General features: G+C 35.2%; 2 protein-coding genes, 1 non-coding gene and 2 pseudogenes across 4 annotated transcripts; 1 reads left to right on the top strand and 4 right to left on the bottom strand.

Moving 5' to 3' along the window:
* Window positions 1–409: 409 nt before the first annotated feature.
* LOC120205024 (dehydration-responsive element-binding protein 2D-like) lies at window positions 410–1,229 on the bottom strand. 2 transcript variants are annotated; one of them, XM_039204979.1, is made up of 2 exons: window positions 844–1,228; window positions 410–813 (listed from the first exon to the last, which is right to left on the bottom strand). In XM_039204979.1, the coding sequence occupies exons 1-2, from the start codon at window positions 1,151–1,153 to the stop codon at window positions 464–466; spliced, it is 660 nt and encodes a 219-aa protein (XP_039060910.1). In that variant the 5' UTR covers window positions 1,154–1,228; the 3' UTR covers window positions 410–463. The 2 variants fall into 2 exon arrangements, with proteins under 2 accessions (XP_039060910.1, XP_039060909.1); XM_039204978.1 differs by having other exon boundaries at window positions 410–1,229.
* Window positions 1,230–1,731: 502 nt separating this feature from the next.
* Window positions 1,732–5,191, bottom strand: LOC120205022 (probable GTP-binding protein OBGC2). The gene is made up of 10 exons (XM_039204977.1): window positions 5,034–5,191; window positions 4,429–4,907; window positions 4,124–4,215; window positions 3,702–3,785; window positions 3,513–3,590; window positions 3,132–3,332; window positions 2,949–3,056; window positions 2,541–2,615; window positions 2,204–2,412; window positions 1,732–2,088 (listed from the first exon to the last, which is right to left on the bottom strand). Exons 1-10 carry the CDS (start codon window positions 5,132–5,134, stop codon window positions 1,992–1,994), a joined length of 1,524 nt encoding a protein of 507 aa, XP_039060908.1. The 5' UTR covers window positions 5,135–5,191; the 3' UTR covers window positions 1,732–1,991.
* A 48,767-nt stretch (window positions 5,192–53,958) lies between these two features.
* On the top strand, window positions 53,959–56,763 carry LOC120205025 (annotated as a pseudogene).
* A 1,963-nt stretch (window positions 56,764–58,726) lies between these two features.
* TRNAF-GAA lies at window positions 58,727–58,799 on the bottom strand. The gene has a single exon. It is a non-coding gene; the product is annotated as a tRNA-Phe (tRNA).
* A 322-nt stretch (window positions 58,800–59,121) lies between these two features.
* On the bottom strand, window positions 59,122–60,634 carry LOC120205017 (annotated as a pseudogene).
* Between the last annotated feature and the right edge of the window lie 11,455 nt (window positions 60,635–72,089).

Genomic DNA, 72,089 nt, shown 5'->3' with positions numbered 1-72,089 from the left:
TTAAATTACTAACTAATATACAGGATCGACTTATAGCATAACCTACATTTTCTGTCGGGATCCTTGCCTGATCGGGTCAAACTCGGTTCTTCTGAAATAGGACCTGTTTTGCTTTAGAAAAAAACAAACTCTTTTTTTGTTCAAAATGAGTTTTGCTAAAGGGCATGGCCCATTGTTGAAGCAGGCTCAAAATTATTAACAGCATGTACCATTTTCTTACTAGTAATGTAAAATTCTCTATTTTCCACGTCCAAAGTTGTCTTACAAAATGTTCTAGGATATAAGCTTCGACAAAGAGTAGCTGGCTGCCAAGAACAGCATGAAACTGATACTTGGAGGAACATACATGATTATTAAACAAGAGTGTGCCGTGAAAAACCCAGAAAAAAACATGGTTTCATGTCGATGATTATGAACTATAAGTGTATAGACATTTGATGTAGCTAAAAGCTAGTTTTTAGTTTTACATGCACCATGGGGATTGCAAGGCGTCCCAGCCAGTGGCATCGACAAGATTGGTACCAAGAATGCCTGGGATCATTGCAAAATCTAACGACCTAGCAGCTTCTGCCCAAATGGAGTCTAAAACAGGCAAGTTCACACTCATGTTCTCCCAAAACCCACCGCTTTCATCTTCACTCCCCCCAAATTTGGCATTGTTCTCCGCCATGTTCCATGGAGAATCAATGTTCTCGTTGGGGAAACACAAGTCAACTGAATCATTTTTATTCAACGGAGTTGCATCATTGACCCTGATAATAATTGGGTTATTTGATGAACTCGTGGCGGTGTTTATAGGTCGGTTCCCTATTGCCGCGAGCTGAGAATTGGGTGGTGGATGGTGAGGGTTAACACTTGAGTGTGGCAAGTTTAACTTGGCATCCGAGCCGTAGAGTTTACGTGCGGCAGCATCGTAAGTCATAGCAGCTTCAAGAGCGGTGTCAAAAGTTCCAAGCCAAAGACGACCACCACGGTTGGGTTCACGAATTTCAGCCACCCATTTGCCCCAAGTTCTTTGCCTTACGCCTTTGAAAGTGTAGAGAGCATTCTCCGGACCTCCTTTTCCTCTCATGCACCCTTTTCTCGAGCCCGCTTGTGCAGGTTTCTTCACTTGTTTTCTTTCTCCAGAGCCACCCATGACCGAAGCTGACATTGTCCAACAACAAGCAGAGTCCAGGGTAGGAAAAATAACAAAGAACGTGATTGATAAGCACACTATCTGAAAGGGCTCGGTCGTATTTATATGAAAGAGAGAACTAAGAGCTGAAATGGGGGTGTAAGCAAGCTTTTCTAGAACGTGTCTTATGATGAGTTTGAGATTATACATGGCAAGGAAACCTTGTTTGCACGCGTCAACTGCAAAGCTCATTGGCATCTGCGATAGCCACACTTGGCCTAGATTCTATTCTGTAAACAAACCCCAGGGTCTAACAGGGAGTTTTGAGTTTGTGGACGGATAAAGATTAAGTGGGAATGACGTGTTTTTGGAGATAAGAACTTCCGAGGGTTCCAAACGAGGACAATTTATAAATGACAAATGAGAACGCAAAAATCAATTAATCTTGATGATTTTTCCCATTAATACACAGCTGAAAGTCTGACCCTAAAGCACCACATGCGTATCAGAAATTAGAAGAAAAGAAAGAATACAAAAACATATGATACACGAGACAATCTTTTTCATTCACCTAAGCACTTGATGATTTCGTAAAAAAAAAGTAATCATTTGCTTCAATCCCGTCAAATAGATGACAATGAGCACCTGGGTAGAAGTATACATATTCAAAACAGCGAAAACTTATGCACTGTAAATTGCAGCTCTAAAATATGGCAGTACTGAGCTTTTAAGGGAGTCAATCTTGTATCATTACGTGTATGGGCCAAAACAGTTTGAGGATTCATTGGCGATGGAGAAAATCTGGTGTAAGCTTCACATCGACAACTCAAATCCAAACATGTTGAATTAGTACATTACAACCGTAGTACTCCCTTCATCTCACATTTAATTCCAGTGCTTCGTTCGAATCTCTACACTTCCTTAGGGCAGCCCTTATCTCCTTCAACATCTCATTTACTTGGATGCCTTTCCTGCTCAATATCCAAACAACTTACAGTCAGACTGGTTTATCAATCTTGAACCTCAAAATCCAATATCAAGATGTAACATTAGAGATGCAAAACAACAATATTTAACAGTACTTACAAAACGCTAACACCAACAACAGCAGCTGGCCGGTGATAGTCCTCAATTCCTTTATCCATTTTATCTTCGCCAGAAATAGCTGAAGCCATATCACTTTCAGTGGGCAATGCTTGAAGTTCAACTCTAGAACTCGTTTCCAACTCAGAATGTACTATATCACATCCAATCTTTAAGATTTCTTCAGTTAAATGCGGAAGCTTATCTCTGGCCTATGGTAGCAACCACATATGTTTTAGATTTTGTTAAAAAGAGACATATCAGACATGTTATATGAATAACTCTCGCATATAAGACAAACTCTCAAGATAGGATAAAACCCTATAGGTAAGAGACCTACCTCAGGAAGGTCGATCTTGTTGAGTACTACAACATATGGTCGTTCTAGGTAATTTGGATTGTACATCCGCAGTTCCTGCAAATCATAATTGCTATGGTAAGTGGAGCTGAATTGAGGAGTATTCAGTTTGAGACATGATATATTTACACGTATATAGTAGCTGAGGCAAGACTTTTTTCTTTAACAATGTCCGTAAAACTTAAAGCACAACTTTAAATGCTTTTAAATGCCAAAATTGATGTCCAAAGTCTAAACACAAAATCACCCCCCCGGCAGAATTCGAAAAAGCTACAACTTATTAGTAAAACCAATTATTCCATCAATGGAAAAAGATGTAAATAAGACGATGAAATAATGTTAATGAAGTGAACATAAAAGAAGAAAAAATATGAACAAGGGAAGAGATACCTCTCTGACAGTTCTGTAGTCATTCAAAGGATAGTCAGCTGATGCATCGACAACATGGACCAAGACACGTGTCCTCCTTAAATGCCTCAAGAAATTGCGACCTAGACCCTAACAATAAAAATGTCTCAATTAGAAACAATATGATCAGAATAAGCAATTTAACAAGTTGAAAAAGACAATTACCTTGCCCAGATGAGCACCTTCTATGAGACCAGGCAAATCAGCCAAGGTTGCTTCAGATGAATATTTACCTGCTCCTAAAGCAGGGTCACCATCAAGCCGCCCAAGATTTGGCATCAATGTTGTGAAAGGATAATCAGCAATATCTGGTTTTGCAAGTGTAATGGCAGCTAGAAGTGTTGACTTGCCTGCATTTGGAAGCCCCTGCAGGAAAAACAAAATATCAGCATCTACATTTTGTAGCCAATTTGATGCACTCTAATAAGTTGTTACTATTTTTTATGAACTTCCCTAGCCACAAACACAGATTACAAGGAAATGCAAATCAAACCATGTTACATACAAATGCAAGAAAAATGGAAAATAATACGATGCAGTACTTACAACTAACCCAACATCAGCAACAACTCGAAGAATCAACTCCAAACTAACCTCCTCTCCAGGCTGACCAAGAACTAAAACCTACAAGAAGTAAAAATGAATTTTAACACAACAAACAGAACGAAATATTACCTTGTTAACCCCCAAAACCATGAGTTTTCATTCAAGTGTACTGTTCGTGATTAAAGACACCTTATCAGTTTCATCTCTCATCACATTTGTGGTTAAAGACATCAACTTTTTCCTTCCGTGTTCTGGCATTTCTAACAAGCTAATCTGCCACAAAACAAAGAAAATTAAACCATCAAACACTGTTTGATATTAAGGATACAAGTTATACAGCATGCTTAAGAACAGTATAGCCAAAAGAAAGGAGGTCTATCAAACAGAACAAGACCATATTCACTGAAATCTTAGTTATTATCAAATCGCTTTCTGAAAGCACACCACATTCTGTGTTTTATGATCATTGACCGAGAAAGAAGAAGGCATCAAAATACTAAACATGAGACTTGCCTTACTCAGACCATAAAATACAAAACGCCATTTTGACATTTTTCTGAGTTAATTTGAATGTTTCTATGGGTTTAAACAACTGAGTTATTAATTCTTACCCCTCCTTGACCACCCCTAGCAACAAGTACTTCATCACCAGGCTGCGCTAGGTCAGCCAATAACTTCCCACGTTTGCGTTTTACAACTGTGCCTGCAAATTAATACAAACTGTAAGAAATTGTGCATTCGGAAGCATCAAAATATTATTATTAATACCATCTCAACAGGCCATGCAAAGAACATAAAAAAGGGTTCTTCGCGGTATGCTCTTATATACTCGTAGATACTTTTAACAATTGAAATTCAATGTTAAAGAAGAAAAACCAAATGTTATAGATCGTATCAGCAGGGTAATATTACAAACCGAGAGGAACAGGGATACGCAACGTTGGGGCAGCAAGGCCATCACGTGACTGAGAAGTTAAAGCACCCATGGCATCGACATTGCCACCACGTTTTGCATTATACCTGCTCTTCTCGTGAAGTTCCAATAAGGTATCTTTCCCTTCATCAGCATAAATTACTACATCTCCGCCATGACCACCCACTGGAAGGATAAGTGACCCATCAAAATCCCTTTTATACGAAGGCTTCTTCTTTGACTTCTCTTTATTCTCATATTTTCCTTGAGGCTTCGCAGCTCGTTGTTGGTTAGGCATTGTAAGGACGGCACCGTGACCGCCATCACCCGAACGGACGGTGATGATTACTTGATCAAAATACTTATGAGGTTCTTTCAATAATGTCGTGGGGTTTGTCGAAGGCGACTCTTTGGTTTTTGTGAGTCTGGACTTTATAGAACAGAGCCTCCAGTTCCCAAATTTGCTTAAGTCCCAATTACGCCTACAGCAGGAGAAAAAAAGGAAATCACAAAATGTCATAAAAGATGGCAAAATTGGTTATGTTTAATGTAAAAGAAATCGGAGAAGTGAAATTGAATAGAGAACATAGAAAAGTTAAGATGCACACCTGATGCTTGTGGAAATGGGGAGGAGAGGACCAAAGAAGAGTTTGTCGATAGTGAGGCGTGGGGTGAGATAGGAGGAAGGCAGCGAAACCAGAGTCGCCATTATCTCAAAGATGAAAATCTGCGTTTTGGTTAAACTAAATAAAAAAATAGTTTTTAAATGGTTTATTGTATGAATCGGAGAGTATAAAATATATTTTACTAATATAAATGTTAAAAATAGTACAAATTATTTATAATTGAAAATTTTATTAGAAATGTATTTTTTTAAATTAGATAAAGTAATGTTTTAGATTGAAATTAAGAATATTATTTAATTTATAATATTTTCAATCGTAACTTTTTCAGTTACAAATTATAAACCCATTACAATATAACTTTTTCAATTACAATCATATTATATAGAGAAAATCGCCTCAGTGACAAAAATGCCTTATAATATACGATTTTAACCAACTTTTTTTGGATTTGCCAAAATGACCAACAAAATCGCAATGCGAAATAAAAATCGCAACGCGATCTCCAGAATCGCAAATCAGTTCCCAGAATCGCAATGCGATAGTACAAATTCGCATTGCGATTTTCCAGAATCGCAACGCGAATATGAAAATCGCAACGCGAACATATAAATCGCAACGCGATTCTGACTATCGCAACGAGTATCCGTAAAATCACAACGCGTATCCGTAAATTGCAACGACAATACGTAAAATCGCAACGCGTATCCGTAAATCACAACGAGAATACGTAAATCGCAACGCGTATCTGTAAATCGCAACGAGAATACGTAAATCGCAATGCGTATCCGTAAATCGCAACGATAATACGTAAAATCGCAACGTGTATCCGTAAATCGCAACGCGATCGATAATTCGCAACGCGATCTCCGGAATCGCAAATCAGTTTCCAGATTCGCAACGCGATTCTGACTATCGCATTGCGATTTCCCAAATTCGCGTTGCGATTTTTCTAATTCGCAATGCGAATACGTAAATCGCAACGCAAATACGTAAATCGCAACGCGAATCTGTAAATCGCAATGCGAATCTGTAAATCGCAACGAGATTCTGACTATCGCAATACTGAATTTCAAATTCGTAACTCGATTTCTGAATTCGCAACAGGTTTTAATTTCGCAACACAAATATTTTGGGTATATAACTATGCAGCAGCAGCAACTCATAACCTAAATCCCTAAATCGCAACTCATTCCATCTCTATCTATCACTCTCTCCGGCGACATCCGTTCCTATATCCAACGACATCCTTCCCCATCCGACAACAGGTTTTAGTTTCGCAGCTCGTTTGTTTAGTAAATTAATTTACAATAATGAAACCATCTAATGTTGATCATGTTTGGATAGATTTGTGTTTTGGAGGGTCATGGGAGAATGTTCATGGTGTTTTACAATATATGCCTTTACCCATGAATCTTCAACTAAAACTGTCATTAAAAAAGTTAACTTATGAAACTCTAATGTTACGTGTTGCAAATAAATTGAATTTAGAGCCCCTAAGTGGATTTAGGCTATCTTATCAGAGAAATGGTAAAGTTTATTTGTTAACCGACAATGAAGATGTTGAACGATTCATTGCTTACATTAGTGTTTCAAGTGATGATGTTACATTGTATGTTGTTAAACCTAGAAGTAGTGAAGTTGGGTCAGTAGCGGGTAGTAATCAACTAAGTTTTTCAACCCCAGTTTATGGTGCTCAAAATTTAATGGTTCCACCACAATTTCATCACCAAGCAAATATTGTTTCACCATATTTCCAATACCAAACGCAATCTCAAAACCCACAACCTTTCCCTAATCCAAATCCCAATCAACTTTCAACACCAAATTCCGATTTTCGTATTGACCAGTTAGACGATGATGAGCCAACAGAAAAAATTGTGAGTATTAGTCAGTATTCGAAATTTGATCTTGGTCAATACCCGGACTTTGATCTTGGTCAATACTCAGATTTTGATGATTTTTCAGAAGAAGAAACAGACCCTGCGTGTAATGATTTTGATATTGGTCAATACCTGAATTTTGATGATGAAACAGCCGTTGCCGAGGAAGATGTTGTTCATGATAATGAGGAGGAAGTTACGACTGTAAATGAACATATTGAACATCCATTCTGTAATTCATATAACACTAAAGAAGAAAAAGAAGAAGAAGAAATCCCCAAAGAAAAGTCCCGAAGAAAATGCCAGGGAGTATAACTGGAATATGCCAGAATTACTTCAGATACCGGAAGAAGAGTTGGTAAAGATAGCAGTTGATTGTTACACAAAAATTATTCGTATCAAGAAAAATGATTGTTTTGATACAAAGGAAGAATTGAAGATAGCTTTGTATACAAAATGTGTGGAAGATGTCTATCAACTAAAAGTTAACAAATCAAGCAAAGATCGTTTCGAAACAAGGTGTATGATTGACAAAAACTGTATGTGGCGTATGATTGCAAAGAGGATAAAAGATTGAGAAATGTTTCAAGTTAGGACTTTTATTGATAAACATACATGTTCAAGAACCCAAGTTTTTCCTCACCATAGACATGCAAACAAAAAGATGTTGGGTGGTTTTCTGGCTGAGTTAATGTTTTTGAATGGTAGGGTATATCGGGGACATGAAATTATGACTGACATGAATGCTCGGTTCAAGATTAGTATCTCATATTCTCAAGCTTGAAGAGCCAAATGTTATGCCTTGGAATTGTTGAGGGGGTCGCCAGAAGCATCGTTTGCCCAACTGCCGGCTTATTGTCACAATTTAAAGTTGAAAAATCCTGGGTCGGTAACTCATATCAAAACAGATAGAGATGGACGCTTTGAGTTGCTGTTTATCGCCATTGGTGCTGCGGTTAGTAAATCAATATAATTTTGTTGACTCATTTTTGTTAGTTACATGCATTTCACATTTAAATGATTATATTTCTTGTGTATATGATTTTGTAGATTCGTTCGTTTATTAATTGCATGCGCTCAGTTATTATAGTTGACGGAGCACATTTAAAAGGTCGATACCTTGGAGTAAACTTATTAGCAGTAGCCATGGATGCTAACAATGGGATACTGCCAATAGCTTACGGGGTTGGCAAATCTGAAACCTCTGATTCATGGATATGGTTTATGGGGCATCTTAGGGATTGCATAGGTCCTATTAGCAATCTGACAATCATATCCGATAGGGCAAACTCAATTGACAACGCTGTTAGAAGGTGTTTCCAGATGCTTTTCATGGACTTTGTGGTGTTCATTTGTATAGAAATCTAAAATCAATGTCTGCTGGTATAAAAAATCACAAATGGACATACTGGAAGGCTGTAAAAGCTTATCGGGGAGTGGATTTTAATAAGCATATAAACTGTTTAAGACGTGTTTTGCCTCAGTGTGCTCAAACATTAGAAGATGTCGGGTTTGAAAGATGGTCAAGAGTACATCAACTTGGAGCAAGATATGATTTCATGATGTCTAATAGTGCAGAATCAATCAATGCTCTAAGTCGTCATTCCCGGAAATTACCCATTACTACAAGAAAAGAAATCATGCAGGTATTATTTCTTTAAATTCGTAACTTATCATATATTTTACTAAGTATTAGTTATTTAAATTTACAGGAACATTGGAACATCGTGTTACACCATGGACAGAAAAAAAGATAACGAAAAGTGTTGTGAAGTCAACGTCATGGAGAGTTGAACCATGTTCAAACACTTTGTTTGAAGTACTGGATAATAACTTAAATGGGCTTGTCGATCTAAATGCAAAGACGTGTAGTTGTATGAAATGGCAAACATCTGGTTATCCGTGTGGCCATGTTATAAAAGTTTCTCTTCATCTAAACCAAGATGATTCAAGCGCATACGCTATGGATTGCTACACTACAGAAGTATATGGACAGACTTATGGCGAGATTGTCTACTATATTCCACATCCTTCTGAGTGGGACATATCAGATGACTTACAAACAGTTTTGCCACCAGCCATGGACAGAAGGCTACCTGGCCGACCAAAAAGTCACGATCGTATACCGTCTAAGGGTGAAGAGAAGAAGAGATCGACATGTAGTCGGTGCAAGGAAAGTGGTCATACAAGGTTGACATGTGGATCACCAGTGCCATCACAATCATCTTTTCCTCTACCAAAATATGGATCCTCATCAAAATCCAAAGCTCATATGGTGTCAAGCAAAAGGCAATCAAAATCGCAATCATCTTTAAAATCCCAATCACAACCAGCTTCACCTTTTGGGACTGTTAACTTAGGTGATTTTTAAATGCAAACGTTGTATTATGTGGATTTTATGTGTGAACTTTTAACATTTTCAGTTAGGCATGTATTAGTAACTTGAGTTTGAAAATTGCTATGATCTGTTCAGTTGTTATCACTTATTAGGCATTCATTTGACTATCGCAACACGGAAATGACGTTCGCAATCATCTTAATGTCTATCGCAACGCGGAAATTACTATCGCAACGAGAGAATCGCAATGCGAAATGAAAATCGCAACGCGAATATGAATATCGCAACGCGGAAATGACTATCGCAATGCGAAATGAAAATCGCAACGAGAGAATCGCAAAGTGAAATGAAAATCGCAACGCGAATTTAGTTTCGCGTTGCGATTTTAGTTTCCCGTTGCGATTTTGTCGTTGCGATTTTCATTTCGCATTGCGATTCTCTCGTTGCGATTTTCATTTCGCATTGCGATAGTCATTTTTGCCTTCAACATAATACAGATTGAAATCAACAAAATCAACCATTACATTTCAATCAATTAAACAAGCACAAATAAGAATTATGTTCACATCAATTAAACAAATCAACTTTTACAAATCATCTTTTACAAATCAATTAAACAATCAAAAAATAAGCAATAATTCTTATTTCCTCATCTACTATTGAATCAACTTTTGCAGCCATACATCATTTTCACGCAGTTCACTTCTGAGATTAACCTGCAGAAACCAAACATTTGCTCAAACAACACTTTCTACATATCTAAAACCTACAAACAGCAAATTATTGAATTCTAGGTACTTAACCAAACATTTTCAAACCAAAAGCCTATAAACTTACCAATTGTTTATGGACATTTTTATAACGCGGATGTAGGTAGGCAGCGTCTCGTATATATCGATCTAGCCATATAATGCCGAAACCACAAGCCTACTGCAGCTCTATCTCTATCGGTGGGAGGTAGATACTTTATACTTCCTGTGATCAAACACTCCAACGCCAATCATACAATAGGACCACAATCCCCTCTGGCTCCTTCCGTTTGTTGTGGTGCGGTCTCGTCTCTGCTAACTGTAATATTGAGCTTCTTTGGCTTCTTGTTTCTAGAACGAGTCCAATAATTTATCGCATCCAAGACTTTAGCCAAATGAGAGCTCTATCCCTTAATAATATCTCTTAAATCAGCCAATGATATGTAATTTATCATGTTGTCATATACTATTGCCTTAAGGGATGGGAGCTGAAGGTCGACGAGAAGCCAATGTTTACGTTCCAAAAAAGGGATAAACACCTGCAATCATAAGTAATAATTCATTCATTTGTGCACTTATTTATGAATACCTTTAAACTAAATCTAAAATAAATACTAACCTTATCGACCTCCCACCATGCAGGATAAAGTTTAGCTTGTCCATTGCCCAACACAAATGATTCATCTCGTTGATTCTTCAAGTGAACGGCGTTAAAAGACGTCGGCATAATTGTATATCGTTTATTTCTTTTATTTTTCTTAAGTTTCCTAATTATTAGAAGACGTGACACCCACGCATCGATATGATGTTTTACAAAAAAAGACATATATTAGTGACTTACATAAATTTTAAAAAAAATAATCAAATTGAAATATAAGAAAAATATAAGACTTACCCCTCCATCGAAATAGCCATTGTCTTCAACCCCTAATAATACGCCCCACCAAGACCGATCAAGCAACAAATAGATATCATCGTTGAGCTTGCATATGTCAGTGAAACACCCCTGGCTCCGCTCATGTAGATAAAAATCAACTGCTGTCTTAGCCCAAATGGTGTTATCCAGAATTGTGACCGGTAGTTGTCTCCTCTCCACTTCAGATACCGGAATGGTACTGGCCGGTAACTCATACGAGAGTCAACTCTCATCTATCATGTCCAGCACGTCAGAGGGTTTCTTAAGAATCTTACATATGACGCCATGTGAATCGAGCTCTTGAATGGTGGGAGGGACCTCTTCAACGATGACAGTGGCCTCTTGAACGGTGGGAGGGGACTCTCGAGGAATGATAGGGGCCTCTTCAACGATAGGAGTGGACTCTTGAGGGATGACAGGCGAGTTGGGCTTCTTCTTGCGGTGTCTTCGCACTATTGGGGTGTACGGAGACTTAATAGCACGTGCACGCCGTCTGATGCGTGAACTCCGTCGTGCAAGAAAAACCCGACGTAAAGCATCCACCTTATCGGGCCGCTAAATAATTAAATACAAAAATCAGTAAATAAACAGACATGATATTTAAACAGTGAAAACAAAGACAAATATGTTTCAAACTTGCATTGTATTCACCCAAGTCATTATTCTATCATAGTTCACAAAATGCATCAGATAACAAAGACAAATATGTTTCAAACTTGCAACACTGTCAAGTTAGTATTTGTCTTTGTCTATTGGTTGAAGTAATGCAATTCATTCAAGTTTCAATTTGTAGAAGAAGAATAGTTTCTGGAACTTAAAATCGCAACGTGAAAAATGAAAATCGCAATGCGAAATGAAAATTGCAACGAGAGAATCGTAATGCGAAATGAAAATCGCAACGCGATTATAGTTTCGCGTTGCGGTTTTCATTTTGCGTTGCGATTCTCTCGTTGCGATTTATTTCACGTTGCGATTTTAAGTTTCGTGTTGCGAAAGTAAACTATTTCTTCTTCTGCAAATTGAAACTTAAATAGATTGCATTACTTCAACCAAAAGACAAAACAAAGACAAATACTAACTTCAGAGTATTAAAGAATACACAGTTTAGCAGAATTGGCAGCAACCGAAAAAATTTACTTTCAACCAAAAGACAAAACAAAGAAAAATACTAACTTCACAGTGTTAAAGAATACACAGTTTAGCAGAATTGGTAGCAACAGAACAAATTTACTTTCAACCAAAAGACAAAACAAAGACAAATACTAACTTCACAGTGTTAAAGAATACACAGTTTAGCAGAATTGGCAGCAACCAAATAAATTTACTTCAACCAAAAGACAAAACAAAAGACAAATACTAACTTCACAGTGTTAAAGAATAAACAGTTTAGCAGTATTGGCAGCAACCGAATAAATTTACTAAGCAATCTAAGTGAAATGGTTAATCTAAGTGAAATTACGAGTAAATTTATCATCAAGTTAAATATGGAAAATCTTAAACTTACCTCGTTGCGTAGAGTATGAACCTCATTCTGCAACGATACTACCATCTCACAAAGAGCGGCAACCTCACCACGTAAAGTAGATACCTCCACACGCCATGCACCATCGTTATCGTGTAGAGTACCGATCTCTTCATGCAAGGCATTGACCTCATCACGTAACTCCCTTGACTCATCCCGTGGAGGTGGAGGTGGAGAACAGGGAGATAGAAGTCGTGGCATCTTTGCCGGTCGCCTATCATGAGGTGATGGTGGAGAAGAGGCTCGATGATATGACGGGATAGGTGATGGCTCTCGTTGTAGAGGTGTATAGTCGGGTCGATCAGGTGATGGCTCTGGGTGAGGTGATGGCTCTCGAAGTGGAGGAAGTGGAGGCTGCTCATCATTCGTGCCATCAAAAAAACGTTGACTAGCTTGCCACCAATCAGTGGCAAGCTCAGCCTCCGTGGGTGTCAGTCTCTGTAATGGAGTGTTGGCCTCCTAAAAATATAAAAACTCAAACAAAGTTAAACGTCTACTATTAATAACTTGTTTATATATGATAGTATTTGTGTTAACTTACATTATTTATTGTCGCATATGGTATTAAGTCTTTCCAATCCAACAGACGTTTCCTCTTCCAGGAAATAGCCCTAGGAATATCATTTGAAGTTTTTAATGCATATGTCTGCATGCTGGGGAAAGCCTCGAATATCCAAATCTACAAACAATATAATAACAAACATTAGTAATTGTTAAATAATTAATTATAATTTTGAAAACATTATATAGAAATTCTTACCTTAAAGGCCCAAACAAAGCCTGACAAAGTGTATTTCGACCCATCGCCACGCAAACTTTTGCGGTCATCAAAGGCAGACGACAACTTAGTCCAGGTAGCTTTCTATATATACGAACCCCACGGAAACAGATTCCATGCATTTAGGTCCTCTACCAATAATATTAGCTCCTGAAGAATAGGTTGTCTGGCCTGTCTGCCTAAAAAGTCGGCATACAAAAGTACTAGAAGGCATACTCGGACAACATCGACGTCATTCATCCGAGTAAAACCATCTTTCTTATTAAACAATTTCTTCAGGTCATCGACGTGTAAGCTCGACTTCTCTATTGACTCATCAGGAAAAACCCGGGATAACCATGATGGACGGGTGATATGACGAGTGTACCGGCCTACATCATCGTGTCCGAATCGTAGACCAGTGATTAAGAAGAACTCCTTCCGCCCAAAACAAGTATACGCCGGTGGAAAATGAAACCATATCTCTTCCTCACCACGTTGTATACTGTCGGGTAGATCGCTAGTCATGGTCTGAAGCCACAAATGGGTCAAATTAGCATCTCCACCCGGATGCTGTACTCTCAGCCATGGCCCAAAGCAGGTTTCCTCAAACAATTTTCTTTGTGCAGGTGAAAGCTTCGAAGCAATTGTAGTGGCTAGGCTAACTTTATTCCTTAATGTCAATGAAGCCGAAAAAAATTTCTATAAAAACAATAAACATACCAAGTTAGATATACCAAAAACTACACTGTGAAGATATACCAAAAACAATAAACATAAAGAGTAGTAGTTTATTCTTGAAACTAAAATTTGCAACACTGTTTTGTCTTTTGGTTGAAATGAAAATCGCAACGAGAGAATGACTATCGCAACGCGGAAATGACTATCGCAACGCGAAATGAAAATCGCAACGAGAGAATCGCAACGCGAAATTAAAATCGCAACGCGAAATGAAAATCACAATACGATTTTGGTTTCGCGTTGCGATTTTCATTTCGCGTTGCGATTCTCTCGTTGCGATTTTCATTTCGCGTTGCGATAGTCATTTTCGTGTTGCGGTTTTCATTTCATGTTGCGATTTTAAGTTTAGAAACTATTCTTCTTCTGCAAATTGAAACTTTAATGGATTGCATTACTTCAACCAAAAGACAAAACAAAGACAAATACTAACTTCACAGGGTTAAAAACTAAATAGTTTAGCAGTATTGGCAGCAATCGAATGAATTTAATAAGAAATCTAAGTGAAATGGTTAATCTATTATTGAAATTACCAGTAAACTTATCATCAATTTCAATATGAAAAACCTAAAATAATGCTAAAATTTCAAAATAAAAATAATTAAAAAAACTAACCCTCGGAGGTTGATTTTCCATTTCTGAATGATTGTGAGGGATTTCTGACCGTGAATGGTTGTGAGGGATTTCGCCAGAGATTGGGACGGAAATCTTCAGAGATGGGGATGGATTTCACCGTAGAGAGTGAGAGATGGAGATGGGATTGAGTTGTGATTTTAGGTTTTAGGTTATGAGTTGCGATTACGGGATATACTGTGGACGGTTCAGTGTTCCGATAATTAATATTCGTGTTTGGAATTTGAAAATAAAATACGCGTAGCGATTCCAATGGCGTTTTAAAAATCGCGTTGCGATTTACGGATACGCGTTGCGATTTTACGTATTGTCGTTGCGATTTACGGATACGCATTGCGATTTACGTATTCTCGTTGCGATTTACAGATACGCGTTGCGATTTATGTATTCTCGTTGTAATTTACGTATATGCGTTGCGATTTTACGTATTGTCGTTGCGATTTACGGATACGCGTTACGATTTTACGGATACTCGTTGCGATAGTCAGAATCGCGTTGCGATTTATATATTCGCGTTGCGATTCTGGAAAATCGCAATGCTAATTTGTACTATCGCATTGCGATTCTTCATAATCGCGTTGCGATTCTGGGAACTGATTTGCGATTCTGGAGATCGCGTTGCGATTTTTATTTCGCATTGTGATTTTGTTGGTCATTTTGGCAAATCCAAAAAAAGTTGGTTAAAATCATATATTATAAGGCATTTTTTGTCACTGAGGTTATTTTCTCTATTATATAACTTTTTAAAGTTGATTAGGATACATTTTTAGTTGAAAATCATCTTAAATTAGATTGTCGTACAACAAAATCGTCTATATAAATTAATTTATATTATTTTTTAGATGTAACTATTCTTTTTAAAATTAATATTTAAATTTAATTTTTTCTTAAATTAATACTTGTATTGATGTGACACTTCAACAAATATTAAGATTGTAATACGTGATAGCTAATTATATATAAACTATTTTATGAAATTTTATCATTACATTATCTATATTATGAAGTAGTTCCACTTTTTTTTTCATGACAATTTTTCTAATGATGAATCTTCACTTTTTTCTTTGATTTAGAAAAGGGAGTTTTGAGAAAAGGTAAAATTTAAGATTAAATTGAGATATTGTATAATATTTAGAGATTAAATTAGAAATATCCTCAAATTAAAATATAATAAATAAATAATATGGATGATTAAAATAAAAAAGAATTAAAAATCAATAAATAAAATTAAAACATAAGTGATCAAAATTATAGTTTATTCTTTTGTTTATGGGTGAATTACATTTTTATTATTAACTTTCTTTTTACTCGTATTTTAATCATTAAAATTTTAAAAATTTAATTAAATTATTAAATTTTTGTATTATTATTATTTTGATAACCCAATTATTAAATCATAGTGTTGAACTTATATTTTGATATAACAAATATTTTAAAATTGATTTTAAACTTAATCAAATATTTCAAAGTCCGAAATAACTTCAAAAATATGTTTTATAAATTATTTTATATGTATATGAAATATTTTTAAGTTAATTAAAATATGTTTAAAGTGTTTAAAATGTGTTTAAAGCTTTTAAAATATGAAAAATGATATTCGGTCACTATTTATGACACTGTTCATATTAACATTAGTGCCCTAGGCATATTATATGGACATGATGTTTTCATTATTGGTTTTAGTATTATCATTTGCGTGCAATTTTATTATTAATATCCTTGAACAACAGTAAAATAAGATTGACATGAAATTTGATAGATATTCATGAGATGAATATGTGAATGAGATTCAAATCAAATTCATATGTATTTGTTGATAACAAATATTGGATTGACTCGTTTTGAGATTAATACATAGGTTAAATTTATATATTAATTTCAAACAGTTATGTCATTAAATCCTTAGGCATGAAGTTACTACAGTTCTCAACATGATGATTGTTATGTTTTGATATAATCAAACATTGTCTTTAATTGGACAATTATAAAGGTTATGCTTGAACATGACATAAATAATGTAGTGAGATGTGAGTGATTAAGATGGAATTTATCTATCTTATCATATGAGAGATATCTCAAGGGCCCTCGATGATTGAGACTGAGAAATGCATGGTCGTGCTCAAATGAGTTGATTGAGATCAATTTTATTTGTTTAGTCAGTTCAGTTGTGTATCGAGAAACTGAAGATAGAATGATATAAGGTTGACATTTTTCATGCCTTATATTCTATCTAGATATCGTGAGATAAAAGGATTATGACATAAAATGCATTAAGGTTGTCTCAGATCATGAGATTTTCATGTAACTTGGGTAGTCATAATGTCTTTCTAAAGGCCACTTATTACTTGTATAATCAAATGTGATTTTATCTACTACTAACGTTAACTGAACCTATAAGGTTGCACACTAAGAATGAATAAAAATAGTCGTGGTTATTACATTAATGATAATTTAGGATAATAAGATTAATTTAAATTATATTATAAAATGTTATCTATTATTCGAATTTAAATAAGTTAAATTTTATTTTTTTATAGAAATTTTTTTATTATTACTTCTTTATTTGATTTAGAAATAATATTAAATAAATGATATAGTTAAATAATATTAAGATTTGAATAAATTTGAATTTCTTATGAGATAAGAGATATACTTTATATTATTTATTTAAAAGTGATTTAGATAAATAATAATTATATTATTATGTAATTTAAAAGAATTTTAAATTAAATATGATAATAATAATAATAAAACACAAAGAATTAATATTAACCCTAATGAAGTCATATATATATATATATGCTTAGAGCATGTGGTTAGTTTTTTCAGCCGTCAAAATTCAAAACCACAAAAATATAGTTTTCAAAAACTGGAACTAGCATATCATTAACTGTTCTTGATTCAATCGCGTGTGGATACTTGTAGAGGGTGGTCGTCTTTCAGAAATGCAACACTTTTAAGATCAAAAGAAAATCAAACACAACACAAAATGATTTTCGAACCAGAGATTAAGGTAATATCATGACTTTATTTATCGTAGTTAGTATGATATGCATGAGATTCTAGGATTGATCGAGTTTTAGCCAATTTTCATTGCATTTTCCTTGCCTCGATTTACAGCAGTTCATACACGAGTATTGTTCATGAATAGTGAGTTTTGAAAGTTTCAAAAACATTGTGTTTAAGAGTTTCAAAATTGTCCCTAAAGTTTTGAAACTTCTTATATAGGTAGCCTTAATTGTGCATGAAAGCTTCCAATGGCTATAACTCATACCCAACGGTCATAAATGAATTGAAACTCATTCCACACACACACAAAAATACTCCAAGGACACTTAAAGAAGGTTAAAACACCTATCCAAGCAATAGAGATCAAGAGAAAAGTTCTTTCACTCTTTATTTTCCTTTTCTCTATTACATAAATGTGTTTAAGCTCATTACAAATCTTTTAATTGTTTTCTTGTGAGCTTAATTATTGTAAACATCTACCTTGTGAGGTTTTCTTGTTTACTTCTTTTAGCCTTTTTTAAAAAGGGGTGTGGTTGTATCTTAGCCTTTGAAAAGACCTGGATTTGTAAAGGTTACTCTTGATCCTAGAAAAAGATAGAACAAATTAGTGAAGTTGTTAGAAAATCCTTAGTGTGAAGCTAAGGTAGTGTATGTATACTTAGTTTAAAAGTTGAACCACTATAAATAATTATGCAAATTTTCCTATATTTTCTCCTTATACCCAAAATTTTTCAAAAGGCCAATTCACCCCTTCTTGGAACTTTTTTGATTGTTCATTAAGCTTCATTAATCCTAAATATTGGCATCATAGCTTAATTCATTTAATGTTTAATAACCTTGAGATGATCCTTGAAGAAGCTTTATCAATTCACCATGCAACTAAGAAGATGACTTCAACCTCCAGCTCCTCTATATTGAAGACTCTTAACCGATCAACAAGCCACCTTATTTCAATGGTGCAAATTGTGTTTATTGGAAGAATATGATTATGCTCTTTATTGAATTCAATGATCTAGGACCTTCAAACTCTATCATGAAGGGACACTCTACTTCAACCAATGAGATATGTGATTTGAGTAATGGAGAGAAGAAAAAGTTCCAACTTAATGCACAATCAATGCACATTCTATTTTGTGCATTAGGCCTTGATGATTATAGTAGAGTCTTATCTTGTTTAAATTCCATGAAGATATTGGAAAAGCTCCAAGTCACTCATGAAGGAATTGATGAAGTGAGGAAAACCAAAATCGGTCTTCTCAACCATAGCTATGAGAATTTCAAGATAAAATCGAATAAAGACATCAAAGTTATGACAGATAAATTTTTCATGATTGTCAACGGACTCAAGGGATTTGGAGAAGTCATCCCTAATAAGAAGCTTATGAAAAAGACGATTTACTATCTTTCAAAGTCTTGGCAATTGAAGAAGACGACGATTATCGAAGCTAAGAACCTAAAGTCTCTCACTCTGGATGAGCTTATTGGTTCTCTTCTCACTCATGAGTTAATGGTAAAGAAGGAAGAACAAGAAGAATATGGTGAATAAAAAAAAGGAAGAGGTAGACATTGCCTTTAAGTCCACCAATAAGAGTGATCAAGACTCAAGTGAAGAGGTGGATGAAGAAGAAAAGATAACCAAGCTCTTCAAAATATTCAAAAGGTTCATGACTTCCAAGGAAATGAAGTATGAATCAAGCAAAAAGAAGGGTCCCCCAATGTGCTTTAAATGTCAAAGAATGAGACATGTCAAGTATGATTGTCTCCTCCTAAAGAATAATGGATCAAGTAAGAAGAAGGTATTTGTGGCAGCTTTGAGTGATTAAGATAACTCCAGTAATGAAGATGAAGTAGCCGACCTTTGCCTCATGGCCATCGAAGAAGATTCAATGGTAATTTCTAACTCTAGTGAATTAAATTATTGTTCTTTTCATGAGTTACAAGTTGTATATGATGAATTGTATTTGGAACTTAAGACAATGAATTCTATATATAAGAAATTGATTTCTAAATTCAAAAATAAAAATAATTTTGTTTTGAAAGACAAATTGAATTTTAAAAAACAAAATGAAATTTTGAAAAATGATATAGAGCTTTCAAAAATCAAAATTGAAAATTTTGAAAAAGAAAATCTTGATTTAAAAGTTAAGGTTGAATGTTTAAAAAAAAGAAGAAAATTCATTTCTAAAAACAATTCATCTATTTTAAAAATGGCAAAATACTCATATTGTCATTATCACAGTCATAGTCCATACACTTGTCATATTAAAGATAGAAAATCTTTCAAAATTAGACAAGTATGGGTTCTTAAAGGAACTAGAGACATTGGTACTAACCCTCTAGGACCCAAAGAAATTTGGGTACCAAAATCCAAATGAATGTCTCTTGTAGGTGTGTTGGAGCAATGATGATAAAGGTAAAGAATTTCAAATGCTCTAGCCATACAAAAGAATGATGGGTAACCTCTAACCTTAAACCTCTTTGATTTTGCAAATTGGTTGCCTATTATATGTTTTAATGCATGAGATTTTGAGTATGATTGATTACATGTTGTTTGTTATCTCATGTACGTTGTAAATATGTTATGATGGACATGTTTTTATCAAATTTTAGTTCAACATAATGTGTATTTTTGGTCAACTTAACTTTATTTTTGCCTTAATAATTTTACTTTCTTTCTTGACCTTAATTTGGATGTTTATACTATCACACCCCAAAATATGGCCTAAAATTTTCTTAAAATTTTTGAAGACTAAATTAAATTTTGATTAAATTCAGGGACCAAAGTGAAATTTTGATTAAATTTTGGATCCAATTTCAGAAAGTAACTAAAGATTGAGGACATATAACATAATTTTGCCATTTTATTTTTTAGGGTTTATATAACCCCAAAATCAAGAAAAGTTTCAAATTATTTATTTTCTCTCTCTTTAATATTTTCCTCTTTTAGAAACAAATATTTGATCGTCGTTTCGTCGCCGATCGTTGCTTCGTTTTTTATACCTCCTGCACCATCGTGTTCTGTGCACCATCCCTAGTCCACCGGTGTCCTTCTAATCTCCGTTGTCGTCTGCATGTGAGAGGTAAGAAATATCAAGTTTTCGACATTTCAAAATCGAGCTCTTCGCCGTTCACCGTTGTGAAACGAGCCTGGTAAGTGTCTCAAAACCCTTAAAATAGCTGTAGGAATTTTTACAAAATTTTTTCGACCCCCGTAGGCCATGCACGTGCCCCCACGTGCCACGTCTGCACGTGGGGAAAGTCCACCGCCTGGTGGACAGCTTGGAAATGGGTCGATCTGACCTGACCCGCTACTCTGAACCGCTCACATGTGTCTGACCTGATCCGGTCCGACCGTTTTCCATTAAATTTTGACCGTTGACTTTGAACAAAAAGTCAAAAAAATCGAAAAGTCATATTTTATGTTTTTCAACGTTCTGAGTCCGATTCCGAAGTCTATTTTTCATAATTCTAAACTGAAATCCTTGAATCGAGCTCGTTAACCTGAAAATGCTTATTATTTTTAGTATTTTTGCTTATTTAATTGAGATTTGGTTATGGAATTGATCTAAGAAAATATTTTTATGAAGGTACTCGTGTTTCACCTGACCGAGGGTCAGTTAGGTTCGGTGTTTCTCATCGATCAGACCCGCTCGATCTGCATTCTACGAGAGTTACCCGTAGGTTTCCGTAAATTATTTAAATAAAGGTTAATATTATTCATATTAGGATTTCGATATAGATTTTTCGATTCGTATGATCTAGCTCTGCCGCTGATCGTGATCGACAAACTCAGTAGTAGGCTTCCCTATCATAGTAGTCAAATCGATACAGGTGTGTTTCCTGTTGGTGTTACATTAATGTTTTCAACTATCTATTTTAATTGTTTTAGATTTCTAATAATACTAAATATTTTTAAGACACAATACTTGATTTTCTGAGCACAGTTTATCTGATATCTGATTTATTGTATATTTCTGATATGATCTATGGATTACTGTATTTTCGTATCTGATTTCTAAAAATAGAATACTTTCATGTTTTAATGGATTAAACTATTGTTTTCATTCGACTACATAAATGTTATTTTTGTCATTGGGGGTATTATTGGAGGAAGTATCTCAGGCATAGTCTATGACTTGTAAGACCTTACCACTTACCGCAGGCTCCTCGGCTTTATGCTCAGGGTAAGTCCTTACCGTAGGTTCCTCGGCTTTGTGCTCATGGTAAGTCCCTATGTAGGCTCCTATGCTTTGTGTACAGGATAAGACCTTACCGTAGGCTCCTCTACTTTGTGCACAGGGTAAGCCCTTACTGGGTGTACAGGTGGTTGTATGGTTCTGGGGAACCTACATAATTTGGCGATCGGACGAGGGTAGTGTTCATGTATTTAAAACATGTTTGATAAACCAATTTTACTAAAATATTTCATCTATATATTTTTTATACACCGTAAGAAGCACTCTGAGCATTTTAGCTAATTCCGTAAATTTTAACCTTTTTCAAATAACAGTAGACTAGATTAGCAGACTTGGCATCAGGAGGATCGACTACTCCTACTTTTGTACTACTGTATATCTCTATATGCCTTTGTTATTGTAACACCCATTTACCTTATACTTTTCCATACACAAGTCACAGGTGTTACATGACTTATAAAAACATTCAATCATTTGTAAAACCAATAAAATTTTGTTTCGAAATTTAAACCAACCATTTTAATACAATAATAAAACATTCATTGAAATATATTACTAAAACGAATCGCTTTAAATCTATTACAAAGCATTTTCTTAAATTCGATTACATGCCAGCTAAGTTTCAAAATAGGCATGATTGCCCTATTGTTATTGACGAGTCAACCTTAGTTGTTGCTGCTGCACCCCTTACTCTACTAATCTTTGATTTTACCAACGCGTGAAATCAACACAAGTTAAGTATTTACTTAGTGAGGCATAATACTGTAAATTAACTACAATTTATTCATAAACATATCATGACTATCAAAATCCAAGATAATTCATATACTTCATGAGAATCATTTACAATCTTTTCAGTTAAATCAATAAGTGTCACCTTTTATGTTGAAATGTATTGTTTTCATCTAACTTGCATTAGTGGCAACTTTCTGGCAAAAATACACCGTTCGGCATTTAACTTTTAATCTAACTTGCATTAGTGGCACCTTTCTGCCAAAATGCACCGTTAGGCATTTAACTTTTCATCTAACTTGCATTAGTGGCACCTTTATACCAAAATGCACCGTTATGCATTTAACTTTTTCTTTTAGAGCAACTATTACTCTAAAATTATTCATAATATCAATTCCATATACATTATAAACATATATCAATTATGGTAAAACATACATTAAATCAAAACATTAGAGGTTGACTCATTGTGAGTTTCCCTCATCCTATATAATTAAAATAAATGCACTCACCTTATATACCTCCCTAATATGCGGAAATGATGTCCAACTACTCTACAACTTGACCCTTGTCCTTTTTCTTGCTTGACTTGGGAGCTTGGTTATGATATTTGGCTATGGAGGAGAGCACGTGAACACGAGAAGAAGAAGAATAGATAACTAGCTTAATTTTCAACTTCCACGTTTTCCCCTTATAAATACCCTAATTAAAATGAACTTTAAATTCATTTCACTCTAAAACACCAAAATGTCCTTTCATTCCTCCATTATTACTAATTGGTCTTACTTGAATCATTTCTTATACTTTACCATTTATTTAATTTAGTCCTCCAAATTTAAATCCTTTCAAAATAGTCATTGACCTATTATTTGGGGTATTACAATTCTCCCCCTTAAGAAAAATTCATCCCCGAATTTAAAGAAGTACCTGAAACGAAGAGGTGTGGAAAATGTTTCCTAATGTCTTCCTCTCTTTCCTAAGTAGCTTTTTCTACCTTATGGTTCTACCAGAGCACCTTAACTAAAGGAATCTTCTTGATACGCAATTCCTTATTCTCTTTAGCCAAGATCCGTACCGGTTCTTCCTCAGAAGTTAAATCTGATCGGATCTCTATTTCCTCTGGTATGATAATGTGGGATATATCTGATCAGTACCTTCTAAGCATCGACACATGAAAAAACATTATGGATCTTGTCCATATTCGGAGGCAAAGCTAACTGATAACCTACTGGATCGACCCTTTTCAAGATCTCATAAGGTCCAATAAATCTTGGACTCAGTTTTCCTTTGCGCCCAAACCGCAATACTTTCTTCCAGTGTGACACTTTCACAAATACCTTGTCGCCCACCTGAAATTCAATTTCTTTTCTTTTCAAATGAACATAAGATTTCTATCGATTGGAGGCTATCTTTAGATTATCCTGGACAATTTTCACTTTCTCCTCCAGTTTTTTCATCAAATCCGACCCAACTAGATCTCGATCCCTCATAAATACCCTAATTAAAATGAACTTTAAATTCATTTCACTCTAAGGGACCAAAATGTCCTTTTATTCCTCAATTATTACTAATTAGTGGTACTTGAATCATTTCTTATACTTTACCATTTATTCAATTTAGTCCTCTAAAATTTAAATCCTTTCAAAATAGTTATTAACCTACTATTTGGGGTATTACAATTATACTTTCGTGATACGTGTTTTGCTACCGTCTTGATATATATGTATTATCGGTATTTTGTTTCGTAAATGTTTCATACGGTTTTCTGATATATATATATATATATATATATATATATATATATAAATTTATTGTATGAATCCTTATTATGGATAAATTTCATATTATATTGTTATAGGTCTGTAAACGAACCGAACGGATACAAACGGGGGCATGTTAAGGAACATGAACATAAACGAACAAAAAATTTCTTGTTTGTGTTTGTTCGTTAAGGAATGTAGCTTGTTTGTGTTCATTCATTTAAATGATAAACGAACACAAATGAACGATTATAAACGAACTGTTGTAAACGAACATAAATGAACACAAACGAACGAACGTAAACGAACACAAACGAACGAACGTAAATGAACATAATAAATGAACATAAACGAACGAAAATGAATATAACTGGAAATAAAATTTTTCTTTCCTAACAATTTTAGGATTATATTTTATTTAATTTTTTTGAGCTTTTTTTTTTGTATTTAGAATTAAATGAAATTTAAAATATTTATTGGTATCAGATTAAAATTTATTGTACTTTAATATTTTAAATGGGTCTAAAGAGATTGTGATAAACATAAATGAACACACATAAACGAACATACATAAACAAACAAACATAAATAAACATAAATAAACAAACATAAACGAACGAACAAACATATTATCGAACGTTCACGAACGTAAATGAACGGCGAGCCACCTATTCATGTTCGTTCATTTAATTAAACGAACATAAAATCTTGTTCATATTTGTTCATTTAATAAATAAATGAACATAAACGAAATTCTCACCGAATGATTCATGAATAGTTCACCGAATGTTCGGTTCGTTTGTAGGCCTATATTGCTATATGGATTTGAACGTTGTTTTAAATATGAAAAGAATTTCTGAATACGATATGTGACCACCTAGATTTAGGCATAACATCTAGGTTGGGTCTAAGGGTTACACTTTGTGGTATCAGAACTTTCAGTTTTAAACACTCGGACTGTGGATGAGTCCAAAAAATGGATTTTTAAGATATTTTTCAAAAATCGTGTCATTTTATTTTATGAGTTTAAATATATTTAGGGTTCTTGATACTAGTCTGGATTAGGTTCAAAATATTTCTATAAAGTCTTATAGATTTATCCGACGAGTGCAACTAGAGGTCATAGACCAGGTTGTGGTCGTAGTTGAGGGCGAGTGACTTGACCTTCTATTACTATAGATGATCCGATGTCACCGCGTGGCCCTCATATTCGCATATAGATATGTCTATTTCTTAAGATGATATGGTTACTCCTACGAGAGACTCTCCCATCACTGAGGACGAAGATACTGACATGGATGAGGACACCATTAATAGAGTTGTCTTTCACATGTTCAGGAGATCTGCTAGTATTCCTGGTAATATTTTTGCGGTTGACATTTCGAAGATTTTGGTAGCTATTGGAATAGTTCCGTTTATGAGGGTCTTAATATCCCTGTTGAGAATACCAAGAATTCGGTGATGGTTTAAATTCCCCTAGGTCAGTCCATAGAGTTAGATCGTATTTATAGAGGGTGTCCTACAGAGATCCATAACGAGATCTTTCTGGCCGACCTAATGGAGTTACCTTTGGAGGAGTTTGAGTTGATTCTTGGCATGGATTAGTTGAACAAGCATCGCGTTAATCTCGATTATGAGACTAAGAGAGTTGTTTTGAAGACTCTAGATAACCGAAAGATCATGATTATCGAGGAACATCGTCGATTCCTGATGAATGGTGTGTCTGCTTTGGTAGCTAAGAGGATGATCAAGAAGGGTTTCGATCGTTTCTTGCTTATATTCTAGACACTAGGAGTTCTCGATCTAACATTAAAGGCATCCAGATTGTTAAAGAATTTCCCGATGTTTTTCCTGAAGAGTTGCATGGATTGTTGTCGGATAAAAAGTTAAGTTTGAGATTGAAGTCTATTCCGATTCTACCCAAGTTTTGATGGCTCCTTACCGTATGGCCCCAAAGAAACTTAAGGAATTGAAAGTCCAACTCCATGAGCTATTGGAAAGGGGATTCATTAGACCTATTATTTCACCATGGGGAACCCCAATTATATTTGTCAAAAAGAAAATTTGGACATTGAGACTCTGTATTGATTACAGGAAACTGAATAAGCTCACGGTTTAAAAAATATCCTCTGCCTAGGATCGATGATATGTTTGACCAGTTTCGCGGGCTTTCTACCTTTTCGAATATAGACTTGAGGTATGGTTATTACCAACTCAAGGTGAAAGATTCTATTGTCCCAAAGACTATTTTTCGTAGTCGATATGGGCAATATGTGATTTTAGTGATGTCATTCGGGTTAACTAATGCCCATTCTACTTTTATGGGTATGATAAATCAGTTGTTTTGACCTTACTTGGACCAGTTTGTAGTTATGTTCATCGATGACATACCGGTGTATTATCGAACTGAAGCGGAAAATGATGAGCATTCAAGGATTGTTCTGCAAACTCTAAGGGAAAATAAGTAATACGCCAAGTTGAGCAAGTGTGAGTTCTGGCTCAACGAAGTGACTTTTTTTAGATATATCATTTCTGCTGAGGGTATCTGGGTGGATTCGAGTAAAGTGGATGTTATTATGAACTGGAAACAACCCAAGAACATCTCTAAGATCCATAGTTTCTTGGGCTTAGTCGGTTACTACTATCATTTCATTGAGGGGTTCTCCATTATTGCAGCTCCTCTAACAAAACTATTGAGGAAATATATTTCATTTGTCTAGTCTGAGAACCAACAAGCTAGCTTTGAGAAACTGAAGATTGTTCGAACTCAAACCCAATGTTGATTCAGCCTGAGTCTGAGAAAGATATTTCTGTTTACAGTGATGCTTCTCACTATGGATTAGGACATGTTTTGATGTAAGATGGAAAGATTGTCGCTTATGCGTCACGTTAGTTAAAGTTGCGTGAGCACAACTATCTCACTCATGATCTGGAGTTAGTTGCCGTAGTTTTTGCTTTGAAGATCTGGAGACACTATCTCTACGGAGAAAAGTGTTATATCTACACCGATCATAAAAGTATGAAGTATATGCTTACTTAGAGAGAGCTGAATTTGAGATAGCATCACTGGTTGGAACTTCTAAAGGACTATGATTGTGAGATAGAGTATCATCCAGGGAAGGCTAATGTGGTGGTCGACGCTTGAGCTGTAAGGTGATATCTGATCTGAGAGCCTTGTTCACCAGCTTGAGCTTATTTGATGACGATATTCTGTTAGCAGAGTTGCAAGTTAAACCCACTTTGGCTGATGAGATTAAGGCCAAACAGCTCCTTGATAGCTCATTGCTTCCCATTATTGAACAAGTTGAGCAGGGATCAAGTTCAGAGTATACTTTGGATCAAGATGGTATATTTTGTGCTTTCACAGTCGTTAGTGTCCCTAAAGATGATAATTTAAAACGGGCTATTCTTCAGGAGGATCACAGTAGTCCTTATGCTATGCATCCTGGCAGGGACAAAATTTACAAGAATCTCAAGAAGCGCTACTTTTGGATTGGTATGAAGAAGAATATTTCAGATTTTGTGGCGAGGTGTCTGACTTGTCAATAGGTTAATGCAGAGCACCAGTATCCATCTGGATTATTACAGTCAATTAAGATTCCTGAGTGGTAATGAGAGCATATTATGATGGACTTCGTTACCGATCTTTCTCTGACTCCTTCCAAAAAGGATTATGTTTGGGTGATTATTGATCAAATGACCAAGTCAGCTCACTTTATCCCTGTTCGGGTTAATTATTCTTTGGACTACCTGGCTAGAGTGTACATTTTTTAGATCGTTAGACTTCATGGTGTTTCATTGTCTATCATATCTGACTGAGATCCGAGGTTCACTTCCAAGTTCTAGAAGGCTTTACACGAGGCTCTAGGTACTCGTCTGAATTTTAGTACAACTTTTCACCCACAAACTGATAGTTAGTCTAAGCTAGTGATATAGGTACTGGAGGATATGTTACGGAGTTATGTGATTGACTTCTGTGGTAGCTGGGAAGATTTCTTGTCTTTAGCCGAGTTTGCTTACAATAATAGTTGTACTCCTATCTGTTTGACAGAGTTTCAAGATAGAAAAACATTGGGTCCAAAGTTAGTTCAAGAGACTGATGATACTTTCCGATTGATTCATGATCACCTGAGAGACGCATTTGATAGGAAAAAATCATACGCATATCAGCGATGGAAGGATATCGAGATTGAGATTGGGGATCAAGTTTTTCTCAAGGTATCTCCGTGGAAAAATTGTTGAGATTTGGACGTAAAGGTAAATTGAGTCTGAATTTTATTGGGTTGTATTGTATTCTGAAGAAAACCAGACATGTTACTTATCAGATTGAGTTGCCTCCCCAACTCAGTTGCATTCATGATGTTTTCCATATATCAATGTTTAGGCGATATCGTCCAGATCCAGGTCACATAATTCATGTTGATTGTCCGTTGTTTGTGAGTACTAAAATATGATGCGGATATGTGTGCAAGTATACACAATCGAACAAGTAATAAAGTGATAAGTAGAGTATCGTCTCCACAGGGAATTGGGGAAATCAAATAGGTTTGTCAAGGCACATTATTTTGTCACCTAAGTAAAGTTAGTTATGGTATATACATATGAGAATGCAGTGGCAAAATGGAATGGACGTAGTGGAAATGGAGTGGTGATAGTGTGGTAGCAGATGGATATGTCGTGGCAAATTAAATTGTGATACGTGAAAACAAATTGAAATGTCAAGGCAAAATAAAAAATGCAAATACTAGATTTAATATATGTATGACTTTAGCTTTCTCACAAGACAAGCAGCAATGGAAATGAGTGATGGGAGACAGAAGGAAAACTTAAGTTTATTTCTCTGAATGGTGTTTCTTCTATGCTTACCCTGTCCGACAGAGTCTACTGATGTGCCCTATGCTATCTCTAGTAAGGGACTCGACAGACTAAAGATGCCCTGGCAAAACCGATTTACGTAAGCCCAAGCAGTGATCCTATTGACTCAGCTAATAGAATATGTCTCGGCAATACCTTTTTGCGGCAGCATTAACATCTAACCTATCATTTATACACAAATCCTTTTAGTCGAATGAAATCCTATTCTTATCTCTAAGGCGGATTAGGCCTAGTTACTATCTAGAACCCGTTGTTTATGTAGTTCCTCCCTAGCTTCTCTCGAAGACTAAAGATAAATTGCCAAGGCATTCTCTTGAACCTTATGAACCCTCCTAAGGAAGGGCTACTCTCGTAGCTCCTACAACCTCAAGACTTTAAGCATCATAAACAAAACAGAATAGAGCATGAAACAGAAACCATTCATTAAAATAACAACTTAAATAACCATGCGAACTCCCACCAAATAGGATTAGTTCATGGTGGGGCTCGAAATCAACAAGCACAAAGCAAGATTCATTCGTTCCTTACAACCCAACAACAAAATATAAAAGCAAAGACTAAGGGGAGGAGAGAAAGCCTTCGACGTGCACTGCCAAATGCCTTCCTCGGCCACCAAGGACTGCTCCCAGCGGACTAGCTCCTCTCGGATGCTCAGAACGCCACTCCCTTCTGCTAGTCAAGGAGAAATGCCACGGCAAGTGGGATTGACGGAGAAAGATGAGACTTTCTCTCTCTAACTTTTTAAGATCAAATGTGGCTGGAACTAAAGTCCTCTTCAATATGGCTTCCTCCTCTATTTATAGGGGAAAAGAAATCCTAAGGTTTGGTGTTAACCATCCTAGGAAACCCCAAAACCATGGTTGAACCAGTACAGGATCTGCATGGTCAGACTAGGCAACGTCATCAACAAAACCGGTGGTTGAAGCACCAAAATGATGCGGTGGGTATCTCGGGCAGAGCATGCGTAAAATCCCGGACAGCTGGCTAGAAAATATCTTCTCTCTCCTTGTACGCTCCTGAAATGCCATTTGAACTTGGCATTTTTATTTAGCTCAGCAATATCCTTATGTCACGGCATTTTAAATCCTCTTTTCCTTGCTTTCAACACCTGCACATCATCAGACAAGTACCTTTCCCATAAAGCAGCACCGCTGTAAAAATAAAATGCCACGGTAAACTGAAATCCACCACATGCAACTATATGCTCCTAAATGCATCTAAATGGTCCTAAATGGGCTCTTAGACATTCAATAACTTAAGTGAAAAGGTCCCAAAATATGACCTTTTCAAGGAGTTATCACACCCCCAAACTTAAGCTATTGCTTGTCCTCAAGCAATGGATAGTGATAAGCAAAACAAAAATACCATGACAAGTTCAGAAGCAGAATAGTTATATGGGATAAAATTTCAGCCCTCAGCTCATATGGCTTCAACATACTAGACTAGTTTGAGAAATCAAGTACCGTCCCCTAGGGCAAGATTCTTTATGTGAGTGTGTGCGTGTTTGTATCCAGTCCATGCTTAACAAACCTAAAAATTTTCTACTCAAGCTCTCTCAATTTACCATGACATTTTTAAATTACTACTCCCCTTTGTTTTCTTTGATTACTTCTGCTACGAGGAGAGTCAGCCCATCACTCTACCATCCCACACTCTAGATGAAAGGGAGCATACCTTTCACCCCCGAGCTAGTCAGGTAGAGTCATCCTGTGACTACTTTCATTCACTCATATGCCAAGACATAGCGGAGTGTTCCTCTACAGATATGCCAAGGCATTTATTTATAATTTATATTTCTTTTTTTTTCTTCTTCTTTTTTATGCGGTGTTTTCATCATTCACAGTTTTATGCCACGACATTTAAGAATTCTCTTATAAAAATTTTTTAAGTTTCTCAAGCATGGAAAACATACACTCGTGTTCAAGGGTTTCAAAGAAGCAAGTCCTAGAGTTGGTTCTATCATCCTCATCCAGTCATATACATTATATCCTAGCCATCAAGAATTCTTCATCATCGGGCATCCTCAATTAATTCCAGAAAACTAATTCTATATTTACTAATGTCATGGCATATTCATTTTACTAATACTATCATAAAATGATGCGAGAACCCTACTTCCCCCAAACTTGAGAGAAGCATTGTCCCCAATGCTTACTAAATCTAAGAAAAATGAAAACTACATGCTATGAATGCAATGCAATGCAATGCAATGCAAGGTACCTTGGCTTCATGGTGGTGGTGCAGCAGTTGCACGACGAGTGTGCTTGCAGAGCTTAGCGGGGCTGGAATGCTCGGAGTCAGAAGCTGGTGAAGCTGGAGGAGTGCGAGGGCCTTCTTAAACAGTTGGGAGTGGAGGCTCCTGATGTTGAGATGCCTTTCGTAGGCGACGTCTGCTCCTACGTAAAGGAGCTTACCATGGCATCTCTGATTGTGACTCCTCGGCCGACTCAGTAGGTTGTGATACTTCGGGGTTGGCTGCTTCCATCGGTACAGCAGGTGGTGGCATTGCTGGATGTTCTTCTGCGAACGGTTCAACAAATGGGGCAGGCTCCGGGAAATTAGGAAGTTGGAGGTTGGCTTCTCTGTCTACATCAGGCGAAACTGCGTGGATCGAATCAGGGTCCACTGGCTCCTCTGCTTCAGCTCGCTGGGGACTGTCTTTACTCGATGAATGTTGAGCAGCAGCTGGGGCGGGTGGAGGTACTTCTGCAGATGCCTCGGCATCTCCATACGATGGGACGAGCTCATCAGGAAATGGGGGAATGGTAAAGTTAGTGTGCGGGAGGACTCCATCAGGGCACTGGTGAGAAAGGCATCACGTCGTTTGGCATAAGCAAAATAGACCATCAGTTTGTCGGACAGCTGCTCAACATGCTGGTGAGTGCGCTGGACAGCCTGCTCTAGGTCAGTTGAAGATGCCCTGACATGTGGTGATGATGCAACGCAAGATGTGGTTGCCTCGTGTTCCTTTCCATTGGCTTCCTTGTAGCCCAGCAACATAGGTATTTTCGCTTTGTTGAGTCTAGCAATGCCCAGCAAAATCTCATCAAACATTTCTTCTCGAACTTTCTTTTTTCGGCATAAAGCAGTGATGAGATTTGGGAATACCAAGGCACTTGCCTGTCGCTTTAGGCATAGATGAGCCTATTCCACGATAATATTCCCTATATCGATGGTTCGTCCAGTGATGATAGAGTGCAGCAAAAGCATCCGCTGGCATGATACAGTTGTATTGTGGGAGGTTGGCATAAGCTTGTGCTTCATGAAATGGTTCCACAGTTTGATATGGGGGAGCAGTCGATCCCTATCCACGGTCTTTCGTTTTAGTTGCTGACCGTTCCACTGAGTACCGGGAAGACACAAGTCTTCCAGGATGCCTTGGTAAGTTTCATGGTCGGCCTCTTGGGCAAAGCTCGCATGGTGGTCATCAGCAACCTGCAGTTTAAAATAATGGTTAATAGCGGTAGGAGTAAAACGAATAGAAATGCCGCGAACCATCACGGCATGCTGATTTGGCTCGGTAATGTTAGAATAAAACTCCTTCACTATTGTGGCGTTGACAGGGGCAGGATGTTTGGCAAACTTCTGCCACTTATGCTTAGTGACCATGTCCAGTACTTCGCTGCCCAAATCGGCGTTCTCCGCCTCGGAGAAGACAAAGCCCAACTCGAAAAAGACTCACCGGTTCTTTATGGTTTGATAGCGTTCCTTGGCAGACTCGTCGACAAAGCGTGGTGGTAAGGGTGGTGGGGTTGGTCGTGAGCGCACCATCGTGAGACTGCAAAAAAAATGAAGGAAGAGAGCTTTTTGAGGCGGTTGTTATGGTAGTCGACGGCAGTTGGAAATGAGAAGAGGAAACTAGAAAGTGAAAGTAAAAAGAGAAAGTGAAAAGTGAAAAGTAAGTGGGGTAGGCTAGTTAAATGGAAATATTTTGGGGGGGGGGAAATAGATAAGCGGTGGGTAGGGCGGGAAAGAAAACAAAATGAAAAAAATTCATTCCTAAGTCAAAAGTCAAAATAAAATTTCCCTCCTTTTTCCTTTTCATTTTGCCGCCCAAAGTGTTCTCAACTTCGTCAACACGCCTCACGTGCTTAGTGCGTGGGATTCCCTGGCAAAAATATGAAATGAAAATAATTATTGAATAATGAGAAATATTAAAATAAAGGCAAAACAAAAATAATTTATGTACAGATGTAAGTTAAAAATGCCACGGCATCCTTAAGATGCCGGACCAGTGTCAACGTCTTGCAAGAGCAACGCCGACTTGTCACGTGCAGGTGGGACTCCTTGATAAGCCTTTAGGCGCTGGCCATTGACTTTAAAGATGGATCCATCGTCCAGGTTCTTGATATCAATAGCACCATAAGGGTAAACATGGTGAACTTCAAATGGTCCAGACCAGCGTGACTTTAATTTGCCTGGGAAGAGCTTGAGCCTAGAATTGAACAACAATACTTTCTGACCCATATGAAATTGCCGTGGCAAAAGCATTCTGTCGTGCCAATTTTTGGTTTTTTCCTTGTAGAGCTTGGCATTTTCATATGCTTGCACTCGAAACTCTTCTATTTCATTTAGATCAAGTAATCGTTTCTCCCCAGCAATTTGCTCGTCAAAGTTTAACTTTTTGATTGCCTAGTACGCCTTGTGCTCTAGTTCAATAGGGAGGTGGCAGGATTTTCCATATTCCATCTTAAAGGGATACATTCCTAAAGGTGTTTTGAATGATGTCCTATATGCCCATAATGCTTCGTCAAGCTTTGGGGACCAGTCTTTCCTTCGGGGGTTAACCACCTTCTCCAGGATTTGCTTAACTTCTCGATTGGAGATTTCAGCCTGTCCATTCGTCTGCGGATGATATACCGTGGCAATCTTATGTCGCACTCCATATTTCTGTAATGCCTTGGCAATCAACTTGTTGTCAAAGTGAGTGCCCTCATCACTGATAATAGCTCTTGGGACTCCAAAACGAGTGAAAATGTTCTTATGAAGGAACTTGAGCACAGTCTTTGAGTCGTTTCTCGGCGTAGCAATTGCTTCAACCAACTTTGAAACGTAATCCACCGTTAGCAAGATGTATAAATCTCCAAAGGAAGATGGGAATGGTCCCATGAAATCGATGCCCCAAACATCAAAGAGCTCAATCTCCAGAATATTTTGCAGCGGCATTTCGTGTCGTCTGAAAATATTTCCAGTGTGCTGGCATCTGTCGCACGCCTTGCAAAATGCGTGGGCATCTTTAAATAATGATGGCCAATAAAAACCTGACTGGAAGACCTTTGCAGCAGTCCTCGAACCTCCAAAATGCCCTCCACAAGTCGATGTGTGGCAATGGTGTAAGATATCGCTTTGTTCTTCTTTGGGGACACACCGTCGAATCATTTGATCAGCACATTGCTTGAATAAGTATGGCTCGTCCCAAAAGTAGAACTTGGCATCATGAAAAAACCTCTTTTTGCCCTGGCTGTTCAGTTCATAAGGAAAAACACCACTAACAAGAAAGTTAACCAGGTCAGCGTACCACGGAATTGCCGTGGCATATAAAATTTTCTCGTCAAGGAATTCTTCTTTAATATCAAAAATGTCATCGCATTCTGAAATATTTTCTAGCCTAGATAAGTGGTCTGCAACCTGATTTTCAGTATCTTTCCTATCAATTACCTCTAAGTCGAATTCTTGCATAAGTAATATCCACCTGATCAGTCTAGGCTTGGCATCTTTCTTGTTCACTAAATATTTTATAGCTGAATGATCAGTGTGAACTATAACCTTGGTGCCTATCAAGTATGGCCTAAATTTGTCAAATGCAAATACCACGGCAAGTAATTCTTTCTCAGTGGTTGTGTAATTTAATTGTGCATCATTTAAGGTACGGCTAGCATAATATATGACATGAAAGATTTTACCTTTACGCTGCCCAAGCACAGCTCCCACGGCAAAATCACTTGCATCACACATTAATTCAAATGGGGCCGTCCAATCTGGGGGAACTACAATTAGTGCAGAGATAAGTTTCTGCTTTAGCTCTTTGAATGCGCCATGGCATTTCTGATCGAACACAAAGGGTTGGTTCTGTTGCAGCAAGGTGCACAAAGGCTTGGATAGTGTGGAAAAATCCTTGATGAATCGTCTGTAAAAACCAGCGTGGCCAAGGAAACTCTGAATGCCCTTGACAGAATTTGGTGGGGGAAGCTTCTCGATCAGCCTCCTCGCATCGCTTCAGTACCTTTGCCAAATTGCTGAGACATTTTTGAAAATCGTCTCCGGAAACAGAAAAATCGTCCATAAAAATTTCCAAAAAATCCTCCACCATGTCAGAAAAGATGGCTTGCATGCAACGCTGAAAAGTTGCCAGGGCATTACAGAGTCCAAAAGGCATTCTTCGAAAAGCGTATGTGACATACGGGCACGTGAATGTCGTCTTCTCTTAGTCCTCTGGTACTATGGCAATCTGATTATACCCTGAATAACCATCCAAGAAACAATAGTATGCCTTGCCCGCAAGTCGATCCAGCATTTGATCGATGAATGGCAAAGGAAAATGATCCTTCTTGGTGGCCTTGTTAAGCCTGCGGTAGTCCATGCAGATGCGCCATCCAGTGACAATGCGAGTAGGTATTAAGTCATTTCCTTCGCTCGTTACCACGGTCATGCCTCCCTTTTTAGGCATGCATTGGACGGGACTGACCCACGAACTATCCGAAATAGGGTATATCACTCCAGCATCGAGCCATTTGAGAACCTCTTTCATCACAACGTGCTTCATGATTGGATTTAATCTTCGATGTGGCTCTATGGATTTGCCGTGGCATTCTTCCAGCAAAATTTTGTGCATGCAGATTGTTGGACTTATTCCCTTGAGATCTGCCATCGTCCACCCTAACGCTTTCTTATGCTGTGACAAAACACTTAGCAAACTAGATTCTTGGTTAGGAGTAAGGGAAGAGGAAATAATCACAGGCAAAGTGTCATTACTACCCAGATAAGCATATTTAAGATGTTATGGCAAATTTTTAAGTTCAAGGGTAAGTGCATGCTGTAATGAGGGCTTAGGAGGAACAAACTCTTCGAAATTCAAAGGTTCAAAGCGCGTACCTGGGCTAGCTTTAAGGAAGCTAGCCTGCTGTTCCTCGGATGAAAAGTCATTCGGCTCTTCAAGGACCCTCTCATCAATATCTAGCTGAATGAAATTGTCGTGGCAAAATTGATCTGCCTCTTTTGTAATTTCAGTGTCTACCTCAAAAATGCTCTGATATTCTTCATAATCATCCATGTGTTTGAGAGATCGGAAAACATTAATAGTGATCTGTTGATCGGCCACTCGTATGGTTAGCTCGCCCTTCTCGCAATCGATGAGAATACGACCGGTGGCTAGGAAAGGTCTCCCCAATATAATGGGAGCTGTGGCGTCGACCTCACAGTCCAGAATCAGAAAATCGACAGAGAAAACGAACTTGTCAACCCTCACGATGACATCTTCAATTCTCCCTTCTGGACGCACATGTGAACGATCGGCAAGTTGCAAGATGACTGAAGTAGGTCTCGCATTTCCTATCCCCAGTTTTATGAAAATCGACTTAGGCATCAAGTTTACACTTGAGCCAAGGTCACACAGTGCTTTTCCAACAAATTTGTTTCCAATCGAACATGGAATGATAAAGCTGCCCGGATCACGTCTTTTTGGTGGTAGCTTGCTTAAGGAAGAGCAAAATTCTTTTGCCGTGGCAATTGTTTCGTACTGCTCAACATTTCTCTTCTTGGTGATGATTTCTTTTAGAAATTTAGCATATGTGGGCATTTGTTCCATTGCTTCAAGAAAAGGAACATTGATCTGCAGTTGACCCAGAATGTCAACAAATTTTTTAAACTGAGTATCCTCGTTATGTTTCTTCAGTCTTTGCGGAAAAGGAGGCGGGGTCCTAGCTTCTTGTAATGATGGGGTGCGAACAAAAGTTACCGTGGCATTTTTATTTGCCCCCTCAGCTTTGTTACTTGATGAACCCTCATATTTATCTTCTTCCTTCGGTGCTTCCTCCTACAGTTCTTTATCAGCTTAACTGGTTGTGGGGGGTGAATCTTCCTTCGGTTTTCCCCCAAACTTATCTTCTATATTAATTTGTGTACCGCTTCGGAGAGTTAGCACATTGCATTGTTCTTTGCTATGAGGTTTGGTGACTTCAGTGTCACTTGGCAAATGTCCGGGTTTGCGTTCTTGTAATGCCGCGGCAATTTGACCTACTTGACTCTCTAATGCCCTTAACGATGAACTATGGCTCTGGAGTAGAGCTCCTTGATTTTTTATAGAGGTCGAGTGGTCTTGCAGCATTGTTTTTGTTGTTGCAATGAATTCTTGCATTGTGGCCTCTAAAGAACTAGTATTTGATGAATATAGCCCTCCCTTGTTTTGATTATGCCATGGCATATTCGATTGATAGCCCTGGGAATCATTAAAATTCTGCTGACGAGCTGGCTGTTGAGCAGTGTTGTTTCCTTGATTTCCCCAAGAAAAATTTGGATGCTGACGCCATCCAGGATTATAGGTGTTTGAATAGGGGTTGTTATTGTCTCGATTAAAATTGCCAACAAAGTTGATGGATTCTTGATTGGTTGGGCAATTACTCTCATTGTGATTGCCTTGGCATAATAAACAAACTGAACAGGCTACCTTCGCTTCCCTTACCTCACTTGGCCTTTGTAAATTTTTTAGCATGTTGGTAATGGCAGCAAGTTGGGCTGACACGGTATCATTAGAATCTAGCTCGAGAGCTCCATGTGTCTTACGCCCAAACCCATGCTTAGTTGAGGGAAACTGATAATCATTGGTAGCAATCCTATCCAAGATGTCAAATGCCTATGCTGGTGATTTATCCAGTAACGTCCCATTTGCTGAGGCATCTAGCATCATCCTCGTGGGTGCGTTTACTCCATTATAGAACATCACTACTTGTGTCCAATCTTGAAAACCATGGTTTGAACACTTATGAAGCAATGATTTGTATCTATCCCAGCACTCATGCATCGACTCGTCATCAGCTTGACGAAATGAAGCAATGTCGTTCCTAAGTTGGGTGTTCATGTTCGGAGGATTATACCGCAGCAAAAAATATTTTCACAGATCTGTCCATGACTCCATAGAACCCGCTGGAACTCCACTCAACCATGCCCTTGCCCTGTCTCGTAGGGAATATGGGAATAGATTTAATTTCAGAACATCTTCGTGCACCCCTTGTTGGCGAAAAGAATCGCACACTTCCAAGAAGTTACGAATATGCTGCCTGGCATCTTCATTTGGCATGCCCCCAAACTGCCCTATAGAGTTTAACATGTTGAACATGACAGGTTTCAGCTCGAAATGGGCTGCATGAATATCGGGTGCCACAATTCCAGGGTTGAGATCCTCTAAGATTGGATTTAAATGATCATGAATAGCCCAAGGCCTAGCTGCATTCCCAGCATTTGGATTTGCCTCGACATGTTGATCACCCTAATGGCTAATGCCCTGATTTCCGAGTTGGTACATATTGACACGTTATACTCGTCTTCTTTGTCTAAAGAGCCTTTCAATTTCAGGATCAATAGGTTTCAATGGCTCTTCAGGGTTGCTTCTGGTTATAAACTCGAAAAAATCTGAAAAATTAAAGAAAATATAAAGTAAAGATAACTAAAAGAAAAAAACTTTACACAAGTAATATAAAAATGCTATGACAAATCAATTTAACTACTAGTTGCAATTCCCCGGCAACGGCACCAAAAACTTATCTGTTGTTTGCGAGTACTAAAATATGATGCGGATATGTGTGCAAGTATACACAATCGAACAAGTAATAAAGTGATAAGTAGAGTATCGTCTCCACAGGGAATTGGGGAAATCAAATAGGTTTGTCAAGGCACTTTACTTTGTCACCTAAGTAAAGTTAGTTATGGTATATACAGATGAGAATGCAGTGGCAAAATGGAATGGACGTAGTGGAAATGGAGTGGTGATAGTGTGGTAGCAGATGGATATGTCGTGGCAAATTAAATTGTGATACGTGAAAACAAATGGAAATGTCAAGGCAAAATAAAAATGCAAATACTAGATTTAATATATGTAGGACTTTAGCTTTCTCACAAGACAAACAGCAATGGAAATGAGTGATGGGAGACACAAGGAAAACTTAAGTTTATTTCTCTGAATGGTGCTTCTTCTATGCTTACCCTGCCCGACAGAGTCTACTGATGTGCCCTATGCTATCTCTAGTAAGGGACTCGACAGACTAAAGATGCCCTGGCAAAACCGATTGGCGTAAGCCCAAGCAGTGATCCTATTGACTCAGCTAATAGAATATGTCTCGGCAATACCTTTTTGCGGTAGCATTAACATCTAACCTATCGTTTATACACAACTCCTTTTAGTCGAATAAAATCCTATTCTTATCTCTAAGGTGGATTAGGCCTAGTTACAATCTAGAACCCGTTGTTTATGTAGTTTCTCCCTAGCTTCTCTCGAAGACTAAAGATAAATTGCCAAGGCATTCTCTCAAACCTCATGAACCCTCCTAAGGAAAGGCTACTCTCGTAGATCCTACAACCTCAAGACTTTAAGCATCATAAACAAAACATAATAGAGCATGAAACAACAACCATTCATTAAAATAACAATTTAAATAACCATGCGAACTCCCACCAAATAGGATTAGTTCATGGTGGGGCTCGAAATCAACAAGCACAAAGTAAGATTCATTCGTTCCTTACAACCCAACAACAAAATATAAAAGCAAAGACTAAGGGGAGGAGAGAAAGTCTTCGACGTGCACTGCCAAATGCCTTCCTCGGCCACCAAGGACTGCTCTCAGTGGACTAGCTCCTCTCGGATGCTCAGAACGCCACTCCCTTCTGCTAGTCAAGGAGAAATGCCACGGCAAGTGGGATTGACGGAGAAAGATGAGACTTTCTCTCTATAACTTTTTAAGATCAAATATGGCTTGAACTAAAGTCCTCTTCAATATGGCTTCCTCCTCTATTTATAGGGGAAAATAAATCCTAAGGTTTGGTGTTAACCATCCTAGGAAACCCCAAAACCATGGTTGAGTTACTTGAGAGTCGAGCAGACTAGGCAATGATACAGCCTAGGTAGCTGGCTAGAGACCGGCATAATCCCGCTACAGGCGCCCTAGGACCGACAGGATCTGCAGGGTCAGACTAGGTAACGCCATCAACAGAACCGGTGGTTGAAGCGCCAAAATGTTGCGGTGGGTATCTCAGGCAGAGCATGCGTAAAATCCGGGACAGCTGGCTAGAAAATATCTTCTCTCTCCTTGTACGCTCCTGAAATGCCATTTGAACTTGGCATTTTTATTTAGCTCAGCAATATCCTTATGTCACGACATTTTAAATCCTCTTTTCCTTTCTTTCAACACCTGCACATCATCAGACAAGTACCTTTCCCATAAAGCAGCACCGCTGTAAAAATAAAATGCCACGGCAAACTGAAATCTACCACATGCAACTATATGCTCCTAAATGCATCTAAATGGTCCTAAATGGGCTCTTAGACATTTAATAACTTAAGTGAAAAGGTCTCAAAATATGACCTTTTCAAGGAGTTATCATTGATGAGGTAGAGTTGAGACCTGATTTGTCCTATGAGGAGGAGCTCGTTCGAATTTTAGATCAAGATGAGATAGTTCTTCGGAATAGGTGTATTCCAATTGTCAAAGTTCAATGGAGTAATTGTGGGCCCTCAGAAGCTACTTGGGAGACATTGGAGTCAATGGAGGCTCAATTTCCGCATCTGTTTATATCAGGTAAATGTCGAGGATGAAATTTCTTTTAAGGGATGAGAGTTGTCACACCAAAAAATAGGGCCTACAATTCTTTTAAATTTTTAGGACTAATTGAATTTGATTAAATTCGGGGACCAAAGTGAAATTTCAATTAAATTTTGGATCTAATTTCAGAAAGAAACTAAAGATGAATGACATATGACATGATTTTTCTATTTTCTTTTTTAAGGTTTATATAACCCCAAAATCAATAAAAGTTTCAAATTATTTATTTTCTCTCTCTTAAATATTTTTCTCTTTTAGAAACAAATCTTTGATCGTCATTTCATCGCCGATCATTGCTCCGTTTTTTACACTCCCCACACTATCATGTTCTTTGCGTCATCCCGAGTCCACTGGTGTCCTTCGTATCCTCGTTGTCGTCGGCGTGTGAGGGGGTGAGGAATATCAAGTTTCTGACATTTCAAAATCGAGCTCCCTATCATTCACCATTGTGAACTGAACTTGGTAAGTGTCTAAAAACCCCTTAAAATAGATGTAAAAATTTTTACGAAATTTTTTCAACCCCTGTAGGCCATGCACGAGCCCCCATGTGTCACCCCTGCACGTGGAGAAAGTTCACCACCTGGTGGACTGATTGGAAATGGGTCGATCCAACCTGACTCATGTCTGACCCGGCCCGCTGATCTAACACACTCACATGTGTCTGGCCCAATCCGACCCGACCAGGTCCGACTGTTGACCATTGATCATTGACCGACTGTTTATCGTTGATCGTTGACCGACCGTTGACTTTGACCAAAAGTCAAAATTTTTGAAAAGTTATATTTTATATTTTCGACGTCCTGAGTCTGATTCTGAATTCTGTTTTTCCAAATTCTTACCCAAAAGCCCCGAATCAAGTTCATTAACTCAAAAATGCTTAGTATTTTTAGCATTTTTACTTATTTAATTGAAATTTGGTTATGGAATTGATCCAAGAAGATATTTTTATGAAGATACTCGTGTTTCACCTGACCAAGGGTCAGTTAGGTCCAGTGTTTCCCATCCGTCAAACCCGCTCGATCCGTGTTCTACGAGAGTTACCCGTATGTTTCTATAAATTATTTAAATAAAGGTTAATATTATTCATATTAAGATTTCGATATAGATTTTTCGATTCATAGGATCTAGCGCTGCCACTAATCTTGATCGACAAACTTAGTAGTAGGCTTCCCTATCAGACTACTCAGATCGATACATGTGTGTTTCCTATTGGTGTTACATTATTGTTTTCAACTATTTTTCTGAGCTGTTTTAGATTTATGATAATACTAAATATTTTTAAGACACAATACTTGATTTTCTGAACATGATTTATCTGATATCTGATTTATTGTATATTTCTGATATGATCTCTGGATTACTGTATTTTCGTATATGATTTCTGAAAATAAAATATTTTCATGTTTTAATGGATTCAACTATCGTTTTCATTCGACTACATACATGTTATTTATGTCATTGGGGGTATTATTGGAGGAAGTATTTCAGACCTAGTCTATGACTTGTAAGACCTTACCACTTACCGCAGGCTCCTTGGCTTTGTGCTCAGGGTAAGTCCTTACCGCAGGTTCTTCGGCTTTGTGCTCAGGGTAAGTCGTTACTGCAGGCTCCTTTGCTTTGTGCATAGGATAAGACCTTACCGTAGGCTCCTCTTCTTTTTGCACAGGGTAAGCCCTTACTGGGTGTACAAGTGGTTATATGGTTCTGGGGAACCTACACATTCTAGCGATCAGACGATGGTAGTGTTCATGTTTTTAAAACATGTTTGATAAACCGATTTTACTGAAATATTTTATATGTATATTTTTTATACACCGTAAGGGACACACATAGCTTTTTAGCTTATTCCGTAAATTTTAACCTTTTCAGATAATAGCAGACTTGGCATCATGAAGATCGACTACTCCTACTTTTGTACTATTGTATATCTATATATGACTTTGTTATACTTTGGTGATACGTGTTTTGCTACCATCTTGATATATCTGTATTAACGGTATTTTGTTTCGTAAATGTTTCATAAGGCTTTCTGATATATGTATATATATAAATTTACTGTATAAATCCTTATTATGGATAAATTTCATATTATACTGTTATATAGATTTTAACGTTGTTTTAAATATTAAAAGAATTTCTGAATACGATATGTGACCACCTAGATTTGGGCATAACGTCTAGGCCAGGTCTAAGGGGTTACATATACATATTTACTTTATTGCTTATGATATTTCTTTAACAACTGATATTTATGTTAAATGCATAACATTTTATAGTGCTTTATCCATATGATTTTTAATGACATATTTCTAATTGTTGCATAAAGTATGATAGTCTTTGATTTATTGAATTGCATATGCTACTAATGTGTTTTCTCTCTTATCTTATTGAAATTCAACATCTTTTAAGTGTTTAAGTGTTTTTGTGCCAAAACATTTCATGGAATGCTTTTATTAAGAGGGAGCTTTGTTCTCAAATGATTTTTGAAACATCCTCAATACCGGGTTAGTGATCAAATTGTAAAGTTTCAGAATTTGGTGACTAAAGTAGAATAATGGATTAGTTCAATGATTTATTTGGAAATAAATCATAAAAGTTGTTAGTAATTATTAGATTAAGTAAAGGGAAAAATGGTCATTTGATAAGGAAGATTTTTATTTTTCCCTTATAAGATTATGAAACCACGTGGGAAGAGGGAAAAGAAGTTCCAGAGTTCTCTTCATCTTTCTTCTTCCTTCACGCGTGAAAACCAAGAGTCAAAGGTGAGTTTTCTGATTATTGGGTTCTTGGTTAAATTTAATATTGGTTTTTGATTATTAGATGATAACTAAGATTAAGAAAAGCTTAAGTTATCTTAAAATCAAAGTATGATGAAGTAAGGAGGGATTAAATATTTGAGGTTCTTGGAAGAAATATTGTAATAGAATTCATAACTTGAATTGGAAGTTAAATTTGACTTGTCATCAATCTAATTAAGAGATATGAAGTAATAAAATGGAATTTGGAACATGTTAGAAATTGAGTATGATTCTTGAATTTCATAAGGAAGATATGATTTTGAGGTTAAAGATGATTTACATGGATATAAGTTGGTTCAAGTAATGGTAGTTGAGTTTAATGACATAATAGGGGCTTAAAATAGAAGAATTAAGGGAAGAGTTGATGATTTTCGTGCAAAAATAACAGTTTTTGGGCTATGTGCATCGATCCACAATCAATGTGTACCGATGCATCAAGGGTAAAATTCCAGAAATTGTTCAGTGTGTATCGATGCACAGGAAGTGCATCAATGCACCCTTAAAAATGGGAACATCGAATGCAATTAATGCATCGATCCATAAGGAGTGCATCGATGCACATGTTAAGGAGTGTATCGATGCACATGTTAAGGGATGCATCGATACACTGTAGAATGCATCGATGCACTTCAAAGGGAAATTGAAATAGACAATTCTTTTTATCTAAGAAATGATAGATTAGAGTATATCCATGGAATACTGATATGTATCAATGTATAAACATGTAGATATCGCGCACGAACAAGTTACGGGATGACCATTAAGTTAAGATTCGATCGAAAGAAAGGAAATCATAAAAGGGGATTGAAACTTAGTGAGGCCAAGGTGAGTGTATACAAGTTAGTTTATGGTATTTAATGGAAATAAGACTTGCGACGAGTCTATTTCATATATTAGAATGCATGAATTTATGATCATAAGCATATGTTTGATTTGGGTATATGTGATATATATTACAGTATGTATTAAATGATTTGTGTGAATATATGTATTGTGATAAATTATAGGAATTAATATGAATGATCTATATGATTACATGGGAATGTGAAATAGGTTATGTGATAGGTGACCATATATGTTACATAGTATATGTGATCAATTATAGGAATCAATATAATAGATTTATATGACTACATGAGAAAGGTGATGAGTTAGATAAGATTAGACTATAGAGTAATATGAGAAAAATATATAAGTGAAGGGAATTGAGTATAAATGATGATACCAAACCATAAGATAAGTATTTACTTATAGGATAATATGAGATTATATGAATATATAGTATAACTTTATGAGGAATAATTGGGTGTTATATGATTTAGGTATGATAATGATCCACGTGTAAGTAAATTAAGTAATATATATATATATATATATATATGTTTATAAGTATAATATAGGTTATGTAATGTAAGTGCATACTAAGAAATAAAGAATAAGATGGATGATACGATATAAATTATATTATGAATTAGTGATGTAGGAATGCGATATAAATATGCAATAAATCTTATGTGTTATATGATAAATATGAACATATGAGAATAAGAGATAAGTGACTTAGAGATAGAAGTTATATGACCATGAATTATGTAAATATGAATAATTTAAGTGATATGTAACTATGAGTACTGGAGTATGTATCTATGTGATGTGATATATGAGGTTATATGAAATATTATATTATATGATTATATGAGTATATGAAACAGAATATAGATTCATGTAAGTTATATAGAAATGAGTTGTGTAAACATGCCTGATATCTATGACATGTTTATAAGAACACATGAGAAATGTTATATGCTATGAGATATATGAATACGAAATGATATGAGAATCTATATGAACTGCGTGATTACATGTATATATAAATGAAGCTACGAGTTTATATGAATATGTGATATATTTACATGAATATGGAAAAAAAAAGAGAAGATAAAAGATAATGCCCATGATATGTGTCATGAGAGCTAGGGGTATAGTTGGCATGCCAAGAGTCGAGGGTCTATGCGGTCCTTCGGGACATATATGTATAATTTGGAACATGTATGAGGTCTTTTGAGACACATATTTGGTCCTTGGCATATGTATATGATTCTTAAGGAATTTTCTATGTGGTCATTAGGGACATCTTATATGGCACTACGATGCATTTCTTCGCGGCACTTCGGTGCAATTCTACGTGGCACTCCGGTGCATTTATACGAGCTGTGATGACAGCATTAGTGAACAACCTCTATAGACTCACATGTTTATAGTTCTCACATGTGTACATGGGCTAATAAAGAAGATGATATAAAAGAACCTTGTATGATATTATGTGCCTTGTTTGTAATCTTTATGGTGAAATGATATAGGTGATATGATGGTGATGTGTATATAGCTTTGTTAAGAAGAATAGGTACAAGAACATACTCTTTATATGTTTTGGGTTAGGAAATATGTTATTTGAATTATATGATGATATGGGTATTTCTTTGTGAAGCAATATGTATGTACCTGGTGTATATATATATATATATATATATATATATATATATATATATATTTATGTTTGGATGCATTTTATGGGTTATCATGATTACATGAGATGTGCATAATAGGAATTAGTTATGATATGCTATAGTCAGTTTGTTTATGCCTCACTAAGTCATAGACTTAGCGTGTGATTGTTTCACACGTAGGTTACAAAAGCGAGAAGAGAAGCAAAGAAGAGCAAGACAAGTCAGCATCTCCCTTACAAAATTTCAGATCAGAAAATAGATGATTTAAATGTGTTTGGTTATTTTGAATACAGTTGACATGTACTAATTGATTGAGTTAACTATGCTCTGATTAATTGTGGTTATTGTGGTCAATTTATGTAATTAAACCGCTTTGATTTTATGAAAGCTTTAAATTTTCTTTGAATTTTGTCAAGAGTCAAAGTTTGAAAAGTCAATGTGACATCTCAGACTCGTATTCGGGTCGGGTACGGGTTGGGGTGTTACATTTAATGGTATCAAAGCTAGGGTTTAGCCGATTTTCGGCATAAACTGAAGTCTAAAGTGTCATAAAATGTGTACATGCCAACACAGAGTGAAAAATTATGATCTGATAGGGTAAGGAGTATGTTGTCTTGCCAATAGAATAAGATTTGTATAATATAGTAGAAATTGATTATAGAAACTATCGAAGTGAATCGATAACTGACAAATCTGATGGTGATATCAATTCACCTGCCCTAAACAGGCAGGATGAAGAGCGGAAACCTCAGAAAGTGTCTTATAAGATTAAAGGTTGATTTCAGAAGATTGAAATCTTATTAGAATAGTGATAGAAGATTTTTATTGTTTTGAATGGGGAAAAGCGATATAGATTAGTTTTGTTAGTACGTTGATATGATAGAATATGGTGAACAAGTGTCACCATAAAAGCGTTAAAAGATCAAATGATGCAGTGAGAATTGCTAAAAGAGTTCAAGAATAAGTGAATTATTGACAAGTGTATAAGATGTATAAAGTCAGAACTTACTAGTTTGAAATGAAGGGATAGTATTGTGTATAAGGAAGTGTGTATATAATAAGGATTTGCAGTTAAGATGGGAAAAGTTAGCGTTGGCTAACAAGAATATGTGATGGGAATGTACTGGAAGTATAAGATTATAAGATATTGTCAGGATATGATAACCAAATATGAAATGGATCTGGATACAGTTGTATATTTGGATCATAGTACTGTGGTATAGTAAAGGGAATAAGGATTTGTATATTTGAGTAAAGCTGAGGATTGATAAGAAGAGTTTAGGAATGGGTATATCGATGATCAGTTTATAAGACAAAGTAAGTCAGAATATTTAGTTGAACAACGGAAATTATAGGATGTATGAGAATGGAGGTGAAATTGACAAGTTAAGTAAACGAATTTTGAGATAATTTCGATTAGAAATGATGTATGTGATTGGTTGACTAGGGTTTGTGTCCTAGATTGGACAGATGTTATTGATTAACTGTCAGAATAAAAGTGATAGAGTTATAAGATTGGAAGAAAATGTAAAGTTGAGTTAATCAATTATGATGTGAATCTAAATATAGTTGTGTATTCTGATCAGATAGCTATGATGTCGAGAATGAGATAAGTATTTTTATAAAACCTTAAGGAAGGAAAACGCAAGTATAAGAAATGATAAAGAATGAAGTTCTGTATAAGTAAATGGGGTTATCAAAGTTATGAGGATGCAATAAAGATTGATACACAAAGATGAGTATAGGTGAAGGACAAGCGTATGTGAACATGAAAGGAAAAGTATGATTTGTGTATAAGGAATAAATAAAGGAATAATGGAGTAAAGAAATTAAAGGGATTGAGTTAAAGGATCAGATACGATAAGGGTTATATGGAAGCGTAGATGATAATTTTGATATAGAAGTAAGAAAATGTGCAAGGTGATGTGAAAAGATTGTTTGATTCCGTAAAGTATATGTTTAATTACATTTGAAGAAGATTTAAGGTCATGTTTTTGGTTAAATGATGATGGAAAACGAATTTGGTTATTATTGTAAGGCAGTTAGAGATGAATTTATGATGTTGAGAGATGAAAATAGATGTTACTGTAATGAATGACATTATATGGATTTTACAAAGGTCGAAGGAAAATGCAGAATCGAAGGAGAGAACAGACATAAATGGATTGAGGTTATGGGTTACTGTTTATATGATAAGTAACAGTAGATAAATGTATAAAGGAAAAAGATAGTTGAAGAAATAAAGAAAGGAAATATTAAGTAAAGGAGGTAACATGAGAACAATAGAAGATATGTTCTTATTGATATGTTCAGTGCAAATTCGAGGATGAATTTTCTTTAAAGGAGGGGATATTTGTAACATCATCAATACCAGGTTAGTGATCAAATTGTAAAGTTTCAGAATTTGGTGACTAGAGTAGAACAATGGATTAGTTCAATGATTTATTTGGAAATAAATCATAAAAGTTAGTAATTATTAGATTTAGTAAAGGGTAAAATGGTCATTTGATAAGGAAGAATTTTATTTTCCCTTATAAGATTATGAAACCACGTGGGAAGAGGGAAAAGAAGTTTCTAGAGTTCTCTTCATCTTTCTTCTTCCTTCACGCGTGAAAACCAAGAGTCAAAGGTGAGTTTTCTGATTATTGGGTTTTTGGTTAAAGTTAAGATTGGTTTTTTATTATTAGATGATAACTAAGCTTAAGTTATCTTAAAATCAAAGTATGATGAAGTTAGGAGGGATTAAAGATTTGAGGTTCTTGGAAGAAATCTTAGAATAGAGTTCATAACTTGAATTAGAAGTTAAATTTGACTTGTCATCAATCTAATTAAGAGATATGAAGTAATAAAATGGAATTTGGAACATGATAGAAATTGAGTATGATTCTTGAATTTCATAAGGAATATAGGATTTTGAGGTTAAAGATGATTTACATGGATATAAGTTAGTTCAAGAAATGGTAGCTGAGTTTAATGACATAATAGGGGCTTAAAATAGAAGAATTAAGGGAAGAGTTGATGATTTTCGTGCAAAAATGATAGTTTTAGGATATGTGCATCGATGCACATTCAATGTGTACCGATGCATCAAGGGTAAAATTCCAGAAATTGTTCAGTGTGTATCGATGTACAGGAAGTGCATCGATGCACCTTTAAAAATGGAAACATCAAATTCAATTAATGCATCGATGCATAAGGAGTGCATCGATGCACATGTTAAGGGATGTATCGATGCACATGTTAAGGGATGCATCGATACACTATAGAATGCATCGATGCACTTCAAAGGGAAATTGAAATAGACATTTCTTTTTATCTAAGAAATGATAGATTAGAGTATATCCATGGAATACTGATATGTATCAATGTATAAACATGTAGATATCGAGCACGAACAAGTTACGGGATGACAATTAAGTTAAGATTCAATCGGAAGAAAGGAAATTATAAAAGGGGATTAGAACTTAGTGAGGCCAATGTGAGTGTATACAAGTTAGTTTATGATATTTAATGGAAATAAGACTTGCGATGAGTCTATTTCCTATATTAGAATGTATGAATTTATGATCATATGCATATGTTTGATTTGGGTATATGTGATATATATTACAGTATGTATTAAATGATTTGTGTGAATATATGTATTGTGATAAATTATAGGAATTAATATGAATGATCTATAATATTACATGGGAATGTGAAATAGGTTATGTGATAGGTGACCATATATGTTACATAGTATACGTGATCAATTAAAGGAATCAATATAATAGATTTATATGACTACATGAGAAAGGTGATGAGTTAGATAAGATTAGACTATAGAGTAATATGAGAATAATATATTAGTGAAGGGAATTGAGTATAAATGATGATACCAAACCATAAGATAAGTATTTACTTATAGGATAATATGAGATTATATGAATATATAGTATAACTTTATGAGGAATAATTGGGTGTTATATGATTTAGGTATGATAATGATCCACGTGTAAGTAAATTAAGTAATATATATATATATATATATGTTTATGTTTATGTTTATAAGTATAATATAGGTTATGTAATGTAAGTGCATACTAAGAAATAAAGAATAAGATGGATGATACAATATAAATTATATTATGAATTAGTGATGTAGGAATGCGATATAAATATGCAATAAATCTTATGTGTTATATGATAAATATGAACATATGAGAATAAGAGATAAGTGACTTGGTGATAGAAGTTATATGACCATGAATTATGTAAATATGAATAATTTAAGTGATAGGTAACTATGAGTACTGGAGTATATATCTATGTGATGTGATATATGAGGTTATATGAAATATTATATTATATGAGTATATGAGTATATGAAAAAGAATATAGATTCATGTAAGTTATATAGAAATGAGTTGTGTAAACATGCCTGATATGTATGACATGTTTATAAGAACACATGAGAAATGTTATATGCTATGAGATATATGAATACGAAATGATATGAGAATTTACATGAACTGCGTGATTACATGTATATGTAAATGAAGCTACGAGTTTATATGAATATGTTATATGTTTACATGAATATGGAAAAAAGAGAAGATAAAAGATAATGCCCATTAAATGTGTCATGAGAGCTAGGGGTATAGTTGGCATGCCAAGAGTTGAGGGTCTACGCGGTCATTCGGGACATATATGTATTCTTTGGAACATGTATGAGGTCTTTTGAGACACATATTTGGTTCTTGGCATATGTATATGATTCTTAAGGAATTTTCTACGTGGTCCTTAGGGGCATCTTATATGGCACTACGGTGCATTTCTACGCGGCACTTCGATGCAATTCTACATGGCACTCCGGTGCATTTATACGAGCTGTGGTGAGAGCATTAGTGCACAACCTCTATAGACTCACATATCTATAGTTCTCACATGTGTACATGGGCTAATAAAGAAGATGATATAAAAGAACCTTGTATGATATTATGTGCCTTGTTTGTAATCTTTATGGTGAAATGATATAGGTGATATGATAGTCATGTGTATATAGCTTTGTTAAGAAGAATAGGTACAAGAACATACTCTTTATATGTTTTGGGTTAGGAAATATGTTACTTGAATTATATGATGATATGGGTATTTCTTTCTGAAGCAATATGTATGTACTTGGTATATATATATATTTGGATGCATTTTATGGGTTATCATGATTACATGAAATGTGCATAATAAGAATTAGTCATGATATGTTATAGTCAGTTTGTTTATGCCTCACTAAGTCATAGACTTAGCGTGTGATTGTTTCACACGTAGGTTACAAAAGCAAGAAGAGAAGCAAAGAAGAGTAAGACAAGTCAGCCTCTCCCTTACAAAATTTCATATCAGAAAATAGATGATTTAAATGTGTTTTGTTATTTTGAATACAATTGGCATGTACTAATTGATTGAGTTGACTATGCTCTGATCGATTGTGATTATTGTGGTCAATTTATGTAATTAAATCGCTTTGATTTTATGAAAGCTTTAAATTTTCTTTGAATTTTGTCAAGAGTCAAAGTTTGAAAAGTCAATGTGACATCTCAGAATCCTATTAGGGTCGGGTACGGGTTGGGGGTGTTACAATTTTTGTACTAAAATTGTATTTTTGTTTTTAACTTACATTACATTGTTATTTTGAACCAACAAAGTTTGAATTATTTTTGATATAACAAAAAGGGGAATAAATAAGTGAAAATTAAATTTCTCAAAGAAAAATGGGAGCTCAAATATTTTTTTAATAAATTCTCTTTTTCAAAATATATTTTTCTAAAGGGGAGCTTTTGTCAAAAACAAAATTTTCAAAGAAGTTTTGTTATAACAAAAAGGGGAGATTGTTGAACTTATATTTTGATATAACAAATATTTGTAAAATTGATTTTAGACTTAATCAAATATTTCAAAAATAATTCAAAGTCCAAAATAACTTCAAAAATATGTTTTCTAAATTGTTTTTATATATGAAACATTTTTTAGTTAATTAAAATATGTTTAAAGCTTTTAAAATATGAAAACCACTATTCAGTCACTACTTGATATTGTTCATAACTTTATTCATACACATGTATTGATCATGAATAGTGAGTTTCGTAACTTTTGATAAAGTTTCGAAACTTTGCCCTTGAAACAACTTCAAAGGCCCAATTTTCTTCATCGGTCATATTTTTAAGTAAGAGTTTCAAAACTTTCATCAAAGCTTTGAAACTTTCAAAAACAGTGTGTTTAAGAGTTTCGAAATTGTCCCTAAAGTTTCGAAACTTCCTATGTAGGTAGCCTTAATTGTGCATTTGAAAGCTTTCAACGATTAGAATTCATCCCCAACGGTCATAAACAACTAAAAACTCATTCCACGCCATAAAAACACTACGAGGACACTTGAAGAAGGTTGCAACACCAATCTAAGCAACAGAGATCAAGAGAAAAGCTTTTTCACTTTTATTTTCCTTTTCTCTTGTACATAAGTGTGTTTGAGCTCATTACAAATCTTTTAATTGTTTTATTGTGAGCTTAATTATTGTAAACATCTACCTTGTGAGGTTTTCTTGTTTACTTCTTTTATCATTTTATAAAAAGGGGAGTGGTTCTATTTTAGCATTTGAAAAGATAGAGATTTGTAAAGATTACTCTTGAGCCTAAAAAAAGAAAGAATAAATTAGTGAATTTGTTAGAAAATCCTTAGTGTGGAGTTAAGGTAGTGGATGTAGACTTAGTTTAGAAGTCGAACCACTATAAATCATTATACAAATTCTCCTACCCTTTCTCCTCCATACCCAAAATTTTTCAAAAGGTCAATTCACACTCTCTTGGCACTTTTTCATTGTTCATTGAGCTTTATTAATCCTAACACATAGAAATTTTTATGATATAAAAAATTTATCTGATAATCATGCACACTAAAATAATCATCCTAATCGAGTGATTCCTTTAGTTTCATTACTTTTTCATTTTAACTTTTTATCATTAAATAATTAGAAAGGGTGGAAGGAAAGAGTAATTTTTTTTTAATTTCTGAATGAAGAAAACATAAATATGAGTTAAATATGACACAAGCAATATTGAATATTAGGTGGATTGTTGTCAAGAAATTAAATTTACCTAATGATGGAACCAGAACCATATAAAGAATACATTTAACATAAAAAGGAAATAAAATATTGATTTTTGAAGTTTGAGGTGTTTTCAAGTTAAACGAATATTAGATTAGTGTTTAAAAGGTCGAAATAAATTTGCTGGTAAATTTTAGGACTCGTTGACCGCCGTTAACGATGACTAACATGATGACTAATTACATAAAGTGGTTACCAGAATTTAAATAGATGGAGAGAAAAAAAAGGGAAAATGAAAAAAAATGATGGAGATTCTATTTTATATGGATCTAAAATGTCATTTTGATGTGAATTTAATTTTTTTTAAAATATTTGGTTTCATCTTTCATATTATTATACCGTTTTTATTTAGCGTCGAGTGACCAAATATGAGTAATTTGAAAGTTTAGTGATTAAATTTTAAAAAATAAATTGGGTGATGAAAATAAGATTAAGAGGAAAGTTCAATGATGGATAAAGTAATTTATCCTTTGTTTATTCATAAGCAATAGTTGCCACTTTCACAACGCGCAATCTCGGAAAAGTCCAAAATAAACCATTCCAAACGATTCTGATATTTGGTCAGAGATTGTAACAATGAGCGACGGGAAGACGCCATTCGACGCCGCAATGCGATTGCGGAGTATAGGAAGAAACTCCTTCAACAAAAAGAGTACGAATCCAGGGTTCGAGCAGGTTTCTTCCCATCTCATCTCATTGTCTCCACCATTAATCCAATTTCGACCATTTTTCTCGATCTGCATTATATTTTAATTTGAATTATTGTTCCGTTGTTTCCCACTTTGAATTTAGGGTTTTCCTGATCCGTTATGTTTCTCTGTCTGTTTTATGAGTTGTTTGTCTTGTTTAAAGCGATTTATTGATATGCTGCTTCAAGCTTTGATTGGTTCAATAGATAATAACTTTCTTTTCAATTCAAATTATCCTTTGAAATATCTTCACTAATTGTGATGAAAATGGCTTTTGTTTTCGCTTTTGCTGCCGATGAAATTAAAATTTTTGGAGCTTCTGCAAAAAGAAAGGATAAATTTGAAATAAAGAAAAAAGTTGTAGCTATTATTTTAAAGACCAAATCTTAATCTCTCTGAATAATCTTATGCATATGTTAGATGTTTTTTATAACATGTAGTCTTACTCATCAATGTTCAGGTTGAGAGAGTCTGAGAGCTGCTAGGAAGGAATTCAACAAAACAGATGATTTGAAGTCTCTTCAGAATGTTGAGCAGATCATTGGAGAAGTTCTTAGGCCTCTTGATAATGAACGCTGTAAGCCTGTAACTATACCTTTTTTCCTGCACTTTTTTTTCTTCTAATGTTGATGTTTGTATGTTGGTTCAATGGGCTAAGCATATTCCGAAATTATATTACAAACTTACACTTAATTTCTGTGTTGGTTCATATTTTGTGAGAATTGATAAATTATAAGGAATATAAACTTGGATGTTTGTATGACTTTTCAGTAATTGTTAAAGCAAGCAGTGTCGCTATGTTGTTGGTTGCCGCAACAAAGTTGATAAGGAGAAACTGACTTCAGGAACTAGAGTGGTTCTTGCCATGACAACACTTACAATCATGCGAGCTCTTCCTTGTGAAGTAAGTAGTTAGCATCTGAATTAGTTAATATAAAAGCAAGTATTCTTTGCAGATGTTTGATACCATGTTGCATCTTTGGATGGCAGGTTGATCCAGTTGTTTACAACATGTTGCATGAAGATCCTGGCAAGTGGCAATGTTAGCTACTCAGCTGTTGGTGGTTTACCTGATCAAATTCCAGAGCTGAGGGAATCTATTGAGCTCCTTCTCATGAATCATGAGCTTTTCCTTAGAGTTGGGTTAAACCTCCCAATGTGATTATTGCTTCATGTTTCCCCCTATTCCAATTCTGGAGTTTTAAAGGGCGTGCTTGTGCATATGGTGATTGGTGAAGCGTGCTGTTGAGAACTGATTTTGGTTGAGATTATTTGAAATATTTCATCTTCATTGCAGGGTGTCCTCTTGTATGGGCCTCCTGGTACTGGCAATACATTGTTAGCCAGAGCAATAGCGAGTAATATTGATGCCAACTTCTTGAAGGTCTGTTTCTTTTGAACCATATCTCTTACCTTGAATGCCTTTTAACCTTTTCATCTAAATTCAGGTTGTTTCAAGTGCAATAACTGACAAATATATAGGAGAAAGTGCAAGACTGATACGAGAAATGTTTGGATATGCACGTGATCACCAAGTGAGAGACTGGAGTTAATGAATGCTTCTTCTGTTCTTTATATCCCTTAATATCACTCTTTATGTTTGTTTCCTTTTATTCTGCCTTGCATCATCTTTATGTATGGGATCGATGCTATTGGCGGACTCCGTTTCATTAAAAGCAAATATTCTTGCACTTTCAACTGTATCTTGACACACCATAGTTATGTTAATACTTTTTATTGTTCTCCTCATGGAGTGGATGAAAAGTTGTTTACTGCTAATGAACTTCTATGTGCCTTCAATTACAGCTTTATCCAGGTCATGGTTTTAATTTATTGCATTTCCTCTGTCAAATTTCTCTCAATGTAATCCTTTATTGCTTTACATTCTCCAAAGTGTGGGGTAATCATTAAAAACTTAAAATGTTTCATGTAGGTTAAAATGATCATGGCCACAAACTGACCTGACTTTCTTGACCCTGTACTTCTTCGTCCTGGGTGTCTAGACAGAAAGATAGAGATTCCATTGCCAAATGAGCAATCAAGAACGGAAATCCTCAAGATTCATGCTGTTGGCATAGCCAACCATGGTGAAATTGACTACGAGGCTGTTGTTAAACTTGATGAGGTAAGTCAAATGTGGCTTGTTTCTGTTTCATGCTTGTAATCCCCATTGCTAAATATAATCTTTGCCAGTATTGCTTTAGGGATTCAATGGTGCTGATCTACAAAATGTTTGCACTGATGCCGGAATGTCAGCAATTCGTGCAGAACGTGATTATGTCATCCACGAAGATTTCATGAAGGTAGAAGCTTGAAACTCAAAAGACTTGTTTCTTTTATCTGGCAAAGCATTACAATTGGGGAGAGTTTGGATAACAGGTGATGATGTGCTCATCTCTCTCTTTATCTGATGACATTGCGGGCAGTAAGAAAATTAAATGAAGCCAAGAAACTGGAATCAAGTGCGCACTATAGCGCCAATTTTGACAAAGAATAGCTTTTTCTGGCTGAGACGATGCATTTTAGATATTTACAGAGCTTTCATAACAAAGGGTTTAGCTATGGATTATGGAACGATTTTTAGCAAGTTCAGGTTGTTATATTTCTGTTTCCTTTCATACTTTTGACCACGTTGTTGGGTCTTAATTTCGATTTTATTGTTATTGGGGATTAGAGCTCATGAACCTTTTCATCAATTTAAGGTTTTTTCATAAAGTTTCTAATGCGCGTATGAATAAGGAACTAGCAGTGCAATTCCTTTATTGGAGTTATAAATCCGGAGTACAGAGCATAATTAACCAAAAGGAGAACCCATTTTAGCTATTTGCACCATTTGGTTAGTAGGAACATAATGCCTGCATTTCACTGATGTCCATGTTGGCTAGTTTTAAGGACCTTTTAGGGTATTAGAGCCTTTATCGACTCGTTGTGCATTAGATGCATTTCTTTTCTCTATGTGGTATTCATGTTCCCCCCCCCCCCCTCATGAATTGATTTAACCTAAGTCGCCTTCTTGCACTCATCCAAGTTGGTAAGAGAATTAAATTCATATATAGAATGAATAGAAACAAAAACCTAACTAAATCGGAGTGTTACGAAATTGCAATTGGAAATTTCATTATTAAAAATCTGAGTCTACTCTCTAAGTAACTTACCATGGCACATGTGCCATGGATTCTATTAAATATTCTAATAAATAAAATCTAAAAAGAAACTCTCTTCATTTGGTCTACAGGAACAAACATTCAGTCATGTAAAGTAAATCCATGTGAAACCATGTATTTTTTTTTAATTAAACACGTGTGATTATATGACCGAATCTTCACATGTGTTTACATATGACCAAATCTTTCTATTTGCCTTGAATCGTTGTTCGAAGCTGATGCGAAATGATTCATAATCAAATCACCTAGTCGATTTGTTGAATCTGAAATTCCGCATCAGTAACATCATAGCTTGCATTATTGTATGATATCAAGCTTTATTGTTATTGTTGTATGGTGTCAAATCTTGCTTTTTTGCTTCCCTCGCTAAATTAACTAAGCGACTGCGAGGATAGCTCAGTGAGACAAAAATATTATTTATGACAATAACATCATACGTGAGACTTCGGTCTAATCACCTTTAAGTGTTAATTGCTAATTTTCTGACTCCAATTCTGGCATGTAGTGTCGAAACTTCAAAAATCATTATTTATAAATATCATAACTTTGTCATTTAAAATATCCGCGGGGAGAACATCAGACTGAAGATCTGAAAGTCTCGTGTTCAATCCATATTTACCGCATAATTCTTTTTTACCTTTCTCCACTTTTCCTGATCATTTGATAACCTTCTGTATCAGATGTCTAATGGAGATAAAAACAGACATTAGGCTCTGGCCCGGCTACTCTTTCAGAACAATTAGAGTCCTTTTGTGATTGAGTAACGTAAAACACACCCACTTCTGAAAAGCCACTGGTCTAGGAACTAATGACAATATTCTTTCTCTTTGAGAAAGCACAAGCTGTGAAACCAATGGCATGTGTAATGTGTGTAAATAATAATATACAATGACAATAATTGCTATTTTGAACTTTGAGAATTCGGTTGTCTTTCACCTACAATAATTGCTTCTCTCACTAAACTAACTAAGCCACTACGTGGATAAGTGGAAATATAAGATGAAATCTACTAAGCACTAGTTTGGTTGCCTTTTAGAAATCAAGAAAATAACATGAATCCATAGGACACTGAACTCTGAGAAATGAGAATCCCAATGATTAATCGACTAAATCAAAACTTCACTTTAATGGAACAATTGCTTGTCATCGACACGTCAGTCTGCACCAACAACATGATGGGCTCTATGATAAAACAAGATCAAAACACAAATACAAACAAGTGTTGGAAGGGTCCATCTTATTTCCTGTCGCTAGTTCATGGACTAGTGACTTTTGAGAAGTGGGTGTGTTTTATGGTTATCAATCTCTAAAGGACTCTCTACTTGATCTGAAAGAATAGCTGTGCCAAAGTCTAACGTATGTTTTTATCTCCATCAGACATATCTGATATACAAATGGTTATCAATTTTATCAGTCACACGCCTTCGCTATCCCAATGAAGACTGATTGATCAGGGGGGGAAAAATCATTGCGGTGAACATGGATCAAACACGTGACCTTCAGATCTTCAGTCTGATGCTCTCCCAACTGAGCTATCCCCGCGGTTGTTCCATTTTCTCCAATACTTTTATAGAACCAAAATACGATTGAAGATCTCACGCATAAATACGCCAGAGTTTCACAGTTGTGCTTTCTCATAAAACAACATTATCTTTCGTGACGATTCATCTCTATTTAGATTAATATTCTTTTCCCAATTGTTTCAGGTAAGTTATAGTTTCTCTTTTTCTATTTTAATGGTAACTATTACTATCACAGATAATATAATCTCAATACTTTTAGAAACGTAATTTGCTTTCCGAATCAATCAATGAATCCAAAAAAAGTCAATAACACATATTACAACACAACTAGGTCATAAATATTTCAGATATTCAAACTTCTCTGCTGACTCTCAGTGTTTACCCTGTTCTGAAACCATTTGATAAGTCCCATAAGAGCAACAACTGGATCTTCACATTTCATCAACTGTCCTGCAACTTCAGCTGGTATTGCTTCAACCTTGTCTAGCCACCCTTTGATTTCATCAAAAAGTTGATGATCTTGAATTCCCAAATAGTTAGAAGTCTGTGTTTTGAAACCATTAAATGTACAATAAGACAAATGAAGATGCATATCCATGCGTCCTGGTCTTAGCAGCACTGGATCAATACGGTCCTTGTGATTTGTTGTGAACACTATTATCCTCTCATCCCCACAACTTGACCACAATCCATCAATGAAGTTCAGCAAACCAGATAAAGTAACCTGCAACGGCACCAACTATCAAGTAAAAAACCAATTTCGATTTCCCTACAAAAGGAGTCCTAGTCAAGTGTGATAAAAGTCGACTCAAATATTACCATACTTGAATTTGAATAGCAGGAACTACTCGAACTTAAGCTTAACTAGATAATAGATTAAGGCCCTAAGGGGTATTCATTATTGATGCATACCTTTTCATCTTCAGCATAATCTAGTGATGTATCAATGTCTTCAATGACTATTATAGATCGATTACCTGTACCGATCAACAATCTTCTCAAATCCGAATCGCATTGAACTTCCTTTATATCCAAATCATAAACATCAAACCTGAGATAATTAGCCATTGCAGCTACCAAACTCGACTTCCCTGTACAAGGTGGTCCATATAACAAATACCCACGTTTCCAAGCCTTCCCTACTCTCCTATAAAACTCTCTTCTTCTCGTAAACCTATCAATATCTTCGATCAGTGCAGTCTTCATTGTCGGATCCATTGCCATTGTCTCGAAGCTTGCAGGATGATCAAGATTGATCGAACCCCAATAATCTATACCCTGATAATCAACCGTATGAAGCTTCAATGTCTTCTTCTTGTCTTTAATCTCTTTCGCCTTTTGAAGAACGTAAGGCAAGTATGAACTCAACACCATCTCTCTGTTTCTCTTTTGAAAGCTCAGCTCGAAGTACCATATGTCCTCCTTAAAGATCCCATCTTGTGTGTTGTTTTTCCTTAACCTATGATTCCTTGAAGAAGACAAAAACACCCACTTCAACTTCACACCATTGAACACATCGACCATTACTTGATTCTTGTCGGTGATCACTTGCAGTCCTCTCTCTTTTTCGGGCCGGTTAACTTTGATCCTCGGCGCCGAGGATGAAAGTTTTTCGCCCAAGTAAACATTAGCTGCGTAGAAGATTTGATTGGCAGTGAGACCGTCGGATTCTTCGATGACAACCGTGAGCTAAGAAGATACAGAAGATGATATCTTTTGAAGATGTAAAAAGAAACTATCTTTGATGATTTCTGGTATGAGATCATTTGCGATGGTTCGTAAGAGAATGGCTGAAGCGGTGAGGGAAGCAGTTGCTGAGAGAATAGCTTCGTACGAAGGCATTGTTTTGGTTGAAAATCACATTTCTCGTTTTCTGTAGAAAAGTCGATTTTTAGGTGGGGTTTAGAGAGGGAATTCTCTGGACACAAACTTGCCTTGTTTCCAGGCCGAACTGGGAAATCCAACATCTTAAATTAAACCCACGATTTGAAGAAGATAAAGCTAAAAGGATCGGCCCAAAATACTTTTTTTTCCTTTTTGTTATCCTTCTTGTTCCTAAAGATTCATCTTGTTTAATTCAGATCGATTCAGATCGTATATCTAGTTGTGATGTGTGACTCTCCTAATATAAATTTTTTTATATATACAAGGACTTAAATTTAAAATTTACTTAAGTGATATCAAGCTGCTTACCATTTAAAATAATCCTATTGATAAAAAGATTTACTTTCACTATCTTAAGGTGGATAATTATACTTGAGAATAAAGTAAGATTTTTATAAAAGTAATTTTTTAATCATCTGACATTAACTATCTCATTGCACCTTTCCGACACCGTTATTTGAATAATCACTGAGAAAATTAAATGATTATAGATCATTAAAATCATTGTATAAATTTAAAGGTATTTTTTAAAGTAAATAAATATATTAAGGGTTGTTTTTTCTAAAGAAAGACTTGTCGTAGTTTAAATTATGACTCTTTTTCTATTTAAGTATTAAGAGTTTTTCTAAAATAAATGTTTAAATTTTTATTTCTTTCTAATTTTAAAGCTTTTACATTATTTTAATATATATATATATATATATATATATATATATATATATATATATATATATATATATATATATATATATATAGGTTAAGGGTTATTTTTTTCTCTGTAAACTGTCATATATCTAATTTATCATTTTCGTCCGTACGATATTTTCGTATCAATTTAAGCCTTGAAGTTGTTTAGAGGCATCATCTTAATCCTCAAATTTCATGTTGACTACATTATTGTTAATCTTTTAGGTATGTGACACCAACAATTTTCACATGAGCCAATATTACTTATGTTGTTTGATGATGACATGATATTTATTAATAAATAAATAATAAAATATTTAGTAAACACAACAATTAGAAAAAATATCTAAAATTTTAATCAAATCCTGTAATCTCTTTGAATTAAATAATAAAATTTTGAGAATTTTTTTCTAACAGTTATGTTTAGTAAATATTTTAACATAATAATTTAATTCAAAATCACAGAAAAATCACTGTTATGTTAGTAAAAGCTATCAACAAACTTCAAAGGCAAAGACGATACCTTTAAACAACTTCGATGATTAAATTGATGCAAAAATATCATAAGAATAAAAATAATAAACTAATTCTATTACTAGCACAAAAGTAACCATTAAATTAAAAAAAATCTGAATAAAAAATAAACACTTAAAATAAGAATATATAATTTCACCGCCTCAACGTAATCAAACGGTCTGCTCCGTCATCCTAGTTTCTTCGGTGTTTCAAATAAATATAGTTAATCACTTGCAATCTTTACAATAATTTAGGTCAAGAGGGTCTATTAAAAGGAGAAATATATTTTACATATTCAACAAACATACGAATAAAAAATTAAGGAAAATGAAAATAATGACGGGACCTCTTTGATATCATGTAACAGCTAGAAATGAAAATGACAATTTTGGGTTGGAGACAAGGATATTATTGTTGACATATGAAGACAAATATTATATTATAACATAATATTTAAAAGAGAAAATCGCCTCAGTGACCAAAAATGCATTATAATATACGATTTTAACCAACTTTTTTTTGATTTGCCAAAATGACCAACAAAATCGCAACGCGATATCAAAACCGCAACGCGATTTAGAAAAACGCAACGTTGAAAAGAAAATCGCAACGCGATCTTCCAAGAATCGCAATGCGATTCATAAAATCGCAACGCGATCTTCCAAGAATCGCAACGCGATTCAGAAAATCGCAACGCGATTCAGAAAATCGCAACGCGATTCAGAAAATCGCAACGCGATTCAGAAAATCGCAACGCGATTCAGAAAATCGCAACGCGATTCCAAGAATCGCAACGCGATTTAGAAAATCGCAACGCGATTCCAAGAATCGCAACGCGATCCAGAAAATCGCAACGCGATTCCAAGAATCGCAACGCGATCTTCCAAGAATCGCAACGCGATTCAGAAAATCGCAACGCGATCTTCCAAGAATCGCAACGCGATTTAGAAAATCGCAACGCGATCTTCCAAGAATCGCAACGCGATTAAGAAAATCGCAACGCGATTCCAAGAATCGCAACGCGATTAAGAAAATCGCAACGCGATCTTCCAAGAATCGCAACGCGATTTAGAAAATCGCAACGCGATCTTCCAAGAATCGCAACGCGATTAAGAAAATCGCAACGCGATTCCAAGAATCGCAACGCGATTAAGAAAATGAGTAAATTCTTTCAAAAGTTGTTGCATTTGTTTCTTTCTTAAGAATTTTCTCTAAAAAGATAGTATCCGCGCGGACGTGTCGAAGACACGTATTACCATTACCACGACCACGACCACGACCACGACCACGACCACGACCACGACCACGACCACGACCACGACCACGACCCGACCCGAGACGAGACGGCGGCGGCGGCGGCGCGCGAGAGTCCCCCTTATTCTCTTTCACTCAACAAGGAAATGGGAAATCCAAGCCTTAAATACACTTCCCAATAGTGTTTCCAATACTATGTGGGATTGAGCATTACTCAACACTTCAAAGAAAATATAGCAATTTTTGTAGCATGTTTCCCGCTTAATCCATATTTAAAAATATTAAAACATTTTATCAAGAGAATTAAAAGAGTTGAAATGTTTTAATATTTTTAGATATGGATTAAGTGGGAAAATACTACAAAAATTGCGATTCTTGGAAGATCGCGTTGCGATTTTCTTTTCAACGTTGCGCTTTTCTAAATCGCGTTGCGGTTTTGATATCGCGTTGCGATTTTGTTGGTCATTTTGGCAAATCAAAAAAAAGTTGGTTAAAATCGTATATTATAATGCATTTTTGGTCACTGAGGCGATTTTCTCTTTTAAATATTATGTTATAATATAATATTTGTCTTCATATGTCAACAATAATATCCTTGTCTCCAACCCAAAATTGTCATTTTCATTTCTAGCTGTTACATGATATCAAAGAGGTCCCGTCATTATTTTCATTTTTAGTATTGTAATAATTGCATGATATACTGTCACTGTTATTATCACGTCAATTAAGTACCCCCTCCCTTCTATAATATATATATATATATAGTTTTAAATGATATATCTGATAAAGAAAAGTGATAAAATTATTGAACCCATTGTTCGCTATTCTACCACCGCCGTAGCAGCAGCAACCTCAACCTCAACCCTCGTTTTTCATCCCGATGGGTCCCTTATGTGAACACGGGGGACCAAATAAAAACCAACTTCTCGAAATGCAAATGCTGGCGAAGCCTTGAATTATTGATGTGCAGCTGGTTTTCAGAGTTTTTCAACTTTCTTGGTACGTACTGTGTCTGTGTTGTAATCATAGGCAAATAGGTTTTCATGGCTTTTCCTTTGTTAACAAAATGTATCACTTGAAAAGGACACTAGAACAAGCTTGTGCTGGGAACTAATTTGTCTTTGAAATTGCACCCCAAAAAAACCCACTCTCTCTTTCTCTCCATTTTTGTTCCAAGGGATTCTAAGTAATGATGAATGTAAAAACACAATTAAGATGGAGATTGAGACAAAAGTAGATCAAAAGCTTTTGACTTTCCTGCTAAAAATTTCAAGCTTTTTGGTTGTAAATTCATCAACATTTCAATAAATTATTGAAGTGCTTTCATTTTCGACTTTTTGATTCAATCATGCCCCCTCCCCTTGTGATTTTCATGCATTTTACACAGTTTCCTGTAACCAAGATTGCTCGAGAGGGGAAATTGGTTCCATATTTGACAAAGGTAATGCACATTAAGAAGAAGTAAGACCTTAGTGTAAAAGGAAATTTAGAGGAATTGAAATTAATGCTTAAAAGGGAAGGGAAAAAGGAAAATGGAATAGTATTCGCACTTCCTTTTTTTTCGTTGAAAATTAAACATCAAACATTCCAAATTCCATATCAAACCCAAATCGAAATTATCTGGTTTTTGTCCATCTGTTCTGTCTAGATTAAAAAAAAAATCTAAATTCAACCTATTGATTAGATAATTATTTATTTATAAAGAACAACATACTGAAAATTTAAGATTCAAATCTTAATTATTTTCGTTGCTCTCTCAGTTTTAAGGCTTCGCTTAACTAATTCGGATCAACCTGCGTCACACATCTGACTATGGTGATGAGTCTCCAACATAGATTTTATGTATACACAATGACTCGAACTCGAGACTTTACTTAAGTAATATCAAATTGCTTAATATTTATAACATCAAATTTATTTTATATAATATTACATTTAATTCATAAATTCAACTCAAACACAAATATTCGCATAATAGTAAATAACAAGCGAAAAAATATAATAAAAAGATAAAAACAAGAAAATAAATAGGGCAAGATCCCATAATACTATACTATATGGAAATATTATGAATGTAAATCCAAAATAGTTATCAATACTCCATGATCCCAAAACTTAATAAATAGAAATTTGTGATTTTTGAACTAACTTTGTCTAATTAATCTCCTAATTCTTCACTACAATAGGCATGCATTTGACTTGTCTCCAGTGTTATGGGCAGTGTTTTCTTGCAGCAGGCTTTTTTTCCTCTCAGCAATGAAACTATCTATAATCAGCTGAAACTCCTCGCTGCTCATTTCGTCCATTGACTTCCTTGGCGGCTCTATATCTGAAACCACCACCTCTCCGTCACCGAAAACTGGTGAGAGGGAAACACTTGTCTCTCTAATTGTGTCAGTACCAACTGTCGTTTCTAGCTGCCTTTCAGGAGAAAGAGGAGCAGCATTTTCTTCAAAAATGATTTGTTTGTCCACCATGGGCTCTTCCGTGGACGGATCCTCAGTGGCGGCGGCGGCGGATATGGCTATACTCCAGCATGAATTGCAAGCGTACTCGTCGTATATGTCAGTGCTGGTAGGTTGTTTCTGGATCTGTTTTTGGCTAGATGATATATAAACAACGACGACGATGAGGTTTACAAGGATGAAAGTGAAAAGAGGTTTGTTAAACGTAGAGACGAAAAGGCGGCGAAAATCTCCGGCGACCGCGAGGGTGCGAGGGATCAAAGTGGGAAACCAAGACCATGACAATAAAAAGAAAGCCAAGAAAAACCCGGCTAACCGAAACCCGATCTTCAGCTTCTTCTCCATGTTGTATCTCCATAAAGCATCTTCTTTCTCAGCCTTCACTATATCAAAATCAAGGGAAGCCATGCTTTTTTAACAAGAGAATAAAGGGGAAGAGAGAAGAAAAAAAGTAGAGTTTTTTCTGGTTTTGTGAACTGAATTGATTCGCAGGCATTATATAGGTGAATAATCCAGTGCCTTTTTGCATTAAAAGATATATATATATATATATACATACACGTATGTATTTGTGTATATAAGGAAATGATTATTGAATCAATATGGAGTTGACAATGACAGCGTCTGCTAGTGAAGCGCGCGACCTAAGTAGGGCGAAGCAGGGCGGAACCACGCGTCGGGGGGAGAAGGGTTTGTTAGGTGGTCCGCAAGACTCTCGACACCGGTGGTACGAATCGGACGAGCGTGAATGGGTCCGCTGTCGTGCCAACTATTTTCCATTATTGCTGTGTGTCGCGAGACAAGCGAGACCGCTTAATTTATTTATTGTTTGGTATGTCAAAATTAAAATTAAACTCACAACAATCATTTGGCCAAAATATATCATTTCCTCGAGAGAGAAAAAAGAGAAAAAATGACACCGACGGGTAGAAAAATTAGGGTGTAAAAAGTTGATCCAACCTGTAAAATTGATTGAAACTGATTCTAGTTAAAATTGTTTTTGATCTATGCTGTGATGATCTGAAATCGACTCGAGTCTAAACTGGTGTTGACCTGAACCTGAGTTAAATATGGAAATTGTGGATCTGAACCCGACATGTATCCGACTTGAGAACGATCTGAACCCGAATTGAACCGAAAATATGATACCCGAACCAGAACTGTATCCGACTGATATGAACCCGAACCCGAGATTGACCTGGTAAATAACTAGTATTACCCGACCTATTTTCAACCTTACATGTTATGAATCTGACATGTAATTGACTCAAGCTGTAAATGATCCGACATGTTTTTAAAGTGATATGATATTATCCTGACTTATAAGTAAAATTACAATTAATATAATTATGTTATTTTAAATTTATAATAAACTTATGATAAATAAATTAATATGATTACTTTTGAAATATAGTTTTTATATTAATTATAATTTGTATATTATAAATTTGGTTTTTATATTAATTTCAATTCTTTATATTATTTATATTTCTTATATTATAAAATTTATTTATAATCACTAAATTAAATTTAAATATTGTCTTATTGAACTTGATTTTATTAAATTATATTAATTGATTTAAAATATTCATAAATCTAATCTACTTTTAATGTGAAAATTGATTAATAATTTAAGTATAACTTAACTTGAAATTTTAAAATCAAAATATATTAGATGAAATGATGGACTTATTAAAGATTTAAAACTCGAATAACTTTACAAATACTAAAAAAAAAATTATAAATGAAGTTAATTTTATTACACTTGAAAACACTAAAATTACAATAAAATCAACTAAACAAAATAAATTTATGTTGAAATAAATGCTCTCAGATCTTATAGCTAATGTTTTACAAGGCTAAAAAGACTAACTATACTACCAGAAATATCATCATCGAGTCTTTATACCTAAATGCTACCAACATGTTTAATTATTGGCAACTTTCTAGCTTTAAAAGCCAAAATGACACCAACATAATTCCATACGAGTAACTATTTAGATAAGAATTTATAAGGTTCAAAAATTGATTTAAGTCATACCAACAACAATAATTTACAAGGCATAAGTGAGTAATAGACAACAACAACCGACAAGCATCAATGTACCAATTTAGCAAGCATCATTGCATCAATTCAGCAAGCATCCTACATTAAGAAAGCATACAATCATTGGTAAAGCCAAAGGGAATTCGATGGCCAACAGTGTCAAACATTTCCGGCTTTACCAAACCCTTACAAATATCAAGTAGAAGCAAGCAATATCAAACAGAAGCAAACAATATCAAACAGAATCAAACACCAAATATTGCATCTTGTAAGGCACTCTACAAAAAAAAGAATTATTAATAAACTATTTGAAACTTTTATTAAATAAACATAATAAATATAAAATATTATGTTACCTTTGAAGGGAATAAAGAAGATAGAATCTCCAATTCGAATGATTTCAGGGACCATTAAACACCCTAAAAATTTAAAAAATAAAATAATTAATAAACATTTTGAAATATTAATGACATTAACATAAAAAACAATTTGGATTACCTTTACAACGAAGACTTGTTAACCATAAAAAGGTATTCTTCATCCTTATCCTCCGACTCAAAACCATACAACCAATTACGGGTTGTTACAAAAATCTCAACATTTTTAGGTAAGAGTTTAGCTCTGAATTTGTTCAAAATTCGACCCCCATACTAAAGGACGATTCGGATGTAGCTGAAGTAATTAGAATAGCCAATATATCTCTCGCCATGCGAGAAAGTACCGGATATGAAATACTTTGACTTTTCCAATAATCCAAAATATCAAAGTCAGTTTCTCTAGTATGAGGGACAAGAGGCAAACTGATGTAAGAATTAACATCAGATCGTCCACTCCTTGAAGCAGCTAAATTGACATCAAAAGTCTAAAAAATAAAAGACAAAAATTAGTAAATAAAAACAAGAAATAAATAAGATAAAATTCAACTTAAAATTGTAATAACTAACCTGAAATATATATGATTTTCTGAATGTTCGAGGCCGATTGGAACTTGAGTCACTCTGCCTAAGGATGTGTTACTTTGGGCAGAAGAAGAAGAGGAAGAACCACAAGGTGCATTTTTTGAATAAAATAGATATAACTCAAGAAACTCATTATAAATGAGACTTACCCTACTTTGAACCTCATCCTCAACATAAAGAACATTGTACAAGTCTTTCAAAAGTTGTAATTTATATCGAGGATCAAGTAAAACAGCAAAAGACAGAATCATTGAGTGATCAGACCAATATTTCTCATATAGTTCAAGCATGGGTTTAGCCATTGCAAAAATACCTTCATAGGGATCATTATGAGCATCACACAATAATTTTTCAATTACAACAACATTAGCCAAATACAAGTTATAAGTGGGATACTTAGAACCAGAGAACAAAGTAGTAATTTCATAAAAAGGCTCGAGAAAATCACGGATTGTTTGAACAATTTCCCACTCATGATCAGTAATGAAGTCCAACTCATTTTCCTTATTAACAAACAAGTTAGTTGCTAATCTAGCCTCAAGTACCCTATGAACCATCAAGTAAGTAGAATTCCATCGAGTAGGAACATCTAATACTAACTTACCAGAGAAAGAAGTATCACAGTCACAAAGTCGAGAATCAGAAGAATCAATAAACTTAACAATCTCATGCAATTTATTAACATAAGAATCAATTACCTTTAAACCTTTTTGAAATATCAAGTTCAAAATGTGAGCATCACATCTTATATGGAAGTACTTACCATTGCATGGAAGAGGAGAAATGGCATTCAAATCATCTTTCAGTCTCCTGACCATTTTATCATTTGCAGAAGCATTATCAAGTGTAATGGTAAAGTTTTTTTTTTCAAGACCCCACTCACATATCATCTTTTTAACAAACTTAAATATTAACTCCCCATCATGAGGAGGAGGAGGAAAACGACGAAAATTAAGAATTTTAGACTGAAGTTTCCAGTTATTATCAACATAATGAGCATTAAGAGCAAAATAATAACGTGAAGTGCAGGCAGACCAACCATCACATGTAAAAAAAACACGACTTGAAACAATATGCATTGAATCGAGTAGCAATTTCTTATGTTTTTCATGCTCCAACATGCAATACTTAGTAACAGTATACCTAGATATATCCTTAACAGAAGAATTAAGGTAATGATGTAAATCCCTAAGTTTTTCATGCTCAACAATATTATATGCATAACCATGACACATAATAGTCTCAACAAACAATTCACAATATTTGTTTTGATCAAAAGAAGCTACACTACCAGGATTTTCAGCAAGAAAATCCTTATATGCTTGGCATTTCTCAGTATGCCTTCTAGGGTTAGATGTACCAATATAAGAATCAGTTTTATACCTTTTATTTTTGCAATACTTACACTCGGTATAAACAAAACCATCGACATATTTGATGAAGGTGTAATGGTCCCAAACAGGAGAAGTTCTTCTCCCGAAATCAACTGCACATTTAGCCTTTCTCTTAGATGATTTATTATATCAACTACTTCTGACAATATATCATTTACATCACCTTGCAATAAAAACCAAGGTTAGTTTACATAAACTGCTTCTGACAGTATATCATTTACATCAACACTTTATTCCAGTATATATATATCAAGAATATACAAAAAAAGAATGGACAGTTTACCTCTTTCAGAATGTTCATCATTTTGATCTGTTGGGTTTTCACCTATAAAACAAATAAAGAATATATTAATTCGAATATTAAAATAAAAATAAAAAAGGGAATGAGAAATATCTGGATAATTCAACTCGTAAGACAAACTATCCATGAAACCGTACGAAAAAATAAAGGTTTCGAATAGTTTAGATTCGATTTATATTTGGGTTTGGATTTAGGTTTGGGTTTGGGTCGGGTTCGGGGTCAAGTTTGGGTTTAGGTTCAGGTTCGGGTTTGGATTTGGGTTCGGTTTGGGTTTGGGTTTGGGTTTTGGATTGGGTTTGGGTTTTGGATAGGGTTCATGTTAAAGTTAGGGTTAAAGAAGATGATCAGTTTGAGTTTTGGGATAAACAATGATGAAATGATGTTTAGATTTGGTGTTTGATCAAAAAAACCAAGTTGGTTTTAAGTTTTGGGTGTTTGTAAAGGTTTGGGGAAGAACATGGATGAATTTGTGGGTGTTTGATCGAGAAAACATGAAATGGTTTAGGTTTTGGTGTTTTCAAAGATCAAATGAGGGTTTTGGGGAAGAACTGGGATGAACACGAATGAGTTTTTGGGTGTTTGATCGAAAAAAACACGAATTAGTTCGAGTTTTGGTGTTTTTAAAGATTAAATGAGGGTTTTGGGGAAGAACTGGGATGAACACAGATGAATTTTTTGGTTTTTGATCGAAAAAAACACGAAATGGTTTGGGTTTTGGTGTTTTCAAATATCAAAGGAGGGTTTTGGGGAAGTATTGGGATGAACACGGATGAATTTTTGGGTGTTTCATCCAAAAAAACATGAAATGGTTCGGGTTTTGGTGTTTTTGAAGATCAAATGAGGTTTTGGGGAAGAACTGGGATGAACACGGATGAATTTTTTGGTGTTTGATCGAAAAAAAACATGAAATTGTTTTGGGTCTTGGTGTTTTTGAAGATCAAATGAGGGTTTTGGGGAAGAATTGGGATGAACAAGTGATGAACACAGATGAATTTCTAGAGAGAAAACAGAGGATTTTGAGAGGATCGGAGAGTTAGAGAGAGAGCAAAATAACAAATTGAGAAAAAGAAAGGAAAATGGGTGAAAATGAAAAAAAATTCCTTTTATATGGGTTCGTTTGAGTTTCGGGTTTGGGTTTTGACCTGCGTGTTTTTTAACTTCATTTGGTATTGTAGCGTTGTCTCCTAGTTTTAAATTTGTTCAATTTAGTCCAAATTTAATGATGCAATATATTAATTTAAGCTTCATATTTCAACTTTTTTTCAATTTAGTCCAAATTTAATGATACAATTTATTAATTTAAGCTTCATATTTGAAATTTGTTCAATTTGATCCTTATATATTTTACAATTCTTTCAATTAATATATATGTTTATATTAATAAATTAATATATAAGTTATATATACTAATGAACTTTTCAATATATAGTTTATATATACTATATAGTTTATATATACTAATGAACTATATAATATATAGTTTGTATATATCATATACTATATAGGTTATATATACTAATGTACTATATAATATATAGTTTGTATATACCATATACTATATAGGTTATATATACTAATGAACTATATAATATATAGTTTATATATACTAATGAACTATATATAATGTATAGTTTATATATACCATATAGTTTATATATATTATATAGTTTATATATACTAATAAACTATATAATGTATAGTTTATATATACCATATAGTTTATATAGACTAATGAACTATATAATATATAGTTTATATATATTATATAGTTTATATATACTATAGTATAAATTATATTATAT

This window comes from Hibiscus syriacus, unplaced genomic scaffold (assembly GCF_006381635.1).
Source record: "Hibiscus syriacus cultivar Baekdansim isolate YM2019G1 unplaced genomic scaffold, ASM638163v2 tig00012036_pilon, whole genome shotgun sequence".
Lineage (NCBI taxonomy): Eukaryota > Viridiplantae > Streptophyta > Magnoliopsida > Malvales > Malvaceae > Hibiscus > Hibiscus syriacus.
This window is presented reverse-complemented; position numbering and strand designations above follow the sequence as displayed.

What these genes read in the sequence shown, in the direction of transcription:
- LOC120205024 (XM_039204978.1), bottom strand. Translation starts at nt 1,153, where the DNA reads ATGTCAGCTTCGGTCATGGGTGGCTCTGGAGAAAGAAAACAAGTGAAG.
- LOC120205022 (XM_039204977.1), bottom strand. Translation starts at nt 5,134, where the DNA reads ATGGCGACTCTGGTTTCGCTGCCTTCCTCCTATCTCACCCCACGCCTC. An exon ending in ACAAGATCGACCTTCCTGAG is followed by an intron (nt 2,413 to 2,540) that starts GTAGGTCTCTTA and finishes TTGCTACCATAG; the next exon opens with GCCAGAGATAAGCTTCCGCA. An exon ending in GTTGTTGGTGTTAGCGTTTT is followed by an intron (nt 2,089 to 2,203) that starts GTAAGTACTGTT and finishes GATATTGAGCAG; the next exon opens with GAAAGGCATCCAAGTAAATG.